This window comes from Staurois parvus, unplaced genomic scaffold (genome assembly GCF_062004578.1).
Source record: "Staurois parvus isolate SC_StPar_1 unplaced genomic scaffold, SC_StPar_1.0 ptg000491l, whole genome shotgun sequence".
Classification (NCBI taxonomy): Eukaryota; Metazoa; Chordata; class Amphibia; order Anura; family Ranidae; genus Staurois; species Staurois parvus.
This window is the reverse complement of record NW_028318287.1, coordinates 1,531,749-1,603,837: the sequence shown is the minus strand read 5'-3', so window position 1 is coordinate 1,603,837 and position 72,089 is coordinate 1,531,749. Positions and strand designations below refer to the sequence as shown.

The 72,089-nt window shown below is 44.2% G+C and overlaps 1 protein-coding gene across 1 annotated transcript; it reads left to right on the top strand.

The window, feature by feature from the left end:
- The first annotated feature begins 30,855 nt into the window (after positions 1 to 30,855).
- TM2D1 (TM2 domain containing 1) lies at positions 30,856 to 62,412 on the top strand. Its single transcript, XM_089689689.1, has 7 exons — positions 30,856 to 30,996; positions 33,863 to 33,932; positions 35,523 to 35,631; positions 40,180 to 40,271; positions 50,000 to 50,073; positions 57,083 to 57,200; positions 59,814 to 62,412. The coding sequence occupies exons 1-6, from the start codon at positions 30,871 to 30,873 to the stop codon at positions 57,191 to 57,193; spliced, it is 582 nt and encodes a 193-aa protein (XP_089545815.1). The 5' UTR covers positions 30,856 to 30,870; the 3' UTR covers positions 57,194 to 57,200; positions 59,814 to 62,412.
- Positions 62,413 to 72,089: the final 9,677 nt, after the last annotated feature.

Below are 72,089 nucleotides of genomic sequence, written 5' to 3'. Positions count from 1 at the left end.
CTCCAGATTCTGAGTGCTCCACTTTTAGTAAATCCCCCCCTGTTGACTGCTACTCTAAAGATAATTTGCAATTAAGAGATCTGTTTCCTTCAGTCATTAACAAATTATTGTTTGTCTTTCCTAAAACAGAGCGCTTCCCATATCTGCCATCAAGATTTTTACTGACGAGAGAGAAAAGACCATCACTATCTCCATGGGACCTGGGAAATTCCAGAAGTACCAGATCTACGAACCGTCGTTCGATGGGCGACTGAGATTCGGCATCTGGGAAGGACTGAACGTTGTGAGACGTCTCATGAAGGTAAGTAAAACGCGTTCACTTTACGCAATCTACAATTCTGTCACAGCGATTGGACAACCTTTACCTTTTCTACGTCTGATTCAATGGCTGCCCACCAACTAGTATAATACTGACAAGTTTTGGACTGAAAATCTCTGGGGGGCCACCAATCCTTAGAGCAGGCATCTCCATTTGCTATTTGCACCCAGCCCAAATCCCATCCCTAACCCCTGATTTCAGCCAAGGTGTTGAGTAAGACCAAAAGCTGGAAGGAGACACCTGAATGTCCCCGCTTCAAAGATTGGGGGTGGCTTCTTGAGGTAAGAACCCCCCCACAGGCTCTCTTCAATGGCCGGCATCATAGGCCGTGCACGTCCCTACCAAATGTCTGTGAAGGTTCTCATTTATCCAGGCGATGGTACAGCTAGTAGTAGTCACATACAACTCTTCTTGTCCTGGAATGGTAAACGTGTTTCCAGACTACAACATGTTTTTGGTATCACAGAACAAGTTTTGCTGCTCCTAACTACTACTAGCTATAAGCCCTGCTTCACATTGGATCCGAATTTGAAATCTTGTGACTTCACTAGAAGTTGCACAATTTGAAAACGCATGTCGGTGCAATTTCAGGTGCGACTTGGATGACATCTGTGCGACTACATGCACAGATTTATATGCTAGTCGCACCTGAAATTGCACCGACAAGTTTTCAAATTGTGCGACTTCTAGTGAAGTCACACAATTTCAAATTATGATCCAATGTGAAGGACAGGAACCTTTTTTTTCAAATCAGTGTGCAGCTGCAAAGTTGGAACTACATTGCAACTGCACCGCAAACTCCTGGCAGGCATTTACGGAGCAGCACCATAGACTTAAATGGGAGGCTTCAACTCCTCCTGACTCAACACAACGCAATGCTAACGCTTCAGTGTGAACAGAACTATGTGGTACCATGTGCAGAATTTTCATAGGCGTTTGAGAAGCGTTAAAAACGCTTCCCAAACGCCTGTCTGACGCCTGCTGACAAAGCTAGTGTGAACTGAGCCTAAGATGTGACTTATGAGAATTTACATTGCAGTCTATGGCACTCAAGTCTCATGAAAGTCAGACCAAAGTAGTGCAGGAACCTTTTTAAAGTCGCTGCAACTTTAGGTCGCACATATATAAACAGTTTTTATTGTAAAACATGGGGTGCAACTTGTCATGCAACTTGTCACATGGTAAGTCGCACAAGTGTGAATGGAGCGTAATTATTTTTCTTCACTCACACACTGACCCTAGGTTCACATCTATGCGGGTGGTGCCGCTGCGGATCCCACGAAAATCTGTGCAGCCGCACCACCCGCAGAGAGAATTGCGGACCCGCGGGCAGGTGCCATTAGTTCTAATGGCACGCCGCCTGCACTGGAAAACACAACCGTTCTGGGAACCTCGGCTGCGTTTTCCAAAGAAGTGCAGGGACTTCTTCCCTGCGTGTCACGGGCATGGGAGTCCCTTGAAATGAATGGGCTCTCCTGCGGTGCAAAACACGGTCCGCACGGCCGCAGAGATGTGAACCGGGGGATATACAGCACACAGTCCTGATTACTCCGTATTGGCAGAGTTGTCTAATCTGCTCTTCATGTCACTCCATGTCTATATTCTCCGATTCTCTATCACACTTTTACTAACCTACAAACCTCCAATGATAGAATTCTATGTATTTATGCATTTTTGTTTTTGTTTCCATACAGAATCCCACGTTAACGGAGAAGCTGCTGCACAAATTCACCTTTAACAATCCCTTTCTCACACCTGAAATTAACGGTGTGGACATTCGGGGATATATGGACGTCGGAGTTGAGATCAGCCTGATGAGTACTTCGTGTTTCCTAAAGCACTGGACAAAAAACGACTTGTCTTCCTCCGAAGACGCCGAGCCTTTATTACAAAATCTACGTGCTAATAGTCTGTTTAAGGTTCGGGGAATTTTCCGTGCGAGTGTTGTCACTGGAAAACATGTCTACCCCAGGAGGGTTTTTGCAGTGGCTGATAACATTTCAAATGACCTTATCATCGGCATGAATATCCTGAAAGACATGTATCCGGAGCTCGCAGATCCAATATATGTTTAGACCATTCAGCCCCCTTAAGTGCGCTGTGTCATATAACGGAACAATGGCGACAACCACCGGCTGAAAGAAGAAAGATGGCTTATTCTCCAATCAACACAGTCCGTGCTGATGGGGGGGGGGAGGGGGAGTCCCTCCTGCTGTGCTACTGTATTCTGACAGCCAGGGCTGGGACAAGGGGTGGGCAGGTGGGGCGGCTGCCCTGGGCATTGTGGTATCATGTGAGGTGGGGGGAGCACTGTGAGGAGATTGTGGGGGAGGGGATTTGCGCTGGGTGGGGGAATATGGGGGGTGACAGCATGCGAGAACAGTTCCAGGAGGGGAAAAATGCTGGGATTGGTAATTTAGGGGGATTAGTGCTAGGGGGGGACAGGATTAGTGCTAGTAGGGATGATTTGGGGAGTATTTGTGCAAGGGAGGGGGTTCAGGGGGGAAATTTCCGGTGTTTTTATTTTTGGGAGGAGCATTTGTGCTGGAGTGGGTTTGTACTTGGAGAAAGCAGAATGCAGATTAGTGCGCACTTTTTTTTTTTTTTTGGGGGGGGATTTGTGCTCACACACAATGCTCATACATCTTGGAGGGCACCGTTTGCCACGTTGGCCCTGGGCTCTAGAAGACCTTGTCCTGGCACTGCTGACAGCAGGAGGTTTCCCCACAATCAGAATACAACGCTACAGCCGCCAGCAGTGATTGTATGAAAAAAAAAACCCTGACAGGTCGGTTGTACTGAAATCGATCGATAGACTGCTTTAGGTAACAGAAAGTTGGATAAACAACATATGTCCTGACCAAGGACCAACCAGAGAACAGATGGAAGCTGAAGACAATTCACAATCCTTGACTACAGACAACGAAGGTCCATAATAAAACAGCCCTCTCAACAGTAAGCTGAAGGGAGAGAGGGAAGGAAACCTTCGATGTGAATCCGGAACGGTAGAGTCGCAAGTCCCTTTTGAAGAAAGAGAGAAGAAACCGACATACCTATATATAAAGGAAAGGTGACGTGAAGATATATTTTGATGCAAAAGACAAACAAGGACCTTAGGCCAGCAGCTAGGCACTAGCTCTGACCAGGCGAGGAGAGCCCACCAATCGTGGACAGATTCCAATGAGGAAGAAGTGAGCTCAGACACGCCGCTCAACGTTTACGCGCATTTTTAATGCGCGTTTACCTGCGTTTTATTTATGTTTTTGTTGATACAGCCGCTGAGTCCACACAATGGTTTCAGTACGGCAGTGGTTGGTGTAAATAGTTTTTTTAATTTTTATTATTCTATGAAATCGATCGATAGACTGGTTTAGGTAACGGACAGTTGGATAAACAACATATGTCCTGACCAGGGGCAGACTGACCATTTGGAAACTCGGGCACTGCCCGAGGGCCCGGGGTCAGTAGGGGGCCCCATGAGATGCCCCTGGTACCTTTTTCATAGGCTTTTTTGAGTTTGGGCAAGGACACCGGGACGCCATGATCCCCTATTGCTCGGGGGCCCCATGAGTTGTCAGTCTGCCCCTGGTCCTGACCAAGGACCAACCAGAGAACAGATGGAAGCTGAAGTCAATTCAGAATCCTTGACTACAGACAACGAAGGTCCATAATAAAACAGCCCTCTCAACAGTAAGCTGAAGGGAGAGGGAAGGAAACCTTCGATGTGAATCCGGAACGGTAGAGTCGCAAGTCCCTTTTGAAGAAAGAGAGAAGAAACCGACATACCTATATATAAAGGAAAGGTTAACTGAAGATATATTTTGATGCAAAAGACAAACAAGGACCTTAGGCCAGCAGCTAGGCACTAGCTCTGACCAGGAGAGGAGAGCCCACCAATCGTGGACAGATTCCAATGAAGAAGAAGTGAGCTCAGACACGCCGCTCAACGTTTACGTGCATTTTTAATGCACATTTACCTGCGTTTTATTTGATTTTTTGTTCATACAGCCGCTGAGTCCACACAATGGTTTCAGTAAGGCAGTGGTTGGTGTAAATAGTTTTTTTTATTTTTATTATTTTATTTTTTATTATTTTTTACAATTTTATTATTTTTTACAATTTAATTTTTGATCTTTTTTTTTTTAATCAGCCCTGTTGGGGGGCTTTGGTGAATTATCAGGGGTCAAACAGACCCCTGAAGTCTCACTTTGGAGACAAAGGGACTGAGGACACATTCCTTACTCCCTTTCTCTGCAGTCTCAACTGCACTGCAGATGAACGAACAGGTGACAGAGACTCCTCTTCATTCATAAATTGAAGCATAGCAAACAGTCTATGGACACACACAGCTCAGCTCAGGAGCATGACTGCACAAGTGCCCTCTCAGCAGCTGGCTTGCTGAAGTGGGCACTCGGAGAAGAGGAGGAGCCAAAGGCTCCTGTTCCTTTACAAACTGAAGCATAGTAAACAGTTTTCTATGCTTCAGTTATGAATGAACAGAGCGAGTGATGGATTTCATTCAGAAAAGGAAAGGACCAGGAAATGGCAGGGAGAGGTGAGGAGGGAAGCTGGCAGTGTTGTGGGGAGATGAGGGGGGGTGGGACAGGGGGACAAACAGGGGTACAGGCAGCAGGGGGAATCCCATGGCCAGTCAGGGATTATCGGTGAGGTGGTTGGGGGCAATTATAAGAACCAATTTCCCTTTATGGCTCTCCATGAAACAGCTGAATGTGGACAAAGGGAGAAGAGAAGAAGCGGCTTTCAGCTGCTGCACAAAGAGCCACAGAAGGAGATCCATTTTTGTAATTGCTTCATCCTGTAAGGAGGAGACACACAACACACAGCCCAGCTCAAAAGTGCACCCGTACAAGGCTGCTGAGGGGGCACTCCGAGAATAGGAAGAGCTGAGAGTGCCAGTGGGGGACCCCAGAAAAGCACTGCTTCTTTCTTCTTGCGTTCACAAGAGTCTCTGAGAGCAGCGGGGAACCTTTGGCTTCTGCTGCTGTCCGTCAAATCCTGTGAGGAGGAAGCAGGGGGCATGGCCAAGCTGTGCTGTGTGTGTCTATGCATGCACACAGCCCAGCTCAGGAACATGTCCACACAAGTGTCCTCTCAGCAGCTGGCCTGCTGGGGGGGCATTCGGAGAAAAGAAGGAGCCAAGAGAGTGTTGGTGGGAGACCCCAGAGGAACGATGCTCTTCTCTTGCATTCCCAGGAGTCTCTGAGAGTTGCAGGAAACACTTGCACCTGCTTCTTTCAGTTAAATCCTGTGAGGAGGGAGTGGGGAGAAAGGCTGAGCAGCGCTGTGTTTGTCTATGGACTCTCCTGCACAAGTGCACCTTTATCAGCCGGCCTGCTGAGGGGGCACTTGGAGAAGAGGAGGAGCCAAGAGTGCCAGCAGGGGACCTCAGAGGAGCACAGCTCTTCTCTTTATGCACTCACATGAGGGAGTGGGAAAGGTGACCAAGCCATGCTGTCAAGGCCTGGATTCTTTCTTGGATACACAGAATATAACTGGATAAAACATTTATAGGTAACATTGATCCAGGGAATATCCGATTGCCTCTCGAGGGATCAGGAAGGAATTTTTCCCCTGCAAAAGCAAATTGGATCGTGCTTTGCTGGGTTTTTTTTGCCTTCCTCTGGATCAACTGCGGGTGTAGGATTATAACTTTTTTTTTTAATGGTTGAACTGGATGGACTTTTGTCTTTTTTCAACCAGACTAACTATGTCTGTGTAATGTTTTAATACTCTCTACATTTTTATTATTTGCTGTAATTAAGTGTTCCTGCATGGCGACCACTTACTGTTATCTCACATATATATTCTTATCATTATAGCCAAATTTACCCCCCTAACTCCCCCCACAGTGTTTACACTACATAGACAGTAATATACCGAAACGTGCGGATTGTTCCCGATTGGTCTGCTATTACTTTGTGGAACGTTTCGCTGAATGGTTCACGAAATATCGGCGTTTTTGTGATGAAATTGGCCCCATAGGAATGAATGGCGGAATGTTCGGAGTGTGAGCAGAAAAATCAGGACGTGATTTCTAAACTGCCATCACTCCCTCATTTGGCCCTACAACATCATTTGACAGCAGCGGCAGCCAATGGCTCCTTCTGCTATCAATCTGCCCAATGAGAAGACAGAGGCGAGAGCAGCTGCTCCCATTCACTGGATCGGAACCACTGGATCGGAACCGGCTAAGTTAAGAATAAGGGGGGCACTGGGGGGATCCTGCAGCACAGAAGGTTTTTTACCTTAACGCATTGAATGCATGAAGGTAAAAAAAGCCTTAAGGCTTTAGAAGCACTTTAAGTTCTGACACCACAAAGCAACCTATTCATTCCTGGGAATATCCCGCCTTGACTACTGCAACTCCCTCCTCACTGGCCTACCTTTACACAGGCTACCCACCCTTCAGTCTATCATCAATGCTGCTGCCAGGCTTCTACACTTTACTTACCAATCCATGACTGCTGCCCCTCTCTGCTAATCCCTTCACTGGCTTCCACTAACCAACTTACAGAATTCTAAATATTAACCACAATATACAAAGCCATCCACAACATCGCCCCCAGCTACATCACCAACCTCATCTGCAGACATCATCCAAAGCATCCTCTCCTCTCTTCCCAAGACCTCCTGCTCTCCAGTTCCCTTGTCACTTCCTCCCACACTCTCCTCCAGAACCTCGCCCATCCTCTGGAACTCCCTGCCCCAGTATGTCCAGTCAGTTCCTACCCCTAAAGCAATCCTTGAAAATGTAGTTATTCAGGGAAGCCTACCCCACCTCCACCTAAAAAGCCATACTTGAGTCACCTCCATGTGATCATCCCCTGCAGCTATTACCTTTCATACCACCTCCCCCTCCCCCTCCCTTTAGATTGTAAGCTCCATGAGAGGACCCTCCTATTCCTTCTGTACTGAACTGTATTGTAATTGTACTCTCCCCCTTTATATTGTAAATAGCTGAGCAAACTGTTAGCGCTATATAAATCCTGTATAATAAAAATAATATTAAATTATTATACAGGATTTATATATTATTATACAGGATTTATATATTATTATAATACAGGATTTATATATTATTATACAGGATTTATACATTATTATTATTATTATACAGGATTTATATATTATTATTATTATTATTATTATACAGGATTTATATATTATATATTATTATACAGGATTTATACATTATTATTATTATTATTATTATACAGGATTTATATATTATTATTATTATTATTATACAGGATTTATACATTATTATTATTATACAGGATTTATATATTATTATTATTATACAGGATTTATATATTATTATTATACAGGATTTATATATTATTATTATTATACAGGATTTATATATTATTATTATTATACAGGATTTATATATTATTATTATTATAGAGGATTTATATGGCGCCAACAGTTTGCTCAGCGCTTTACAATATAAAGGGAGACAATACAGTTCCTGATCCTGGGAGCTTACAATCTAGGAGGGATACGTTCTTATAGCCATAGCACCTTTAGTGCAGTGAAAGAAAAAACTAAAAGCTAAAATTTATGTATGGATATGGATTTTTATCCATGTTCAGATCACTTTTCATTGATTTAATCCTGGTGAAGTTATTGTTTCAGGAATTGGGAAGGCCTCATGCACACTGGAAGTTTTTACAACTGCTGTTTTTGGCTCCTGGCATCTTTTTTTCAACATCCAGTAAACTCCCCAGCATGTTATCCTATGTGTCCGTGCACACATAGGCTTTAATCAGTGTTTTTTGCCCGGGGTGTTTTCTGGCTGAAAAAAAACCCAGAACTAGAGGGTTTCAAGAGGAGTTTTTTAGCTGTAAAAACACTCAAAAAGCACTCAAAAACCGCTGCTATCCAGTGAACTAAAGTGAGCACCCCCTCCTTTTTGCCCCTTTCCCTTCCCCCACCCTACTTTAGAGATTGCTTTGTTCTTTTTATTTGTATTGTAATATCTTACAGCAACACATCCAATTGATTTCTTTCCCTTTTTAAGGCTTCTAGTCTATCCTGATATAGAGGTCTTACATACTTCTATGTCTTCAATGAATGTAGCCGTTACACTGTCATTTTATGGACATGTTGAACATGTACGATTTTATTGTATTAAAATAAAGTTTTTTTGTATTTTATCTCCGTACTCCAATCAGTTGTCTTATTCTTGTACCACAATATTGGAGGTTCTCCGATTCCTTCTGTAAATTTTGGGATGTTGGCAACAACCTACGGACGCATGCTGGTGATGTCTCTATCTATCTGGTGTTTATGAGCATTTTTGAGCCTCAAGCTTTTGTTTTGCAAAAAAAACTAAAAGACGCAAATGCTAAAAACGCTAATGGAAAACTCTGAGGAATGGAACAAAATTCACGTTTTGAACGCAGAATTCTACAGCTAACAATACTGGCGGTTTTATAACATCCAGTGTGCATGAGGCCTAAACCTGACTGAAAACACCTCTTAGTATAGCCAGCATTAATCAGTCCCTAGATTGGTCATATTATCTAGTTTACATAAAGGGGGGGGGGGAACTAAAGCAGCCCCCACCAGAACCACAATATATTACATTTTGTTTCTTGGGTTTAGGTACCTTCTTTTTTAATTTTAACCTGAAGTAAAACTGTATTGTCCTCAGCCAAATATAGTCCTTCCTGCACTAGAATGTACTGTAAATGGGGGTGATTGCAAATGCAGACAATAACACCCAATATTCTTCCATCAACCCCAACTATATTTTGCTGTTACATCGCAATAATGGGATCATTACATTGTTTATTTATCAAAACGTGTTTAACCACCTCCCGCCCGTCATATAGTAATATGACGGGCGCAAGGTAGTCCTCTTATTCTGGGAGGACGTCATATGACATCCTCCCATTCTCACCGCGCATGCGCGGCTCAGGGAGCCCACAGCGCGGCGATTGGCGGTGCGCTGTGTCTCTCTGACACAGCGGATCACCGATCACGGAAAGAGTCAAAGAAGCTCAGTCATGTGATCAGCTGTGTCCAATCATAGCTGATCACATGTAAACAGGGAAATGCCGGTTATCGGCATTTCTCTCCTCTCGAGCTGTCACGCTGACAGAGGAGAGGAGAGCCGGTAATCGGCTTTCCGCGGAGGGAACATGTACACTGATCATCAGGGCACTGATGATCAGTGTGCCCTGATGATCAGTGTAGCCCCAGCAGTGCCACCTGTCAGTGTCCATCAGTGTCTTATGTCAGTGCTCATCAGTGCCTCATGCCAGTGCCCATCAGTGCCACATATCAGTGCCTACCAGTGCACATCAATGCCACATGTCAATGCCCATCTGAGCTGCCTTTCAGTGTCACCCATCAGTGCCAGTCAGTGCCACCTATCAATGCCAATCAGTGCCACCTATCAGTGCTGCCAATAAGTGCCGACTATCAGTGCCAGTCAGTGCCGCCTATCAGTGCCAGTCAGTGCTGTCCATCAGTGTGCATCAGTGCCGCCTAACAGTGCCAGTCAGTGCCGCCTATCAGTGCCAGTCAGTGCCGCCTAACAGTGCCAGTCAGTGCCGCCTATCAGTGCCAGTCAGTGCTGTCCATCAGTGTGCATCAGTGCCGCCTAACAGTGCCAGTCAGTGCCGCCTATCAGTGCCAGTCAGTGCCGCCTAACAGTGCCAGTCAGTGCCGCCTAACAGTGCCAGTCAGTGCTGCCCATCTGTGTGCATCAGTGCCGCCTAACAGTGCCAGTCAGTGCCGCCTATTGGTGCCAGTCAGTGCCGCCTATCAGTGCTGCCTATCAGTGCCATGTATCAGTGCCCATCAGTGATGCCTGTCAATGCCCATCAGTGCCACCTACCAGTGCCTCCTCATCAGTGCAGCCTATCAGTGCAGCCTCATTAGCACACATCAGTGAAGGAGAAAAATCACTTATTTACAAAATTTTATAACAAAAAAACATTTTGGTTTTTGGTTTGTTTCAGAAAAAATAAAAATCCCAGAGGTGATTAAATACCACCAAAATAAATCTCTGTCACAAAAAAATGATAAAAATGTCATATGGGTACAGTGTTGCATGACCGCGCAATTGTCATTCAAAGTGCGACAGCGCTGAAAGCTGGAAATTGGCCTGGGCAGGAAGGGGGTATAAGTTCCCTGTAGGCTATCGGTTAAAAATGAGGGGATTTAAGGCAAATAGACTATGCACTTTGCAAGTGCAGTTGCTCCAGAGCTTAGTAAATACGGGGAAGCTCTGCTGTCTTTCATCATCCAATCATGTGCCAGCAAAAATGCTGTTATTTTTTTTTTCTTGCATGTGATTGCGTATTCTTTGCAAAGTGGAGCTTCATCTCATTTACTAAGCTCTGGGGCAGCTGCACTTGCAGAGTGCACAGTCTATTTGCCTTTAGTAAATCCACTCCCAGGGGCGTCCCTAGACAGGTGCGGGGGGTGCGCGCCGCACCGGGTGATACCTTTTCCAAGGGGTGACACCAAACCCGCTCTACCAGGGGCGGACTGACCATGTGGGCACTGCCCAAGGGCCCGGACTCACTACAGGGCCTCATGAGAGGCTCAGTCCGTCCCTGTATGTGCCGCTTCTGAAATAAGCAAGCATTGAGGGGATGGACAGTGAGGCAGGCACTTCAGACACCTCTCCTCCTCGGAGTTTCAGCAGAGGGGCGGGTCCATTTCCCTGCCACTGGTGCTGAAGATGGAGAGCTGGAGGGGCGGGCAGAGTGTACAGCAGGTCAGTGTGTAATCCCCGGACCCTGGTGACAGCACTGCAGCTTCATGTAGTAGGTAGGGGGGAGAGAGAGGGGGGGAGAGAGAGGGGGGGGGGCAGAGAGAGAGAAGGCAGAGAGAGAGGGGCTGATCCATCCTGCGGGGACATCAGAGGGGGTGTCACCAAGTGTTACCACCCGGGTGACACCAACCCTAGGGACGCCACTGTTCCCCCCACAATCTTACTGAAGACACACACATACTATGGCTCAGACATTCAAGGGATAAAAAGTAAATTGCTTGGGGGGCCTGAACAGAGGACTGATGCAGTGCAAGTAACGCATGGAGTGGGGAGAGGGATGCATAAGGACCCTTTCACACGGAGCCGACTCAGATTGATCAGCAGGGGATCTGTCTGCTCTTCCCCTTATGATCAGAGCGGGCAGAGGACAGGGCCGTGTCCACTCGGTTTATACAGCGCGCTCTGCTCTGTAACACGGACTCCGCTTTCTGTTACTTCCGACTGCCCTCCGATCAGCCCAGATGGAGGGGATGGATTTCCTTCTGGTTTCTTTTAGTGGACCGGATCAGATTGGAGGTAGGCAAGTGTAAATGGACACAGGTCTGTATACACCCGCCAGTCCACAGAGCTGAATGGAGGGTTCAATTAATTCCACTTGAAAAACTGACAGGCGGACCTGATTGGATCACCCGCTTGAAAGGGGCCTAACACATAGAGTGCAGGGGTCAGGAGCAATTAGTGCACAGAGATCAGTGGTAAGTACCACACAAAGTGCTGGGGTCAGGCGTATGTAGTACACAGAGTTCAGTGGTAAGTACCACACAAAGTGCTGGGGTCAGGCATATGTAGTACACAGAGTTCAGGGGTCAGGAGTAAGTACCACACAAAGTGCTGGGGTTAGGAGTAAGAAGTGCACAGAGTTCAGGGGTCAGGAGTTGTCAGGGCAGGAGCGTAGGAATGGGCAGGCAGGACTATGCACAGTCACGCAGCGACTGACAACAGCCACTACTCACAGACCAGAGTCCCTCAGGACGCGGAGTCTAAGCCCCAGGCTGCCCTTCACCAGGGCCCCTGATGGTGGGGATGGACTTGACGCAGCCTGAGACCAGGTCGCGGCCCCCGAGTAACCCCAGCTGCGGTAACGACTGCCGCCAATGGCGTACAGTTGGTGGGAGCCAGATGGAAAACGTATAGCGTGGTCGGACAGGCCGGGTCGATAACAACGGAGCAAACAGTACAAGACGGTAGACAAGAATACTCAGGTCACGGGCCGGGTTCAGCAACGGGAGGTCAGGTAATGGGATAAAGCAGAGAATAGTCTTGTCCAAGCCGAGTCGGTTACCAGGAGAGCAACGAGAACAGAACCAGAGCTTGCTGCAAAGGAACATACAGGACACGAATGCAAAGAGCAACTGCAGACAGCAGGCTTAAATGTGATCAGCCACACCCTTCTGGAGGAGGAGCCGCAGAGCCCAGACAGCATAAAGGCTCCCACCATGCTTTGCAGGAACTTAAGATGGATGCCAGCACATGGAGCAACACAATCTCTGAGGAAAGGTAGGACCTTGACAGGAGTAAGTACCACACAAAGTGTTGGGGTCAGGCGTACGTAGTACACAGAGTTCAAGGGTCAGGAGTAAGTACCACACAAAGTGCTGGAGTCAGGTGTAAATAGTGCACAGGGGTCAGGGGTAAGTACCACACAAAGTGCTGGGGTCAGGAATGAGTAACACAAAGGGTGCAGGGGTACTGCTTTGCTCACAATTGTGTTTGAAAAGCCATTCTGCAAATCTTCCTCAAAGAAAACATAAAACCCCGCACTTTATAATATTGTGAGCCCATTAATGAGCATATATGCCTACTATCTCCGCCAGCATATCAATACAGACAGACAACACATGGGGTAAAGCAGCAAATGGAACCATTGGAGCAGGTGATAGTTACAGTGAGGAACAGAAGTATTTGAACCCCCTGAGATTTTGCAAGTTCTCCAACTTAGAAATCATGGAGGGGTCTGTAGATGCATTCCCACTCAGAGACAGAATTAAAAAAAAAAAATTCAGGAAATCACATTGTGTGATTTTTAAAGAATTTATTTGTCTTGCACTGCTGAACATAAGTATTTGAACACCTAAGAAACAGCAAGAATTCTGGCTAAGACCTGTTACTGTGCCTTTAAAAAGTCCACCTCTACTCCACTCATTAATCTAACTTAGTAGCACCTGTCTGAGCTCTTTAAAGACACCTGTCCACCCCACAGTCAGTCAGACGCCAACTACTACCATGGGCAAGACCAAAGAGCTGTCAAAAGGCACCAGAGACAAAATTGTGGACCTCCACAAGGCTGGAAAGGGCTACGGGGCAATTGCCAAGCAGCTTGGTGAAAATAGATCAACTGTTGGAGCAACTGTTAGAAAACGGAAGAGGCTAAAGACGACTGTCAGTCTCCCTCGGACTGGGGCTCCATGCAAGATCTCACCTCGTGGGGTATCACTGATAAGAAAGGTGAGGAATCAGCCCAGAGCTACAAGGGAGGAGCTGGTCAATGACATGAAGAGAGCTGGGACCACAGTTTCAAAGGTCACTGTTGGTAGAACACTACGCCGTCATGGTTTCAAATCATGCATTGCACGGAAGGTTCCCCTGCTCAAGTCATCACATGTCCAGGCCCATCTGAAGTTTGCCAATGACCATCTGGATGATCCAGAGGAGGCATGGGAGAAAGTCATGTGGTCAGATTAGACCAAAGTAAAACTTTTTGGTCTAAACGTCACTCGTTATGTTTGGAGGAAAAAGAAGGATGAGTTGCATCCAAGAACACCATCCCTACTGTGAAGCATGGGGATGGTAACATCATGCTTTGGGGGTGCTTTTCTGCGAAGGGGACAAGACGACTGCACTGTATTAAGGAGAGGATGAATGGGGCCATTTATTGTGAGATTTTGAGCAACAACCTCCTTCCTTCAGTCAGAGCATTGAAGATGGGTCGTGGCTGGGTCTCCCAACATGACAACGACCTGAAGCACACAGCCAGGATAACCAAGGAGTGGCTCCGGAAGAAGCATATCAAGGTTCTGGAGTGGCCTAGCCAGTCTCCAGACCTAAATCCAATAGAACATCTTTGGAGGGAGCTGAAACTTTGTGTTGCTCAGCGACACCCCCGAAACCTGACAGATCTAGAGGAGATCTGTGTGGAGGAGTGGGCCAAAATCCCTGTTGCAGTGCAAACCCGGTCAGGAACTACAGGAAACGTCTGACTTCTGTAATTGCAGACAAAGGCTTCTGTACCAAATATTAACACGGATTTTCTCAGGTGTTCAAATACTTATGTTCAGCAGTACAAGACAAATAAATCCTTTAAAAATCATACAATGGGATTTCCTGAATGTTTTTGTTAAATTCTGTCTCTCAGAGTGGGAATGCCCCTACAATGTGAATGTCAGACCCCTCCATGATTTCTAAGTGGGAGAACTTGCAAAATCGCAGGGTGTTCAAACACTTCTGTTCCTCACTGTATATGTAATCCAACCAGGATTTTGTCCCACCGTTTTGCCTGTAACCTCGGCCTTATCAAGGGAGATATTTTGGTTTCCTATACCTTCCTTTTTATACTGCTCTGCAACCAATCACAAACATAATTAACAATGAAAAACACATAACACCTGACACCCTAGATGTCTGATTATCTTGCACTTTTTTCTTTATAACAAATATTTTAAAAATGTACGGAGCAGAGCTTGAAAGGCTATAATTGTGGAGGATGGCGGTGAACGATCCTTTTTTGTTAGCAGTTGTATATGTGTGCGTGTCTTTTAATTTTTATCACTAATCTCTGAGCAAACATTATGTCGTGTTTAATTTTGATGGAATAGCTGACGCATTATCGTTTAACTGCTGTCCGGAATAAAACTGCTTACCCTATAACTAATTTTATGTTTTATCATTCCGTCCAGTTAAGATCTTCCTGGAAGCCTTTATTATTTAACGGTCACTGAAATTAAGCTGTGATGTCATTTGCGGTTCTTAGTTTACCTGTCTGAGATTTTTTTATTGATTGGACCTCATTTTCTACATAAAGGAGAGACTTTTTTAATGGTGGTCACTTCAGTATATTAGCCTTTTTTGGAACTCTAAGAGCTCGTTTAAACTTTGGGTTTGGAATTGTAATAACATGTGGTTGAGATGTGTTTTTACTGCCCTTCCCTCAGCCATTCCCCCTTGAGACTCAAAGGTATCATTACAGCAGAAATTAAACCCCTGTTGCGCTTAGCGGGCGATAGTGCATGCAAGTGAATGGGTCCGCCCCACAAAACCAGTTACCTGACCCCCCCTTAAAGCCTGACCGGCCTTAAAGCCAACTTCCCCTTTTGGGTGGAGCTCCGCTCTAACATCACTGTTGAGAAAGAGGCACTGCAATTTGCCTAACCGAACTTTAACTTTGAAGCAAATGATCCCCTTTGACCCCTCAAACCTGGGTGTGAATTTGTGGAAACCCACACCTTTACATCAACTCAAAAGTCTGGTACTCCACTGCCATTGCAGTGCATTCAATTTCTACTGGCTGCTGAGGCCCTCTCTTTTTGATGCGGAAGGGTAAGGTTGAAGATTTCTAGAAGCACATGCAGGGTTTCAGGGGCTATAGAACCACCCATAGGACAAACTGCTTCCAGATATAGTACTACAAACACCCTGCAGGGGCTGCTGCTCAGGAGTGCTGTTTGTCAATTAGCTTTCTGTGGTGCCACAACTTTCAGGCAGTGCCTTACATGTGTCAGTAGTGCCTACTATTGGTAAATACTGTTATCTTGTTCAGGGGCGGACTGACAACTCATGGGGCCCCCGGGCAATAGGGGATCATGGGGCCCCTGTGTTCTTGCCCAAACTCAAAAAAGCCTATGAAAAAGGTACCAGGGGCATCTCATTGGGCCCCCTACTGACCCCTGGCCCTCGGGCAGTGCCCGAGTTTCCAAATGGTCAGTCCGCCCCTGGTCTTCTTATCTTTGACAACTGAAAAAAAAGCACACAGTGGGAGCAAACACCTAGCGCTGTATCCAAGGTTTATTAGAAAATGAAAAATGAAAAACATACTCACAAGAAGAGATGTATATAAAAGCCTGTAAACCCACTGATATGGCCCAACGTGATGGTATAGTACCCGAATGGTGGTGAGATAGGTCTGCTAACGCGTTTCAGGGACATGTCCCCTTCCTCAGAGCTTTTTTTATCTTTGAGAACAGGTTCAATTTAACTGCAGGACATTCTGAATGAACCCTCATTTAGATTGTATAGTGTTAACATGTGGTCAAACACCTGATGGGTTTTATATATATATATATATATACTCTCTCTGATCACAACTTTATCAGCTTCACACTCTCCCTGCCTCCTACCTCCCATGCCTCCAACCAGCAAACTGTTACCTGTAGAAACCTCCATCACCTCAGCCCTGACCTTCTCCACTCCGCTACTGAGCGCCTCTATGATGAAATTGGCAAGAAAAAAATGTCACCAGCACACCGAGGATCACCAATATGGGTCCAAAGGTTTTAATAAACCATCACATAGTTACAGCAAGGCAACGTTTCGGAGTCTCGCAGGACCCCTTCATCAGGCATGGTCAATCTCCTCACGTATCACAAATCTACTAAGTGACATATCACCATGGATGTCACATCACTACCTTAAACAATCTTTCAAAAACTGAGCTGTAATATTTCCCCCTCCCCGGTCCCCCACTCATGACTTTACCATTAAGATCAACAGCACAACCATTGGTCCTTCCCCTCATGCCAGGGTGCTAGGCGTAATCCTAGACTCTGACCTCTCCTTTGGGCCCCACATCCAATCACTGGATAAATCCTGCCGCCTCAACCTCCGGAACATTTCCAAAATCCACCCCTTCCTGACCAATAACACCACAAAACAACTTATCCACACCTTGGTTATATCCCGCCTCGATTACTGCAACTCCCTCCTCACTGGTCTACTGTTACACAGGCTATCCCCCCTTCAGTCTATTATGAATGCTGCTGCTAGACTCATACACCTTACCAACCAATCAGCGACTGCTGCCCCTCTCTGCCAATCCCTCCACTGGCTTCCACTAACCCAACGTATAAAATTCAAAATACCAACCACAGCTTACAAAGCCATCCACAACACTGCACCTAGCTACATCGCCAACCTCATCCACAACACTGCCCCTAGTTACATCACCATCCTCATCCACAGATATCGCCCAAATCGCCCACTCAGCTCCTCCCTTGATATCCTCCTCTCTAGCTCCCTGATCACCTCCTCCCACGCTCGCCTCCAGGACTTCTCCAGAGTATCTACCATCCTCTGGAACTCCCTACCACAGCATGTCCGGTCAGCCCCCACTCTGTCTGCCTTTAGGCGATCTTTGAAAACTCACTTCTTCAGGGAAGCCTACCCCACCTTTACCTAAGAACTGTACTTGAATCACCTCCACCAGATCATCCCCCGCAGCTATCACCATTTGTATCACCCCCCCCCCCTTCCTTTAGATTGTAAGCTCCACGAGCCGGGCCCTCACATTCCTTCTGTACTGAAAGCATTGTAATTGTACTGTCTCCCTTATATTATAAAGCGCTGCGCAAACTGTTGGCGCTATATGTGTGTATAAGCTATTGGGATTTGAGCACAGATATATCATATTTCTATTGCATTGCAGGTCAGTGACCAGGCCTGAACCTCTTCTACAACTTGTGTCTATCTGTTCCATGTTGTAATGTACAGCGCTGAGCGAACTGTTAGCGTTATATAAATACTGTATAATAATAATAATGTTGGCATATTTGCATTATGCAGAGCAGGTTAGGGATTGGCCAAAGAGGGATCACTTTGATGCAGATGGCCAGTTTAGATATTTATTGGAATGTATCTGAACAAAAAATCCCTGTTTATGTACAAAGTTTGTCAGAAAAGTCGTATAGACTGTGTGCAGAGTGTTCATTCAGAATTTTTAGTGTTAACATATGGACAGAGCAGAGTAGGGACTGGCCAGAGAGGGATTACTTTGATGCAGTTGGCCAGCTTAAACATGCATTTCAATGTATGGTAACAAAAAATCCCTGTTTTTGTGCAACGATTGCTAGAATGGGTGCATAGCAGTGTGCAAAGGGTTAATTTGGAATTTTTAATGCTAACATGTGGTTACACTCCTTTACCAACTGATGTTGTGTATGTATATGTATACATAAACTGTTGGGATATGAGCACAGGTTAGGGTTGCCACCTCATCTATTTAAACCCAAACACATATTAATTACACAGGTTCTGCGGCTGATTAAGGTAGTAATTAAACTCACTTAGTGCCTTATCTGCATTAAATTAGCCTCAGGACCTGTGTAATTAATATGTGTTCGGGTTTAAAGGGATGAGGTAGCAACCCTAGCACAGGTACATCTTATTTCTAAAAGGGATTAATGTTCAGAGTCTAAGGAGCAACCTCAGAAAGGTGAACAGGCTAAAGGTTAGGGGGGCATCTAACAAGCATAGTCAGATACAAGCTGAAGTCAGTAACCACAGAAATAGGGACATGGGAATTGGAGCTGCAAAATGACCCCATTGCTCAAGCAACGGGTGCTGGCCTGAGCATAGCTAGATAGTGAAATTGATTGACAGGCTGGAGGAGACTGGGTGTGCAGCTTGCTATAACAGTCAGAAGGTGAAATCCAGGAGAGCCTATACCTCCAAGTCCTGTGCAGCAGCAATTTGGGAAATATAAACACATGTTGGTAGGACCAGGGGCGGAGTGACCATTTGGAAACTCGGGCACTGCCCGAGGGCCTGGGGTCAGTAGGGGGCCCCATGAGATGCCCCTGGTACCTTTTTCATAGGCTTTTTTGAGTTTTGGCAAGGACACAGGGGCCCCATGATCCCCTATTGCCCAGGGGCCCCATGAGTTGTCAGTCCGCCCCTGGGTAGGACTACAAGTAGATTAGTTTGCTGTTGATCTGTAACAATTTGTATGCATTAATTGTAATATCATTTTTCTAAAACGTAGATAGATACCTTTGATGCTTTCAAATGTATCTTGGTTGGAATTAGGACAAAAAGACCTTTTCTAAGAACCTCAACTTCACATCGTGTATGTCCAGAAGAAGATACGTTATTTGAAGAGACTCCTCCTGGAAAATGTTATTATGAGAAATGGATCTATTTTCCCCAGTGAGATCAATGTTGGTTGTGTATGACCAAATGTTGTAAAAAAATATGTATATTTGGTGTCATAGCCTTTATCCTCATAAAAAATTGAGGGCAGTCCAAAGCTGGTAAAGAAGAACATTGTATGAATTGTGTCTGCCCATGCTGTGCAAACAGTTCCTTCTTTCAGTGTTTGAAACTAGTTATTCTATTTGAACTGTTTGTAAAGTCTTTATATACGCTCACCAGCCACTTTATTGGGTCTACCTTGCTAGTGCCAAGAAAATCTCCCCCAAACCATGACACCACCACCACCCCCCCCACCTGAACCAGTGATACAAGGCAGGATGGATCCATGCTTTCATGTTGTTTGCACCAAATTCTGAGCCTACCATCTGAATGTTGCAGGAACCAGTCTGCCCATTCTCCTCTGACATCAACAATGCATTTGTATCCACACAACTGCCACTCACTGGATATTTTCCTGTTTTTGGACCATTCTCTGTAAACCCTAGGGATGGTTGTGCATGAAAATCCTAGTAGATCAGCAGTTTTTTATATACTCAGACCAGCCCGCCTGGCAACAACAACCATGCCACTTTCAAAGTCGCTTAAATCCCCTTTCTTCCCCCATTTTGATGCTTGGTTGAACTTCAGCAAGTCGTTTTCACCACGTCAGGATGCCTAAATGCATTGAGTTGCTGCCATGTGATTGGCTGATTAGTGATTTGTGTTTCCAAGCAATTGAACAGGTGGACCTAATAACACGGCCAGTGGGTGTATGTATTTCAATGTTAATCCCTATTAGTTTTCTGTGAAAAAGTACCATCTGAAACCAAACTGTCCATGGCAGAAATAGTGCTGTGCCAAAAACATAAAAAAAAAAAAAAGAAATAGTGCTGTGCTCAGTCGTACTGTATTCCTAACGTGAATTTTCTATGTCATGCTGCTATTCAACCACTTTAAACTCCCAAATCCCTTCCAAATTTTCCTTCTTTTGTGTCTATCAAGTGTTTAATTTCTCAGGATAGTCTGATAATTCTTGAGATTTAATAACTTTTACAGATTCTTTAAATAGCTGAAGATCGCCATTCAACCAGCCTTTCTCAACTTTTTTAGCATAGAGGAAACTTTGAAATAATTCTCATGTCTCAGGGAACCCCTGTTAGGATTAGTCTATCAGTAGTCATTACGAAAATTCTCCTTACATTGGTGGTCAGTGGGAAGAATGCTTCTTACATTGGTGGTCAGTGGGAAGAATGTCCCTTACATTGGTGATCAGTGGGAAGAATGTCCCTTACATTGGTGGTCAGTGGGAAGAATGCTCCTTACATTGGAAGTCAGTGGGAAGAATGCTCCTTACATTGGTGGTCAGTGGGAAGAATGCTCCTTACATTGGTGGTCAGTGGGAAGAATGCTCCTTACATTGGTGGTCAGTGGGAAGAATGCTCCTTACATTGGTGGTCAGTGGGAAGAATGCTCCTTACATTGGTGATCAGTGGGAAGAATGCTCCTTACATTGGTGGTCAGTGGGAAGAATGCCCCTTACATTGGTGATCAGTGGGAAGAATGCTCCTTAAATTGGTGGCCAGTGGGAAGAATGCTCCTTACATTGGTGATCAGTGGGAAGAATGCTCCTTACATTGGTGATCAGTGGGAAGAATGCTCCTTACATTGGTGATCAGTGGGAAGAATGTTCCTTACATTGGTGGCCAGTGGGAAGAATGTTCCTTACATTGGTGGTCAGTGGGAAGAATGCTTCTTACATTGGTGGTCAGTGAGAATAACGACCCTTACATTGGTGGTCAGTGGGAAGAATGACCCTTACATTGGAGGTCAGTGGGAAGAATGACCCTTACATTGGTGGCCAGTGGGAAGAATGACCCTTACATTGGTGGTCAGTGGGAAGAATGACCCTTACATTGGTGGTCAGTGGAAAGAATGAACTTTACATTGATGCCATGCTACTGGTTCAGCCAAGTGGTGATGGGCCTGGATCTATGAAAGCACCATCATATGGGAGGTCAATCAGCCACAGCTCTATGAACCACCAGCCACCTGTAGAGGAACCCTAGGTCTCCACAGAGCCCTGGTTGAGGATATCCGCATTCAACAATAGAATTTTTAGAACAATTCTCTTTATTTAATTTATATAGTGCTCTGTTAGTAATCTCTGTCAGTAATGTCATCCTATTCTACTACATGACTCCACATTAACCTCTTACATTAATTTTAAATCCAAGTCTTTAATATTGGGAATATCTAGATTCTTAACCCTTGGGGGCTTATGGTAAACTGTACATATTTCTCAAACTACACTATATTCCTCCAAATTATTCAACTTCATTTCATACAGTTTCCTTAATTTACCCAAAAACATTTGAACTTCTCTGTTCTTATTTTTCTCTTAGCATCCAGACTCTGTTCTTTTAGAATTTTCTAAATAAAACCCATTGCAGCATAATGTGTACCACAGGAGAAAAAAAAAGCTATGAAGGGAAAATAAAGGACTAATAAAATCACTTTTTAGTTTGTATACTAATGGATACGTGCACTTTAAGACCTAATGCACTTATCTTTGTTTCTCCTTTGCCCTGGTTAGGACAGGGCAAGGGGGCAAAAAAATAACTGCACTTTGTCTTAAATTGCTGTAATCTTTTAATAAATTTAAAAAAATACCAACAAAAACTAAATATTTTTGCAAGAAGACAAGAACTGGAGGTTACTTGTTAACCAAAAAGACTTACTGCTCTTGGTAAATTTATGAATGGGACATAACTAATGAGTCCTCCTAAGTCTGGTGTGGACTTTGATCCAACACAGTAAATTCTTTACTCCTGCGCTGGGGATGGACTCAGCAGAGGCTAGAATGACAATGTGAATGTTCTGGAATATGCACTGCTTGCTGCCCTCAATGGACTGGAGTAGTCCAAAGTCACTAAATGCAAATGAAAAAACAAAGAGGGTGCACCGGCCTAGTGCAGTATCGTTTACAAATATTTATTGAAAGTAGGTATCATACTCACAATGGACATATAAAACTGAGGCACATCACAATGAACAAAGGTGTTCAATCCATATAGCATCTGAGTCCACAACGATGGAACCTTGGATGACCAACTGGCTGACGCATTTCGAGGACTCAGCCTCTTCCTCAGAGCCCATGTCCATTGTGAGTATGATACCTACTTTTTTATTCTTTCAATAAATATTTTTAAACGATAATGCACTAGGCCGGTGCACCCTCTTTTTGTTTTTTCATTTGCATTGTGAACTTTGATCCACACTGAGGGTCGATTCACACCAGAATCGCATAGGAATGCAGTCCACATTCTTCTGCAATGCCATTTTCAGCCAATTCATTTTAATAGGCTAAAATCACAATGGATCACATCAAAAGTAGTGCATGCACTACTTGTTAAAAATGTACTGCTCCAGATCATATGGTACTGGTCGTTAGGATTATATTGACAACTGCAGCAGATTGCACACCCAATGCATTCAGAACGCGGTGCAGGAAAAGGAACCGCATTCTGGTGTCAACAAACCCTTAAATCAAAGCACTAAGGAAATGTGCTAATAGATTCTTACTGATGGGTACGAATACATAACAGACACAAACTTTAAAATATCACCGAATAAAAAATAAACAAAATATATTTTTTTACTGCTACCGGTATTTGTGGAGCTTAGGCTCCATGTATACGGGACACTTCTGAACGATGGAAACTGACTGCTGGAAAACGTAGGTTAAAAAATGTCTGCTTAGCCGCGTTTGCATACCGCGTTTTGCACATTTGCGTTAATGTGCATTTTTTAAAGATAAGCACAGGAGAACCTCCCAAATGCCCAGAATGCACTGAAAAGTGGTAAATTATTAACTATTTCAGACTGTTGCAGAGCAATTCAGAGAGTAGAAGCAGAGACAGCAGTATGTGTTGAGATTAGCTTAGGTGTGAGTTGCACATTAACATCTCTTTTGTTTTCAAGGATGGGAAAGGTGTCTGGTAGGGGGAGTCATTAAGGTCACCTGGCAGGGGGTCTTCATGAGGAATTTGAGGTGTGAATGGGCATTAACATATCTTTTGTTTCCAAGGGTGGGAGAGGTCTGAGGTGTGAATTGGTCATTACAATGTGTGAAAAGGTTGTTAGAAACATCCTGTGTTCAGTGTTTTGTCCATTTGAGTACCTTGAAAACACTTTGCATGTATTTTTCATGATGAAAAAAGGCTCTGGACAGCAAAAGGAACCGGAAGAGTTAAAAAAAATTTCAAACGCAAATGCTTATAAACGCGATTTGCCGTGTTTTATCCGCGTTTACAAGCGTTTTGCGTTTGAAACGCTGATAAAATCGACTGCTGAACGCAAGTTTTCTGCATTCAAAAAAACAACTGTAAACTCAAATGCCTGTAAACAACTGTAAACGAAGATGTGTACATGGACACATAGGAAAACATGAGGGAGAGTTCAGGGGCTGCTGAAAAAAATGCTGAACAGCTCCTAAACGTGAGTTTATCAGCTGCAGTGTACATGAACCCTTAAACATAGCATGTTGTAAAAATATCACACTAAAGCAGAACTTCATTCTTTTCCTCCACTTTCCAATACATTTCCATGGATAACCCATCAATAAAGGTAAGTAGGGATGTTGAAAGAAAAAAAAAAGTATATATATATATAGGGGGGGGGGGGTTGAGATCCTCCTTAAAGTCAATCTTTATATGATGAATCAGTACAACTGCCAGCCACCTCAATAATCAGCAATAATAAACAGAATAAACAATGCAATTAGTGACAAAACATTCCATAAATCACACTGAGGGGAATTTATCAAAACTGTAGCAACCAATTGGACGGATACACAGCTGCTCCAGATTCTGTCTGCTTCATTTTTGATAAATTCCACTAATAGTGTTTGATGACACAGAAGTATTCAATCTTTATTATAGTTTATATAGATGACATACAAAATGCCTCTCCTGGGATAAAGTCAATTCATCTGATTGCACTAGGACAGGGGTGGGCAATGTGCAGCCGGCTCTCCAGCTGTTGCAGAACTACAAGTTCCATCATGCCTGAGACCTGTAGAATCATGCTTGTAACTTCCGGTCTTTGCAATGCCTCATGGGAAATGTAGTTCCACAACAGCTTGTGAGCCGCACATTGCCCACCCATGCACTAGGACATGTCAGACGTGAACTCTGCATATTATACAATAAAGCAAATCCAAAAACACAGCCCACCTGCATAGATAGAGCAGAAACAACATATAAATCCTTTCCAAAAACATGCAAGGTCCATTCACAACATTTGCACTGGGACGTGCTGGACATCGTTGACCAGATAAGTCTCAATGGAGGGATTTACTAAAAGTGGAGCATTCAGAATCTGGAACAGCTCTACATGTTAGCCAATCAGCTTCTAACGTCAGCTTGTTCAATAAAGCTTTGACAATAAAATCTGGAAGCTGATTGGTTTCTATGTGGAGTTGCACCAGATTTTGCACTCTCCAGTTACAGTAGATAACCCTCATCGTGTATCATTCTGAATGGGGGTTTGCTCTCGCTATGGGGGAGGATTTACTAAAACTGAAGCGCTCAGATTCTGGTGCAGCTGTGCATGGGAGCCAATCAGCTTCTAACATCTGCTTGTTCAATAAAGCTTTGGCAATACAACCTGGAAGCTGATTGGTTTCTCTGCAGATTTCGCACTCTCCAGTTTTAGTAAATAGCCACCAGTATGTCTTGTTTCCTGTGATGCCATTTCACACCACTACATTGCATTGGTGTGCGCTGAAAAACGCACCGCATGCAGGTTGCAGCAGAAACCATCGCAGTGTGAACAGAATTGAATGAAATATAACTTTTCAATAAAATTCTAAGAAAAAAAACAAAATTAAACAGTGCGTTGCACAATGATTGGCACTTCAGTGTCCTACAGCACTGATTCCCAAAGTCGGAGATCATGCCGTCATCTGCCCGCCTCTCTGCGTCAGCCAATCAGAGGAAGCTTTGTATTCATTCATAGAATGCAGAACTTACCATGAACGGCTGAGCGTTGCCAACCCGTCTTTTGTTCATGGAGTAAGAGGGGAAGTTCTCATCCCTCTACAAGAACACAGTGCTGTATATACAGTTCATACAGCACACTAACGGCTTGGCCCAAATAAACTATTTACAGGGAAATCAAGGCTCCATTCACACTTGTGCGACTTGTCATGCGACTTTGGACACATAAAAAAGTTGCAGCCCATTGTTTTCAATGCCACCTGTTCGGACGTATGTGACTTAAAGTCGCAGCGACTTTGAAAAGGTTCCTATACTATTTTTATGGGACTTGAGTGTGTAAAGTTGCATCAAAGTTCCACTCCAAAGTCACTCTGAAAATCGTGCAACTTTGTAGTCGCACAAGTGTGAATGGAGCCTAAAGGTGGAGATCAGTTTTAATCCGATTTCACTAGAACGTATCAGAGGTGAACTGTACATATATGATACCAAATCAGATCCAGAAACAGTCAATACATAGAAATATAGTACCCAGACTGCACTTGGGTACTTCCGTTAGACTACCGCTGCCCCATCCGAACACCGACAACAGATACCACAGCTGACCATACAAGACTAGACGGCACCAGTCTTGAAGAAAACCAGGAAGTAGACTCCTTTATTTTAACACAGATACAAGATATATACATTCAAGGAAACAACAACCCCCCCTCCCTGCATAATGACACAGGGGAGGGGCAATCTACATTTAGTAACAAGAGACACACCAGCAGACAGTCCCATCAGGAAGGAGGGCTGCTGGAGACACCCCCCATCAAGCCAATACACAAACACATACATCCCATAATAGTTTGCTCCCAAGCAAGACACACAATAGAACAATGGGATGCAACCACATGGCATTACACAATCAACAACCCCAATATTAGGACAGATCACCCTGTACCCCTAACAGGCACATGGTGACTTACACATAATAGGGATATGCTCGAAAGAGCAGGGCCTTTGACCCCCTCGTGTTTTGTTTTGTTACTGTATTGTTTCATGTTCTGTCCCCCACTATAATGTACAGCGCTGAGCAAACCTTTTAGCGCTATATACCGTAAATACTGTATAATAATAATAATAATAATATGGGGAGCTGAGACAGGGGTCTCCCCACCTCTCCAAAGTGAGCTGTGTTTCATGGGCCCCCCACCCAGTGACTCCTGTCACATATTATTATTATACAGGATTTATATGGCGCCAACAGTTTGCTCAGCGCTCTACAATATAACGGGAGACAATACAGCAACAATGCAGTTCAATACAAGAGGGTTAGGAGGGCCCTGATCCTGGGAGCTTACAATCTAGCAAGAACAACAATTAAATACTTTTCAAAAACATTCATTTAAATATCAGAGACTGTTATTCGATGAAAATATACTAGTAGAAATGAGGTAGACTAGCATACCAGCCAATTACCACAGAAAGTGAAGAAACAAACCCCAAATACATAAAGCCATATATCACATTTCATTTGTGCATAAAGATTTTGTGGGTAAGAAACTAGGAAAAAAAAGTTGTCTAATGTCAGTAATTAAAAATTGCACATGTACAACAAATGTGGTGGGCCTACAGAAGAGCCCTATGAGCAGACATTTAGGACACCTTTTACATCACTGACATGATTTACTAACCCCCGGTTCACATCTATCGCGTTTTGCAGGGGCATGAGATCCCATTCATTTGAATCGACTCCCGTGCACGTGACACGCAGAGAAAGAAGTCCCTGCACTTCCTTGGAAAACACAGCCCGCTCGGGAACCGCGGTTCCCAGTACGGTTACGTTTCCCAGTGCAGGCGGCGTGCAATTGCGGATCCGCAATTCTCTGTGCGGATTTTCGTGCGGATCCGCAGCAGCACCACCCGCACAGATATGAACCTAGCCTTAGAACACATTTTACATCACTGACATGATTTACTAAAACTGCTCAGAATCTGATGCAGCTGTGCATGGCAGCCAATCAGCTTCTAACTTCGGCTTGATTAATTAAAGCTGAATTTAAAACTATACTCATCTCAGTTCCAGTGATGCCCCGCCCCTCTGCTACCCGACCAGCCACTGACATCTTTGAGATCTCGATCGCCGTTCGTTGTCATTGGCTGGGGCAGGGATGACGTCACTTCCGTGCATGCGCAGCAGTTCCATCACATTCAGCATTGCCGTGCGCGGCTCACTGTACAGGAGCGGACAGGCAGGTAAGTAACTTTAACCCCTCGCCTACCGGGCACTTATACCCCTTCCTGTCCAGGCCAATTGAATGACAACACTGTACCCATATGAAATTTTCATCATTTTTTTGAGACAGACAGAGCTTTCTTTTGGTGGTATTTAACCTTTACCCGCCCGGCCTATGGCCAGATGGAGGCCGGCAAAATTCCTCAGCGTTCCGGGTGCACGCCATATGGCGTCCTACCGGGCATGCGCAGTTTGCGCTCCTGCAGAGCCGCGCAGCGGTGCAATCTGTCACCGGCCGTGTACCTCGGACATGGCCGATGACAGATCTGAGTACCTGCCCCGTTGCCAGTACCATGTGACCTGCTGTGACCAATTACAGCAGGTCACATGACAGTTGAATACAATGGATGGCCAGCTGTGTCATGTGATTAGTCGTGGCCAAATCACAGCTAAGCACAAAAGAAAAAAAAAAAAAGAGCCCTGAATGAATCGATGTCATTCAGGTAAATGCTTGCTTATAGCAAAGTAATTCTTTTCTATAAGCAAATTGTGTAAAAAAAAAAATACTGATCACTTCCCCAAAGTAGTACAATGTTACTATGGTAACATTGTACTACTTTGGTCATAGTGAAATATGAAAAAAAATCTTAAAAAAAGAAAAAAATTTAATAAAAAATAAAAAAAATTAAAACAAAATTTTTTTTTTTTTTTTCATACTGTCACCAGTCAGTGTCCCTGATCACCGCCATGCCAGTTATATGATGACGCTGTACTGCACTGGTGCCAGTATGTAAAAAAAAAAAATAGTGAAAATAATTTTTTTCATTTTTTCATTTTCCAAAAAAATTGACAAAAAAATACAACTTCAAAAAACTCGACATGCCTCTTATGAAGTACGTTGGAATGTCTACTCTGCAAAAAGGGATAATTTGGGGGATATCTGTACCGTTCTGACATTTGGGGGATATCTGTACCGTTCTGACATTTGGGGGATATCTGTACTGTCCTGACATTTGGGGGATATCTGTACTGTCCTGACATTTGGGGGATATCTGTACTGTCCTGACATTTGGGGGATATCTGTACTGTCCTGACATTTGGTGGGATATCTGTACTGTTCTGACATTTGGGGGATATCTGTACTGTCCTGACATTTGGGGGATATCTGTACCGTCCTGACATTTGGGGGATATCTGTACTGTCCTGACATTTGGGGGATATCTGTACTGTCCTGACATTTGGGGGATATCTGTACTGTCCTGACATTTGGGGATATCTGTACCGTCCTGACATTTGGGGGATATCTGTACCGTCCTGACATTTGGGGGGATATCTGTACTGTTCTGAAATTTGGGGGATATCTGTACCGTTCTGACATTTGGGGGATATCTGTACCGTTCTGACATTTGGGGGATATCTGTACCGTTCTGACATTTGGGGGATATCTGTACTGTCCTGACATTTGGGGGCTATCTGTACTGTTCTGACATTTGGGGGCTATCTGTACTGTTCTGACATTTGGGGGATATCTGTACTGTCCTGACATTTGGGGGATATCTGTACTGTCCTGACATTTGGGGGATATCTGTACTGATCTGACATTTGGGGGATATCTGTACTGTCCTGACATTTGGGGGATATCTGTACCGTCCTGACATTTGGGGGATATCTGTACTGTCCTGACATTTGGGGGATATCTGTACTGTCCTGACATTTGGGGGATATCTGTACTGATCTGACATTTGGGGGATTTCTGTACTGTTCTGACATTTGGGGGATATCTGTACTGTCCTGACATTTGGGGGATATCTGTACTGTTCTGACATTTGGGGGATATCTGTACTGTCCTGACATTTGGGGGATATCTGTACTGTTCTGACATTTGGGGGATATCTGTACTGTCCTGACATTTGGGGGATATCTGTACTGTTCTGACATTTGGGGGATATCTGTACTGTTCTGACATTCTTGGACCTCAATAAATTAGATTGGCCGTCAGTACTTCAGGATTGATCAATATTCAGATCTATACCATAGTTTGTGAACTCTATAACTTTCCTACAGACTAAATAATACATCCTAATTTGGGTTATTTTCACCAAAGACATGTAGCAGAATACATCTCGGCCTAAATTTATGAAGAACAATTATTTATTTGCAAACTTTTATAACAGAAACAAAGAAAAACGTTTTTTTTTCAAAAATTTTGGTCTTTTTTTGTTAATTTAGCAAAAACCCCAGCGGTGATTAAATACCACCAAAAGAAAGCTCTAGTTGTGTGAAAAAAATGATAATATTTTAGTTTGGGTACAGTGTTGTATGACCGCGCAATTGTCATTCAAAGTGTGAGAGCGCTGAAACCTGAATATTGGCCTGGGCAGGAAGGGGGTACAAGTGCTCGGTATGGAAGCGGTTAATCACCTCGGGGGTTTTTTATTTTTTGCTAAACAAACCAAAAACTGAAAATTTTGAGAAAAAAAAGTTTTTTCTTAGTTTTTGTAAACAAGTGATTTTTCTCCTTCACTGGGCAGGAAGGGGGTGACAGTGCCGGGTAGGTGAGGGGTTAAAAAAGTAGATAATGGCAGTTCTAAGTAATTTTCCAGCAAAAAATACCTTTTTTTTTTACAAAAAGTGTGGTAAAAGGTGTCTGGTCTTCAAGTGGTTAGCCGCACGTTTTGCCGCAATTGTCACACATTTTTTCATGAGGAAAAAAATATGCATCTGCTTGCCGCGTTTGGGGTGCCAGTAACAATGAATAGCACTGCAAGGCGCGTTTTTTGTCCGTTTTACAGAACTTTCAGCTGTGACTTAAGTCTCAGCAGAGACTTCCCTCACGTTGCCGGGATTTCCTCTCACTTCCTGTTGCAGTTATATGACAGGAAGTGAAGGGAAATTTCCCAAAAGGGGAAGGAGAGGGAAAACAAAAACTGACAGGGGTTCCAACCCTCCTCTATTTTATCCAAAAGTTGTGGTTTTGGTTTTCCTGTAACTGACCCAACTTCATCACCAAGGATACTGTTTTACCTCAGACACAGAGATGAGGGGTCACTCTGCCGCCATAGACACCTTCCAATGAAACCAAACAGCCCCTAACAGCCCACAGCGCCACACAGTTCTATAATATCTATGTACTATATATGTTTGAATGAAAATTCCCCTCACAGTTCGCCATATCCATGATGGCGCACACAGATGTTCCGTTATGCTGCTGCGCCACTCCCAAGATGGCGCTGGGTCCAGTCAGAGCGGGGCGAAGTCAACGTTTTGCTGAGCCGGCTGTCGTGCCACACCCAGGATGGCGCCGGGTCCTGTGGCGGCTGGGCGGAGCCGACATTTTGCGTCTGCCGTGCAGTCAAGCGACTCCGTAACGCAGCCGGCCGCTTGTTGTGCCACTCGCAAGATGGCGGCGCCCAGGGAACGTCAGCTTCTGGTTGCTGTGATCTCGGTGTGGTGGTGGTCGCAACTGGCCTGTGTGTCTGCTGAGGATGGAAGCTTCAAGTGTGAAGAGCTGCGGCTGGGGCAATATCCTGAGAGGCTGTGTGAACTGGGGGCACCGCATGTCCTAGCAATGGGTTGCCATGGGAACCAGAGAACTGAGGCCTATGGGGGTGTAAGAGGGCCTGGAGGTCTGTACATGGGGAGGAACTACAGGAACCAGCAATACCAGGGGGGAGCCCACACTACAGACAGCTGACATGTCCCTGGACCCCTCCATAAAGGCCCTGACACCATACCAGGCCTAGGATTGTATGTAGAATGGAAGGACAAGCTTTATTTTCAGTTTTGGATGGAGTGGAGAGGGATTAGAACCCCTGTCAGGTTTTATTGCTGTCTGTGCCCCCTTTAGAGGGGAAGTCTTCCAATGGGGACCAGGGGCGGACTGACCATTTGGAAACTCGGGCACTGCCAGGGGGCCCGGGGTCAGTAGGGGGCCCCATGAGATGCCCCTGGTACCTTTTTCATAGGCTTTTTTGAGTTTGAGCAAGGACACAGGGGCCCCATGATCCCCTATTGCCCGGGGCCCAATGAGTTGTCAGTCCGCCCCTGATGGGGACGCTATTTCTGGTGATGGCCAGGGATCTCCTCTCATTTTGGATGGATTTCCTCTCACTTCCTGTTTTTGCTGTGGGACAGGAAATGGAAATCTCCCCAATGGGGCACCCTCCCTTTATCCAAAATTTAAAAATTCCTTTTGTTCTTTAAAATTATAACTAGAGGCCATACTTTTTTTTTTTTTAGTTTTGGATACAATAAAAACAATGTCTTCAATTATTTTAAAGTAGAACTGAAGGCAAAACTTTTTCAATTTTTTGATAGAGGGGAGAGGGATTAGAACTCCTGTCAGGTTTTTATTGCTGTCTGTGCCCATTCAAGGTGGAATCTTCCAATGAGGACACTAGTCCCGGTGACAACCCCCCTTTTTAGGGATTTCCTCTCACTTCCTGTTTTGGCTATGGAACAGGAAATGTGAAATCTCCCAATGAGGACACTTGTCCTGGTGACAACCCCCCTTTGTAGGTTTTCCCCCTCACTTCCCATTTTGGCTATGGGACAGGAAGAGGGCAAATCTCGCAATGAGGACACTAGTCCCAGTGACAACCCCCCCTTTGTAGGAATTTCCTCTCACTTCCTATTTTGGCTATGGGACAAGAAGTGGGGAAGAGGGAGAAATCTCCCAATGAGGACACTAGTCCAGGTGACAACCCTCGTTTGTAGGGATTTTTTCTCACTTCCTGTTTTGGCTATGGGACAGGAAATGGGAAAGATGGGAAATCTCCCAATGAGGACACTTTTCCTGGTGACAACCCCCCTTTGTAGGTTTTCCCCCACACTTCCTGTTTTGGCTATGGAACAGGAAGAGGGCAAATCTCCCAATGAGGGCACTAGTCCTGATGAAACCCCCCTTTGTAGTGATTTCCTCTCATTTCCTGTTTTGGCTATGGGACAGGAAGAAAAAATCTCCCAATAAGGACACTAGTCCTAGTGACAACCCCCGTTTGTAGGGATTTCTCACTTCCTGTTTTGGCTATGGATTAGGAAGAGGGGGAAATCTCCCAATGAGGACACTAGTCCAGGTGACAACCCCCCTTTGTAGGGTTTTCCTCATTTCCTGTTTTGGCTATGGGACAGGAAGAGGTCAAATCTCCCAATGAGGACACTAGTCCTGGTGACAACCCCCCTTTGTAGGGATTTCTCCTCACTTCCTGTTTTGGTTATGGGACAGGAAGAGGGGAAATCTCCCAATGAGGACACTAGTCCTGGTGACAACCCCCCTTTGTAGGGACTTCCCCTTACTTCCTGTTTTGGCTATGGGAAAGGAAGTGAAGGGAACTCTCCCCAACAGGACACAGATGGCAAAAACCTGACAGGAGTTATAACCCTCCCTTACTCTATCCAAAAAATGAAAAAAAGAAGCCTTTGGCTATTTTAAATTGTAACTAGAGGCCAGACATTTTTTGGAGGGAATAGAGAGGAATTAGAACTCCTGTCAGGCTTTTATTGCTTTCTGTGTCCCCATTAGGGAGTTTCTCTCTCTCTCTTTTTTTCTCTCTCTCTCTCTCTGTGTCCTGTTATCACCAAGAGTGAAAGAAAAACGCATTCTGGGTTGTCACCAGAACAGGAACAAAGGGGAAATCTTCCAATGAAGACACTAGTCCTGGTGACAACTGCCCTTTGTAGGGATTTCCCCTCATTTCTTGTTTTGTTTGTGGGGCAGGAAGTGAAGGGAAATCTCCCCAATGGGACTCAGATGGGGGAAAAAAAAGTCTGACCGGGGTTATAACCCTCCCTTACTCTATCCAAAAATGAAAAAAAGCATTTGGTTCTTTTAAATTATAACTAGAACCCCAATGTTTTTATAGTTTTGGATGGAGTGGAGATGATTTGAAACCCGTCAGGTTTTTATTGCTAGAAAAAGAGAGGAAGGCGCCTCTAAGTGCAGTATTGACAATTTATTCAGTAAACAATGGAAAATTTGCACTTACAAGATAAATGGTTAAAAAGAGTCATCGTGTGGTAATTAGATCCAGGTGGGACATCCAGCCGTCCAGCAGCAAACTCTGTCTATAGGATCAGGAAGTAGAGTCCAGGATGTGCCTGTGCATCAAAAATGAAGCTTGGAGAGCAGTCTCAGATGTAGCAGGTGAAGGGGGGCGGTAATGCATTTCGGAGCATGCTCAATAGGCTCCTTCTTCAGACCTCAGAGGTCAGCAGTTATATAGCATGTTAACGTTCTCTATAAAATGACAAATAAAGTACCCATGTGACTACAGACAGAGCGCAGATCTCTGTTCCTTTTATTTTGTATTTGTTTTCACACCTCATAGATCCCGTTCCAGGGTATAAACTTGTTTAATCAGAAAGGCTCGTTTTTTCTTAATCCTCGAACATATATGTGCCTGGACCCAAAAATAAACCCGGCAACGCAAGAACCGGTTAAATGTGCAAACTTGACCGCTTTTGGTAAGTTTCATTGTTCTAGTTCTACTAATAAGATGTCTATAAGTAGTCCGGATTCTTCCTGAACGAACCTGAGGTACCCATTAGCCAAAGTCTGTTCATTTGCTTTATTTTCTACTTTTTTTTCCCCCACAAAACACATAAATCTTACTAAACCCCCAGCAGTACAATCAGTCTGTAGATGCAGTAAAGCATGCTTGTTATACTCACTGTGGAACCTAAGGGGTTAATCCTTTGCATTATATAAAAAAGGCTGTTTGATCCTGGCATTTCTGATCTTCCCCTTCTTCTAGTGTCCCCAATCCATCTGCTGAAAGTACAGAGCCCTAGGGGTCACTCTGCACATGCTCAGTTTAGTGTGTTTTTTTTTTTTTTATGGGGGAGGGTGCATGTGATCAGCACAGGGCCAATTGGCACTGTACAGACAGGGTCAGGGATCATGCAGCCTCATAGGACAGTCAAAGCAGAATGAAAACTCCTCCTACAAGCTTTAACCAGTGCTTAGCTGGGCAGCCCACTGAGCAAATTTAGGACAGTTCATCAAGAACTGGACAAAAATTTGCTCCATGTATCGACAGCTTAACCTCCTTAGCGGTATTCCCGAGTGTAGGTCGGGGTAAAATTTGAGTACCAAGAGCGGTAACCCCGAGCTACACTCGGGCTTACCATGCGGCGTTGCTCAGGGAGTCCCTGCAGCACTTACCTTGTCCTTCGCTCCCACGATGTGTCCCCGGCCATCTCCTCCAGCCGATGCTGGCATCCGCCTTCTGTGTTCCGGTCCCTGTGACGTCAGGACGTACGGGTGCCGGAACCGGCGGCAAATTTGAAATTTTAAAAAAAATTCATTTTTTTTAAAATGATTATTACATAGTAAAACATTGCTGTTTCAATGCATTTCACATACATTTTGTCCCGAGTGCTTTGTCCTGCGCCCTGCCTGCATTTTGACTGTTCTTTCTGCCTGGAAACTTAGAAAAGTCCATGGCGTCCAAAAAGCGTCCCTTTACGTCAAAAGCGGTTTTAGACCGGCTAGAGAACAGCGATAGTAAATTAGAACCACTTGCAGAATTGAATGATAATGATTCGTGGGGGAAATTCCTCATCAGACACTGAAAACGATTTTGCGACTTTGCTCAGCGATGTGCGAATTTGCCTCTGTATTTCAAATTTCAGTGTTTTCGGTTTGATTATATTATTGAATTAAATTTATTATTATTATATTATTATTTTTTATGATTATTTATTAAATTCTAATTTATGATTTCATGTTTCAAATTTTATCATCCCCGGGATGTTTACTAGACTCTTGTTCGGACAGATTTCAGTGAGTTATTCCTAAAAATTACAGGCCTACAATAAAAAACTACATATTTCCATGCAAAAAAATGGTACCGCTTTCAGCACAAAAAATCGGAAATAATCATACCACCAGGGAGGTTAAAGTGTTACTAAACCCATGACCCATGATTCACTATATCTGATCTCCCACAGTACGAAAAAAAATGTATAAATACCTTTTTTCATGTGGGTCATGCCTATAAAAATCCTTTATTTTAGGCATTCAACATGCACCTCTATTCTAATCCTTTGCAGCTCCATGTTATCCGGCACCAAATATTTCCTGTAAAGATTATGAGGGGAATGTCACAACCTTCTCTGGGAAAGAAATTGGCTTCTTCCGACCGTTTCCCTGCCGCAACGTGTGAGTACAGTTACGTAGATGTGTTTTAAAAACCAGAACATGGTTTGGGAAAGTCGCTTTGCATGCACGTTTCTTGCATCACAAACCCGCTGCCCTTGCAGTCTCTTATGTGGGTACCAATGTATTGCTAACAGCCAGTGAAAAAAAAACTCCTGCGCCTACTATGTGCTAAAAATAAAATATACGTGTTTGTTGGTGACTGCCACTAACTTCAATTGTGTTCCCACAATGCAATATAAATATTAGTAGGGTGTATTGTAGTGCTGCTGGCAGGAAATTATAAATAATGAAAGCATAAAACATCAATCTATCAAATGCTAAACAACCATAGTAAATAAACTCATAGTAATGTGCTTGATAATAAAATATAAGTAAATATATAAAAAATATAAATGAATAAAGTTCATTCAATTCCAGAAATTGCAAGATCCGACACCGTATAACATACAGTCAGGTCCATAAATATTGGGACATCAACACAATTCTAACATTTTTGGCTCTGTACACCACCACAATGGATTTGAAATGAAATGAACAAGATGTGCTTTAACTGCAGACTGTCAGCTTTAATTTGAGGGTATTTACATCCAAATCAGGTGAATGGTGTAGGAATTACAACAGTTTGCATATGTGCCTGCCACTTGTTAAGGGACCAAAAGTAATGGGACAGAATAATAATCATAAATCAAACTTTCACTTTTTAATACTTGGTTGCAAATCCTTTGCAGTCAATGACAGCCTGAAGTCTGGAACGCATAGACATCACCAGACGCTGGGTGTCATCCCTGGTGATGCTCTGCCAGGCCTCTACTGCAACTGTCTTCAGTTCCTGCTTGTTCTTGGGGCATTTTGCCTTCAGTTTTGTCTTCAGCAAGTGAAATGCTCAATCGGATTCAGGTCAGGTGATTGACTTGGCCATTGCATAACATTCCACTTCTTTCCCTTAAAAAACTCTTTGTTTGCTTTTGCAGTCTGCTTTGGGTCATTGTCCATCTGCACTGTGAAGCGTCCAATGAGTTGTGAAGCATTTGGCTGAATATGAGCCGATAATATTCCCGAAACACTTCAGAATTCATCCGGCTGCTTTTGTCAGCAGTCACATCATCAATAAATACAAGAGAAGCAGTTCCATTGGCAGCCATACATGTCCACGCCATGACACTACCACCACCATGCTTCACTGATGAGGTGGTATGCTTAGGATCATGAGCAGTTCCTTTCCTTCTCCATACTCTTCTCTTCCCATCACTCTGGTACAAGTTGATGTCGGTCTCATCTGTCCATAGGATGTTGTTCCAGAACTGTGAAGGCTTTTTTACATGTCGTTTGGCAAACTCTAATCTGGCCTTCCTGTTTTTGAGGCTCACCAATGGTTTCCATCTTGTGGTGAACCCTCTGTATTCACTCTGGTGAAGTCTTCTCTTGATTGTTGACTTTGAAACACATACACCTACCTCCTGGAGAGTGTTCTTGATCTGGCCAACTGTTGTGAAGGGTTTCTTCACCAGGGAAAGAATGCTTCGCTCATCCACCACAGTTGTTTTCTGTGGTCTTCCGGGTCTTTTGGCGTTGCTGAGCTCACCGGTGCGTTCCTTCTTTTTAAGAATGTTCCAAACAGTTGTTTTGGCCACGCCTAATGTTTTTGCTATCTCTCTGATGGGTTTGTTTTGTTTTTTCAGCCTAATGATGGCTTCACTGATAGTGACAGCTCTTTGGATCTCATCTTGAGAGTTGACAGCAACAGATTCCAAATGCAAATAGAACACTTGAAATGAACTCTGGACCTTTTATCTGCTCATTGTAATTGGGATAATGAGGAAATAACACACACCTGGCCATGGAACAGCTGAGAAGCCAATTGTCCCATTACTTTTGGTCCCTTAACAAGTGGGAGGCACATATGCAAACTGTTGTAATTCCTACACCGTTCCCCTGATTTGGATGTAAATACCCTCAAATTAAAGCTGACAGTCTGCAGTTAAAGCACATCTTGTTCGTTTCATTTCAAATCCATTGTGGTGGTGTATAGAGCCAAAAATGTTAGAATTGTGTCGATGTCCCAATATTTATGGACCTGACTGTAGATCCGTGCTTCATGTGAAGTTCATACATTATAGTGCCACCTCCGTGCTCTCAGAACTCTCACCTCCAATGCGTGTTGTACTGCGTTTATTGAAATGTCTCCATTGTTGGTCTCTATCTCCAACCACTAGGGGCTGTCCACTCCTCCTCTCCTTTACCTTAGGTTCACATCTGTGCGGGTGGTGCCGCTGCGGATCCGCACGAAAATCCGTGCAGCCGCACCACCCGCGCAGAGAATTGCGGACCCACGGGCGGGTGCCATTATTTCTAAGGGCACGTCGCCCGCACTGGAAAACGCAACCATACTGGGAACCGAGGTTCCCGTGCGGGCTGCATTTTCAGAAGATGTGCAGGGACTTCTTCTCTGCGTGTCACGGGCATCCATTCAAATGAATGGGCTCTCATGCCCGTGCAAAATATGACCGCATAGATGTGAACCGGGGGTTAGTAGATGTTAGGGTAGCTTTAAGGATTCCACCATTTAGGATGGTTATAGTTACCTCAGAGCTCAGGTTCAGCCGCTGAACAAGTCGCTTTTGCCCTGGGAAGGTGGTGTGGTCTTTCAGAAAAGAGCAGAGGTGCTAACAGCAACCCAGATGAAGATCACAACTGCAGTGCATTTGTAGGCACCAAATCGCATGGTATCACTGTACCACGTGGTTTGGTACAGTGTGCTTTTTCAAAAGTAGCGCAAGCACTACTTTTTGCATGGTCCAGTGCATGTCGCAGCCTATTCGAATTAATGAGCTGTCAAAACGCATCTCATGGAAGCACGGGCATTCCCGTGCAATGCCATTGTGAACCAACTCTAAAGGCGAATAGAAATTTTTTGTTTCACCTTCTCAACCAATTAGATTCCAGCTGTTTTTATTATAATTATTATATGATTATACAGGATTTATATCGCGCCAACAGTTTGCGCAGCGCTTTACAATATAATGGGAGACGGAACAATTATAGTACATTTTTGAATACCGAAGGAATAGGAAGGCCCGGCTCGTGGAGCTTACAATATATGACATTTGCTCAAGCCAAAGGAACAAATGGGGGCACCAGCACAGGGGAAGTTTTCTGGGTTATTAAGGCAGATGCATTTAGATACTTTCATTGGTATGTACTGATTGGTTACCCACTAATGGTTAACCAGGGAAGGTAAAATATAAGAAATAACAAATCCTTGAGCGCCAATTTCCATGAATAGATATCATATGTGCAAGCCAAGGTAAGGACTAGTCCCACATCTACTCTGGTGACCATTGAAGTAGTGTGTAGATAATCTGAAGCAAGAATACAGAGCGCTTATGGTAGGAGGCCAGTTAGTAAAGTAATGGCATATCCATCCGACAACCAATGTATTCAAGATAAAAAGTGTTTAATAGTTCAAAGGAGAAAACAACAATATAAAATCATGCTCCAGAATAAATCTGATGTAGCAAAGAACAAAATGGCCCAAGAACCATGCTGGTGATGGGTAATAAGAGCGGCTTACTGCTGTTTTTATCCCGGCTGTGAAGGGTCCTGTATGATGAGCCCAAATGCGGAGGGATCAGTGTAGGACAATACCTAGGAATGTGTGGATCCACTGGCATGCACAGGATGGTGTGTCCTCAGAGGGACAGAGGAAATCTTCACAGTGTCACTGAAGATTGCACACCGGAAGTGACCTCAGGGGAACCGGCAGCGGCCACCGTACATCAACCAGATGGAGTGGATGGCATGGAGCTGGCCAGGCAATTCCTGGTTACCATGACAATGCATTTTGCATGAATCAGTGCTTTGTCACAGTCGTAGGTAAAATATAAACAGATTAAACTTCAACTTACAGTGTAAGGAGCTAAGGTGTGTGACGAGAGTCACTTTGGGTGGGGGGCACATGGAACCCAGCTCACTTTGGAGAGTTGGGGAGACCCCTGTCTCGGCTCCCCATATACCTATTTTGTGTAAGTCACCCTGTTAGGGGTACAGGGTGATCTGTCCTAATATTGTGTTGACATGTATAGGTGGGGTGGGTGTTGTGGATTGTCTGGTGTTATGGGGCTGCATCCCATTGTTCTGTTTGTCAGGCTTGGGAGCAATTTATTATGGGATGTTTGTGTATTGGCTTGGTGGGGGGTGTCTCCAGCAGCCCTCCCTTCTGAAGGGACTGTCTGCTGGTGTATCTCTTGTTACTAAATGTAGATTGCCCCGCCATGTGTCACTATGCAGGGAGGGGGGATTGTCCCCTTGTCCCCTGAGTGTATGTATCTTGTATCTGTGTTCAAATAAACTAGTCTACCTCCTGGTTTACTTCAAGACTGGTGTCGTCTAGTCTTGTATGGTCAGCTGTGGTGTCTGTTGTCGATGTTCGGACGGGGAAGCGGTAGTCTAACGGAAGTACCCAAGCGCAGTCCGGGGTCGGTTCCATTACAAGGTGTATGTCATGATTTTATGTGCTCTGTATATTCATCTCTCTTCTGTTATTTGCAGAAACGGTTATTCCTACAAAGTAGCAGTGGCGTTGTCCTTGTTTCTTGGATGGCTCGGAGCGGACAGGTTCTATCTGGGTTACCCTGCTTTAGGTGAGCCACTGCACTTGATTCTGTACTTTTAATGGCATATCAAGAACAAATAGATCCAGATTTTTAAGGCAGCACACCAATTTGTTTACAACGTTCTTATTCATATATTTTGTTGCAATTCTTTTAAAAATGATTTTCTTCCCATAAAATTCAGAAAACTTAAAGTGTTTATATTAATTTTAGGAAAAATTAATAATAGCGCCTATGGTCAAAATTATATAACTTACTAATAGTGTACCAGCTGCAAAAAATCACCATATATAAAGTGTACCAATAAATAAATAATTTGCGCTAGTAAATGTGTATAAATATATAAATGTATATAAAGAAATCATCAAATCATAAGTCCAGAAAAAAAAATATATATGCCAATACCACAAAAAAATATAAAAAAACTTTTAAGTGCAAAAAACTTTTGTGCAAAAAAAGTGTCTAAATATGAAAAAATTTCACCAAAAAACCTTGATAATATAATGGCAGATCATCCATAAATATATCTTCAGAAACGGAAACTCTGCAACACACCGATCCTCATCGATCGAAATAACAGGATGAAAAACTTTATAGTTAATCGAAAATCCACTTCTCCAATAGATATAGGACCACCTTCAAACGTATCCATGGGGGAAATGCCAAACACTCGAGAGAAACAGAAAGACTTCATGGTGCAATATTATAAAAACCAATTCCTTTATTAGGTACTCATTGCACTTACTCAAGAGGTGTCCCAGCCGACACCAGCATCAACAGCATAACAGCAATCACATAAACGAGCCTGGCTACTCAGCACATGCGCAGTAGCTGGCAGCCAAAAGCGTAATGACGTCACATCAATCAAGCTTCGCCCTACGCGTTTCGTCATCGACGTCCTCACGGAGCGGCCACTCCGCTCCGTGAGGACGTCGATGACGAAACGCGTAGGGCGGACCTTGATTGATGTGACGTCATTACGTTTTTGGCTGCCAGCTACTGCGCATGTGCTGAGTAGCCAGGCTCGTTTATGTGATTGCTGTTATGCTGTTGATGCTGGTGTCGGCTGGGACACCTCTTGAGTAAGTGCAATGAGTACCTAATAAAGGAATTGGTTTTTATAATATTGCACCATGAAGTCTTTCTGTTTCTCTCGAGTGTTTGGCATTTCCCCCCATGGATACGTTTGAAGGTGGTCCTTTATCTATTGGAGAAGTGGATTTTCGATTAACTATAAAGTTTTTCATCCTGTTATTTCGATCGATGAGGATCGGTGTGTTGCAGAGTTTCCGTTTCTGAAGATATATTTATGGATGATCTGCCATTATATTATCAAGGTTTTTTTGGTGAAATTTTTTCATATTTAGACACTTTTTGTGCACAAAAGTTTTTTGCACTTAAAAGTTTTTTTATATTTTTTTGTGGTATTGGCATATATATATTTTTTTCTGGACTTATGATTTGATGATTTCTTTATATACATGTATATATTTATACACATTTACTAGCGCAAATTATTTATTTATATTAATTTTGCTAAAGACTTTTTCCGTTCGATACTGCCTCACTCCCTCATCACTTCCTGACCAGCTACATAAAAATCCTTTACAATGGACATATATTTGTTAAACGAGGAACTTTCAGGTTGTAGGTCCACAGTGGCGTCAACTCAACACGTTTCACAGCTTGTAAACACTGCTTCATCAGGAATGCAATATAGAGAAGTCACAACTTACATGGAACTTATGGAATGTGTAGCCACCAGCCAGTTGCCACAGTGTGCAGCCATGTGACACCTGCTCCCAAGACAGCCAGAAGAGCAAACTGGGCACCTAATAAAGTGGGCTTGCTTATGCCATGCCTACAAATGAGCCCTCTTCATTAGGAGATGTTACGCACGTCTGTAACTTTGGACATTCTTCTTAGTGATCTATCTGTGGGCTAGTCAGGGGTGTATTTACCACAAGGCAAACAAGGCACTTGCCTAGGGCGGCATTTTTCAGGGGGGCAGCACCTCCCCCTAGAAAAAGGGATGAAAGAAGGGACACGTGCACCATGGGAACCAGGTGGGATCCAAGAGAGGCTGTGGGCTGTTTGATGGTGTATGTAGAGCCTGGCTCTCGCTCCCGGGGATGTCCAGAGCTGTGAAGATGAGTTTCTCTCTATCGCTGGAGGGAGGGGGGGGGGGGGTAGTGGAAGGCTCTCCCAGATGGGGTGCAAGGGTTTGTTGGTTAATGTCAGGCTCTCTCCGTGGGAGGGGGGGTGTGGGTCGGTGCCCGTGGGGGCAGACGATTTATGTGTTGCCTAGGGCAGCACAAAACCTAAATACACCACTGGGGCTAGTGCTGCTTGCCCCCTGCTTGCTCCTTTTTGCTCCTGTTTTCTGATTTTCTGTTTTTACTTTTGGCTGCACTTGGGTTTTAAATATACCATTGAAAGAGTTTGGTTTTATCTACAGTTGTGCTCAAAACTTTGCACCCCTGGCAGAAATTGTGAAATTTTGGCATTGATATTAAAAATGACTGATCATGCCAAAAATTGCTCTTTTATTGAAGGATGATAATCATATGAAGCTATTTATTATCAAATAGTTGTTAGGCTCCTTTTTAAATCCTAATGATAGCAGAGATCACCCAAATGGCCCGGATCAACAGTTTCCCTCCCCTGGAATGTTTGGCCTTGGTACAGACACGCAAGGTGACACACACGGGTTAAAATGCCAATTAGAGGTTAATGCCCCACATCTGTGGCTTTTTAAATTGCAATTAGTGTCAGTGTATAAATAGTCAATGAGTTTGTTAGCTCTTATGTGGAAGCACTGACTAGGCTAGATACTGAGCCAGGGGGATCAGAAAAGAACTGTCAAAATTCCTGCGTAACAAGGTAATGGAACTTTACAAAGATGGAAAAGGACATAAAAATATGATTTTCGCAGTGTCTTTGATTTCAGTCCTTTGTAGGTTGATAATTTTCATTTCCATCAAACGATGGGGCATCCTTGCCTTCCTAACACATTACCCATCCATGTCAGTATAGAGATCCAGCATGAGATCTTTCCCCATTGAGATCTGATGTGTTTTCAAAGTGTTTTTCATTTTTTTTTCTTTTTGAGCAGTGTACTATTCTAACACGCACGTTCCTGAAAAATGGCCGTATAAATAAGTGGGTGCTGCAGCAACCACGGGCTGGAACTGTTGATAGAGTGAGAGAATATCACCATCACACCATGGATCTCCAGAACAGGTCCAAAGCTTTATTCAGCGATCACATAGAAGCAATGTTTCGAGCCTCACAGGGCCCCTTCATCAGGCATGTGGCCACATTCCTGATTGAAGGGGTTCTGCGAGGCTCCGAAACATTGCTTCTATGTGATCGCTGAATAAAGCTCTGGACCTATTTTGGAGATTTGTGGTGTGCTGGGGACATTCTCTCGTTTTTGCCTTTTTTTTTTTTTTTTTTTTTTTACAGCCATGGCCAAAAATATTGGCTCCCCTGCACCTGTCAGATAATGCACCACTTTGCTCAGAAAATTGTTGCAGTTACAAATGTTTAGACGTTATCATGTTTATTTCTTTTCTTTTTGTATTGGTATGACCCAAAAAAGTGAAGAAACAAAAAGCCAGATCTGACTCATTCCACCCAAAACTGAAAGAATTATTGGCACCTTCTCAAAATTGTAAGAAATAATTGTATTCCAAGTTTGTGATGATCCTGTAGTCTGTAATTAAATTCACTAGTATCCATTAAAAGGTGCTGTCAAGACCTCCTTTTCTCTAGTTCCCTGGTCTCCTCCTCCCATGCCCGCCTCCAGGACTTCTCCAGGGTGTCACCCATCCTCTGGAACTCCCTGCCCCAACCCATCAGATTATCACCTACTCTCCTCTCCTTTAGGCGCACCCTGAAAACCCATCTCTTCAGGGAAGCCTACCCCACCCCCTGCTAACTTGCCGACCTCCTCCACTCTTCCTACCACTCCATCCCCCACAGCTTTTCCTCCTGTACCACCATCCCCTCCCTCCTAGATTGTAAGCTCCAAGGAGCAGGGCCCTCGATCCCCTCATGTTTTGCATTGTATTGGTATTGTTCTGTCACATGTTCTGTCCCCCTTTGTAATGTACAGCGCTGAGCGAACTATTGGCGCTTTATAAATACTGTATAATAATAATAATAATAATAATATAGAAATCACACCGAAAACCAGTTAAAATGGTGAAAATTTAACTCAACCTTTCTGTGGTGTGTCTCTGTGTGCCACATGGAGCAAGGAGCAGAGAAAGAGCAGCAAAGAATTGTCTGAGGATTTGAAAACAAAAATTGTGGAAAAGCATGGACAATCTCAAGGTGACAAGTCTATCTCCACAGATCTTAATGTTCCTGTGTCCACTGTGCGCAACATTGTCGAGTTTACAGCCCATGGCACTGTAGCTAATCTCCTTGGACGAGGACGAAAGAAAAATTGAAGGTTGCAACGAAGGATTGTTCAAATGGTGGATAATGAACCTCCATCAACTTCCAGTCAAATTTAGGCTGAACTAGAGGCACAGGGTACACCTGTGTCAGCTTGCACTATATGTCGCCATCTGAATGAAAAGGGGCGCTATGGTAGGAGACCCAGGAGGACCCCACTGCTGACACAGAAACCTAAAAAAGCCAGATTGGAGTTTACCAAAATCCTTTTGGGAGAATGTGCCGTGGGCAGATGAATCAAAATGGCAGCTTTTTGGTAAAGCCCATCATTCTATTGTTTTCAGAAAAAAGCAATGATGCCTTTAAAGAAAAGAATACAGTCATACATGGTGGGGGGTCACTGATATTTTGGGTGTGCTTTGTTGCTTCAGGCACTGGATGTCTTGACCGTGTGCATGGCATTATGGAATCTGAAGACTATCAAAGAATTTCTGGGGTGCAATGTAGGGCCCAGTGTCAGGCAGTTGGATCTCCGTCAGAGGTCATGGGTCTTCCAGCAGGACAGTGACCCAAAGCACACGTCAAAAAGTCCCCAGAAATGGTTTCAGACAAAGCGCTGGAGAGGACTGAACTGGCCAGCAATGAGTCCAGATCTCAATCCCATAGAGTTCCTGTGGAGAGATCTCAGAACAGCAGTTGGGAAAAGGAACCCTTCCAATCTGGGAGACCTGGAGCAGTTGGCGAAAGAAGAGCGCTCCAAAATTCCAGTAGCGAGGTGGAAGGAACTCATTGATGGTTTCATGAAACCATTGATTTCAGCTATTTTTTCCAGGGGGTGTGCTACCAAATATAAAATTGAGGTGCCAATAATTTTGTCCAGTCCATTTTTGGGGGTTTTGTGTGGAATGTGTCAGATTTGGCTGTTTGTTTCTCCACATTTTTGTGTCATACCAATACAAACAAAGGAAATAAACATGAGAATGCCGAAACATTTGTAATTGCAACAATTCTCTGGGCAAAGTGGTGCATTGTCTGGCAGGGGTGCCAATATTTTTGGCCATGACTACATGTCACAGTGCACTTCCAGCAAAGTGGTCTGCTCTCGCAAGTCTGTACTGCTGATCCCAGCAGGGTGTTGATGCCGTGAATTATAGTGAAAAGGCAACTTAGGCAGCACACAGTTATAGCAGTGTATGTATGTGTGTGTATGTGTATATATATATACAGTTGCAAGAAAAAGTATGTGAACCCCTTGGGATTACGTGGAGTTTTGCATGAATTGGGCATAAAATGTGCTCTGAACGTCATCTAAGTCACAACAATAGAAGAACACAGTCTGCTGAACATAATACTACACAAACATTAGCTGTTGCCATGGTTTAATTGCACATAACATGTAAACATTCACAGTGCAGGGAGGAAAAAGTATGTGAGGCCCTAGCTTAATGACTTCTCCCAGAGCTAATTGGAGCCAGGAGTGAGCCAACCTTGACTCCAATCGGTGTGATGATATTGGATGTGTTGCTGACAGCTGTCCTGCCCTTAAAAAACACACACCTGTTTTGGGTTTACTGGTTTCAAGAAGCACTATCTGATGTGAACCATGCCTCGCAGAAAAGAGCTCTCAGAAGACCTACGATCAAGAATTGTTGACTTGTATGAAGCTGGAAAGGGTTACAAAAGTATCTCCAAAAGCTTTGATGTTCATGTGTCCACGGTAAGACAGACTGTCTACAAATGGAGAAAGTTTAGCACTGTTGCTACTCTCCCTAGGCGTGGTCGTCCTGTAAAAATGACTGCAAGAGCACAGCGCAGAATGCTGCATGAGGTAAAGAAGAATCCCAGAGTGTCAGCTAAAGACCTACAGAAATCTCTGGCACATGCTAACATTTTTGTTGACACATCTACAATAAGGAAAACATTAAACAAGAATGGAGTACATCTGAGGACACCACGGAGGACGCCGTTGCTGTCTAAAAAGAATTTTGCAGCACGTTTGAAGTTTGCAAAAGAGCACCTGGATGTTCCACAGCACTACTGGCAAAATATACTGTGGACAGATGAAACCAAGATTGAGTTGTTTGGGAAGAACACACAACACTATGTGTGGAGAAAAAAAGGCACAGCACACCAACATCAAAACCTCATCCCCACTGTGAAACATGGCGGAGGGAGCATCATGGTTTGGGGCTGCTTTGCTGCCTCAGGGCCTGGATGGATTGTTGTCATTGATGGGAAATTGAATTCCAGAATTTATCAAGACATTTTGCAGGAAAACGTACGACCGTCTGTCCGCCAACTGAAGCTCCGCAGAGGATGGGTGATGCAACAGGACAATGACCCAAAGCATACAAGTCATTCAACAAAACAATGGCTGCAACAGCACAGAATACGCCTTCTGGAGTGGCCCAGTCAGAGTCCTGACCTCAACCCGATTGAAATGCTGTGGCATGACCTTAAGAGAGAGATTCACACCAGACATCCCAAGAATATTGCTACACTGAAACAGTTTTGTGAAGAGGAGTGGTCCAAAATGACTCCAGATCGTTGTGCAGGTCTGATCTGCAACTACAGGAAACATTTGGTTGAGGTTATTGCTGCCAAAGGAGGGTCAACCAGGTATTAAGTCCAAAGGGTCACATACTTTTTCCTCTCTGCACTGTGAATGTTTACATGTTATGTGCAATTAAACCATGGCAACATCTAATGTTTGTGTAGTATTATGTTCAGCAGACTGTGTTCTTCTATTGTTGTGACTTAGATGACGTTCAGAGCACATTTTATGCCCAATTCATGCAAAACTCCACGTAATCCCAAAGGGTTCACATACTTTTTCTTGCAACTGTATATATGGGGTCTGCTGTGCAGAACTGGAGCCCCTTCTACATTATGGGAATAATAGAAGCTTGCTCATGGGTAAACATGGAAAAAATTTAGTTTAATTTCGCTTTGAAGATCTCTGCAGGCATTATCTGTGTTTACCCCCAACCACCTCTAGATCGTGTCCCATCCTTATTTATTCTTCTGTCTTCTTTTTGTAGGGAGAAACAGATTTATTTCCCATGATATCATCCCCAGGTGTGTAAATCTTTGCAGTGGCAGCTGTTGAGAGGTCACTTCTACAGACACACCCCCAGACCCACATCTCCCGCAAGCCCTTTCCCTACACACAGTGGGGTTAATTTACTGAAACTGGAGAGTACAAGATATGGTGCAGCTGTGCAGAACAGCCAGGCAGCCAATCCGCTTCTAATTTCAGCTTGTTCAGTTACCCTTTGACACAAAAAAAAAAGGAAGCTAAATGGTTTTTATGCAAAGCTGCATCAGATTTTGCACTCTCCAGTTTTAGTAAATCAACTCCAATGTGTGGTCAGGCTCTTGGTTGTCAATGCAGCAAAACGTTTCTGCAAGATATTGATGCATGCATGTAGAGAGGGATTGCAATAGTTCTGTAGTCCAACAGGCAGGGCTGGCAATGCTGGGATTTCAGTGCAGAAAAGGCACCGCATTGGTGGCCCAAACAGGATGAGACTTGACAAAGCGCATGCGCGCGAAACATGTTGTCCCAGCAACCGGCCTCTTCCTTCTAAAGCTGCGGCTCCAGCAAGAGTTCCCCCCCTCTGTCTCTCCACATCGTGGTGACGTCATCCAGGACGCTGGGACGTCGGGTAAACGTGGTCCCTGCACTGACAGGCATTCTACTCCACTGCTTCCCTCTGAGCGGACGGGCCGTCCATCTTGGAACCTGGCTTCCTAAAGCCACAGGCTGGTTATTTATTATTGTTTTACCATATGACTTATTAAAGACACACCTCCATACAAGGTGTATTATTTCTATCACAAAACTACACAGCGCCTGGCTCCTGTTCATACCAAACAGGATGTTAGGAGCTCACTGGATTTCTGATGATTAAGCAGTATATTTGTATACTTTAATGTAGAACTAAAGGCATCATTTTATTAATTTTTTTTTGATAGGCTACTTTCACACTGATCTGCCGCAAAAACACATGAGTTTTTACTGCGCTTTTGCCGCGCTTTCTGAGTGTTTTTAAAGGACACGTGACTTAAAAATTGCACCAAAAATGCTTCCCAGAGGCGTTTTTGAGGTGCATTTCAGGCGGTTTCCATTTATTTCAATGGGAAGAGGCAGTTTTGAGACACATTTTAGGTGTTGTTTATTGATTTCAATGGAAAGAGGCATTTTGGTTTTTTTTTTTTTTTTAACATGCGCCAAAGATGCTGAAAGCAGGAGTTTTTACATCGCACCGCAATTGTGCTTCAGGGTGAAAATACACAAGATATTATGGGCAGCACAGTAGCTAAATGGTTAGCACTTCCGCCTGGCAGTATTAGGGTGGTTGGTTCAAATCCCAACTATGGCACCACCTGCCTGGAGTTTGCATGTTCTCCCTGTGCCTGCGTGGGTTTCCTCCGGCTACTCCAGTTTCCTCCCACACTCCAAAGACATGCTGGTAGGCTAATTGGATCCTGTCTAAATTGTCCCTAGTATGTGTATGTATGAATGTGAGTTAGGGACCTTAGATTGTACGCCCCTTGAGGGTTAGGGAGTGATGTGAATGTACAATATATATGTAAAGCGCGGCGTAAATTGACGGCGCTATATAAGTACCTGAAATAAATAAATAGATATACATTCACATACATAGGGAAGCATTTTTCCTGAGGCGCTTTTTTTACGCAAACACGCTTCAAAAACTCCTCAGTGTGAAAGTAGTCTAAGAAAGGGTTATAACCCCTGTCATTTTTTTTTTGGCATCTCTGTCCCTACTGGAGAGATTTTCAATTTCCTGCTCCATAGTCAAAACAGGAAGTGAGAGGAAATTCCTTCAAAGTGAGGGAATCTGTTGTCACTAGTACTAGTGCCCCCACTGAAAATTTTTCTCTATAATTCTGTTTTGGTGACAAATGAAGGTGAATCTCCTTATTGGGATCACAGGCGGCAATGAAGACCTGACAGGTGCACTGAACACCTTTGCATCCCTTGTGCGGGAAAACACGACCTTCGCTTGGGTGTACACTGTAGAGGAATAATAAAGATATTATATTTTTCGATTTTTTTTTTTTTTTTTCTGACACTTTTTAATGCCACGAATATTATTTATGTAAAATGAGCTTGATATGGTCAGGAGCAGTATTTTGTAACGCACAGCAAAACTATAAAATTGATTTCCCAAATGTCCATAGAAGAAAATGGTTTTATTATTTATTATTTTGGTGCCTCCACTTGGCTAGAGTGGCAGCTACAATATAGGTGGCCCCATGGTGCGCTGATTTGGATAAATGAACAGGATATGATGTCACCATTTTCCGTTTTGCTTTTCATCCAGGAATGCTGAAGTTTTGCACAGTTGGCTTCTGCGGAATTGGCAGCCTAATTGACTTTATCCTCATCGCCATGCAGGTCAGTTCGTTACAAAGCATGAAGTACTCTAACAAAATATGTCACAGAAGGGATTTTGTCTTGTAATTGTATACATTGCAAGCAACTATGATCATTTGGGCATATTTTCTATTTCCACTAGTTTCCCCTGCTTGCAGCAGAATTCACTATTCAGTCTGTTAAAGCTCAGCTCTGGGCACAAAAACTTGAATGCAAATATATAACCCTCTATAACCGTAAAGTATCTGTTTAGTGTGCACCCAATGTCTGTGTAAACCCAGATACAGTAATACCTCGGTTTACGAATGAAAATAATGCCTCGGTTTACAAATTTTTTACAAATTTTTTTCTCAATACGAATGTCAGTGCTGATTTTTAACCACTTCCTGTTCGGACACTTTTACCCCCTTCCTGTCCAGGGCAATTTTCAGCTTTCAGCGCTATCACACTTTGAATGACAAAGAATGCGCTGTCATGCAACACTGTACCCATATGAATTTTTTAGCATTTTTTGAGACAGATAAAGCTTTATTTTGGTGGCATTTATTCACCACTGGGATTTTTATTTTTGTTGCTATGTAAATTAAAAAGTCCAAAAAATGTTTTAAAAAGTGTTTTTCTTATAAAATTTTGCAAATATTATTTCATCATAATTCTTGGCCAAAATGTATTCCGTTATATTCTTAGTAAAAAAAAAAATAACCCAAATTAGTTTATAGCCAAAAATTATAATTTTTAAACTTTTTTTTTACATTTTTTTTTTTTTTTTTTTTTACATACTGTCACCCTAGCAGTACAGTGTCACCATGGTGACACTGTACTACTTGTGGGGGTTGATGAAGATTTTTTTTTTTTTTTTTCTACACTGATTGCTTTTATACCCATAAAGAATGTAAAAGCAATCATTTCTCCTGCTCTCTAGCTGCATTCTTGCAGCCATTGAGAACTACTGAGTGAGCTGTGATTGGTCACAGCTTGTCACATGGTACAAGGCTGTTGTGAATAGCCTTGTACCATGTGACCTCTGTGATCATTCACAGATTTCACACATAGTAAGCAATGATGTCACAAGTGACATCTTGCTTACTACTCCGCATGTGATCACTGATTGGCCAATCTGTGATTACATGATCGGGACCTCGCACAGAGGTCCTGTCCGACGATCGGTGTTTCACTGTGTCCAGAGGAGCGTGCACAAGCAGGGGGCCTGGGAAAGCCGTTTATAAACTGCCACCCTCCGGCCGTTTATATACAACGACCGGACAGGAAGTGGTTAAATGCAATTGCTGTCTTTTTTTTTCTTTCTTCACTATAGCTCACAACAGGCTGTCTGCTGAAAACTGGGGGGGGGGGGGCGGAGAACTCAGGCTAAAAGAACTGAAAGCCAATGAATGAAAGGAGTGGGCCAGGGATAGTCAGGCAGAGGAGGAAAGAGCTAGATGTTGCAGGATGTCCTGACTGGAGGGAAGGGTTAAGTCCTGGTTTCTATATAAGCTACCCAAACATTGCAAGGAAGGGGAGAAAACACGGTACTTGATGGTATTTAGTGGTTAAAGCAGCTCCTTTTTTTAAAACCAGATCCTACTTTTTTTTTTTTTTAGACCAGAAGACAATAAATTTACTTTTTAGACATCTTTGAAGGGCTGAAAGAGTTTACACAGAAAAAAAAACTTGAATGCTAAATATTATAGAATCTTTAAAATGTTTTTTTTTTAATCACAAAGTCACGGTTAAGCCAGACAGCTTGTACAGATCTGCAGCCAGTCCTTGCGTCCTCTGGTCCCATATCCATTTTGTTGCACCCTCCCCTAGTCTAAAGAGAGGCAGGGTCTGTTTGCTGTAAGTGACCCCCTAGAGCTGCATGCTAGTGGTGGGCACCAGTGAGGAAATGTTGAACTATGCAGTTACTGAGAAAGTGATCTTTCCTGGCTCCTAATGTGTTACTAAACCCCGGACCCTGCATTTACACTATCTGGTCTCCCCGGACCCTGCATTCACTATATCCGGTCTCCCCGGACCCTGCATTCGCTATATCCGGTCTCCCCGGACCCTGCATTCGCTATATCCGGTCTCCCCGGACCCTGCATTCGCTATATCCGCTCTCTCCGGACCCTGCATTCGCTATATCCGCTCTCCCCAGACCCTGCATTCACTATATCCGCTCTCCCCGGACCCTGCATTCGCTATATCCTGTACTGTGTCCGCAGTCTCGGGTCATATGCAGGGTCCCGGGAGAGCGGATATAGTGAATGCAGGGTCCGGGGAGAGTGGATATAGGGATATAGTGAATGCAGGGTCCGGGGAGACCGGATATAGTGAATGCAGGGTCCGGGGAGACCGGGTATAGTGAATGCAGGGTCCGGGGAGACCGGGTATAGTGAATGCAGGGTCCGGGGAGACCGGGTATAGTGAATGGAGGGTCCGGGGAGACCGGGTATAGTGAATGGAGGGTCCGGGGAGACCGGGTATAGTGAATGGAGGGTCCGGGGAGACCGGGTATAGTGAATGGAGGGTCCGGGGAGACCGGGTATAGTGAATGGAGGGTCCGGGGAGACCGGGTATAGTGAATGGAGGGTCCGGGGAGACCGGGTATAGTGAATGCAGGGTCCGGGGAGACCGGGTATAGTGAATGCAGGGTCCGGGGAGACCGGGTATAGTGAATGCAGGGTCCGGGGAGACCGGGTATAGTGAATGCAGGGTCCGGGGAGACCGGGTATAGTGAATGCAGGGTCCGGGGAGACCAGATATAGTGAATGCAGGGTCCGGGGAGACCGGGTATAGTGAATGCAGGGTCCGGGGAGACTAGATATAGTGATGCGGGGTCCTGGGTTGAGTAACACTTTAAAGTGGTAGTGAACTTTTTTTTATACTTTTACCTACAATATAATATATAATAAAGCTTAACTGTAGGTAAAATGAATATCTCCTAAATGTGCATCATTTAGGAGATATTCACTCTTTTTGAGAGCCAGCGCATGCACTCTGAAGGAACAGCATACCTGTGCCATTCCTTCAGAGTACTGTGCCGTAGCCCAGGACTCCCACGCGCATGCATGGGAGTGACGTCATCGTGGCCCCGGCCTGTCAGATGGCCGAAGCTTGCAAACCCGGAAAGAAGACCTGGTGAAGATGGAAGCCTCTGCAGCGGGGGCAGTGGGCCACTGGAGGGTTGCGTTTTATGGTAAGTCCTTCATAATGTGATAGTATGCACTGCATACTAGCATATTATGACATTACCTTGCAGGGGATTGTTTATTTTTTTAGGCTGCTGTTTACTATCGCTTTAAAGCGGAGTTCCACTCACGCTGTCAAAAAATAAAAGTCAGCAGCTACAAAAACAGCCACTCACCTGTCTCTTGGTCCTGCGGTGTCCCCCGCAGCCCGTTTCACCGGCCGTCATGTATTCCAGGAGGCCGGCATCCTCAGTGTGTTCACCTGGCTGTGATAGCTTGCGGCTTTACAGCTGGGTACCCGCTGCGCATGCGTGAGTAGTGCTGCGCTTCATGAATGGGCCTGTAGTCTTCTGGGATCTGTCACGTGTCCCAAAAGACTACAGGGAGGGAGGACACCTTCCGTTTCTGATTGCCTAGGCGATCAGACCAGAAGTGGGAGCGGGTACCTGTCAAATTCTGGTACCCGCTTCCCCGCCCCCCAAAGGTGCCAATCCTTAATGGGGAGCGGGGGAACAGTCCCTAAAATGGAACTTCCCCTTTTGGGTAGAGCTCCACTTTAAGCTTTGGCAATAATATCTGGAAGCTGATTGGTTTCTATGCAGAGCTGCACCAGATTTCGCACTCCAGTTTTAGTAAATAAACCCCTCTGTGTGTTGCAATAACTGTCATAGGGAAAGGAGCAGCTTTGTGAAGATGAATAGAACCGGGTCAGGCGGTGGGGTTTAAAGAGACCCTGTCACTTTGTCCTGAATGGGCAAGGTGACAGGGTCTCTTTAAGAAATATTGGCTGATTGTAAATCAGACACACTAAATACAATCCATCACATGTTAATACTTATAATTTGAATTAACATAAATATTGCCTCTGACATTTGCTTCCTGGGCTGTGGTCCCAGAATTCAGTCCAAAACAGACAGAAAGAGCTTTTGCGAAAAGCCATAAGGAAGCCCCGGCAGCAGAGATCGCATTTCTCTTGGAAGATAATGGCAGGTTTCAGGATTCTGCCGCCATTGTGCGCCGAGTGAGATGGTTAGAGTAAATTACACTGGCATTTAAATGTGTTCCTGCGGTCAGCAGCCAAGCTGTCTGTAGAGGGTCCAGGAGGCCCGGCTGTGTGTACATTGCACTGGAAATAGACTCGGCCACACAGATCCTGGAATTCAGCTCTAGGCTGGCCTCCGCTTCCTCTGGTGCTCAGTCCGTGCCGCCTATGGTTTGCTTACCGGAGTTCATTTATCAATAACTGGAGCCGGAGAAATAGTGGAGTTGTGACCTAACAAGTGTGCAATTACCTAATATAAGAAAAAAAAACAGGCTGGTAAACACGGGTACTATCTATTTAAAGCTGAACTCTGGACAAACAATTAAATACTCAGATGAAATACATATGATAGCTGTTTCACCTGCCAAATGGATTTCTATTTCTGTCCATCCTGTCCAGAGATTTATACAGACCTGACACACAGTATAGTTCTGTCTAGCAGGGCAGCAGAATTGATTTTGCGCTGCTATGATTCAGTAACACTTACAGGTCTTGTCCCCCCTCCAGCATGTGACTGGAGAGTAAAAGAAGAAGCAGCGGGCTAGTGAGCTCATCTGTCACTCTGCCGTCTCCTCCTGTCAGCATGCTCGTCACACTACAACAGAACAGATTGGGTTCTTGTGCTGCTTCTCCTTTACTCAGACTGGGCTCAGCTGTAAAGAGACTAATCCCCAGTTCACATCTATGCGGGTGGTGACGCTGCGGATCCGCATGAAAACCCATGCAGCCGCACCACCCTCACAGAGAATTGCGGACCCGCAGGTGGGTGCCATTATTGCTAATGGCACGCCGCCTGCACTGGGAAACGCAATTGTACTGGGAACCGAGGTTCCCATGCGGGCTGCGTTTTGGGAAGAAGTGCAGGGACTTCTTTCCCTGTGTGTCACTGGGCACGGGAGTCCATTCAAACATATGGGCTCTCGTGCCCGAGCAAAACGCAGCCCGCACTGCCGCATAGATGTGAACCGGGGGTGATACCAGGTCAGATTCAGGTACTTTGCTAGCATTTACGATGTCTTAATAATTACAGAGCTGCATTATTTTTTTTCTATATCTGCCTGGAGTTCAGCTTTAAGCAATATATTTTGAGGCTTTTAGTCACTTCCCATCATAACCTTTCTGGATATTCCTGATTTAAAGCACAGACACAAATAAAATGCTATAAAGAGGGCGAGAGGGATACAAGTGCTGTGTATGGATACCACGGCTTCTGTGGAGTACGGATTGGGTTGTCCTATTCCAGAGAAGCCATGATATCCATACACAGCACTTGTGATGGCCAACAAGCCTGAAACTGCCCTGTGCAGTGTAGAATAAATGGCTTTATAGCATTTTATTTATGCCTGTGCTTTAAATCAGCAGTTCTGGGTGCACAGGGGGCCCCTGGGCATGAGGAAATGATTTGCAATGCTCCACCAACTAACAGAAAATTAGGTACAAACCCATTGTTTTGGGGGTTTAGAATAAAAGTAAGACATGCATCAGATACCTGCTGTTCTACAGATATCACAGATTCTACCGTGCTAAACACCAGTTTAGTAGAGGGATTTTGGTTCTTGTTACCCCACCCCATTGTTTTTTCTCTCTCTCTTCCTGTCACTCTTTTTTCTTTCTTCACTACCTTACCTCTGTTTCAGTCTCTCATGCCCTCCCACCCACCACTCTCTCTGTGTCAGTCTCCCCTCTCTTTCTCCCTCTTTTTCTTTCTCTCTCCCTTCCTTTTTTTGTTTCTCTCTCTTCTTTCTTTCCTTTTTTTTTCTTTTCTTTCCTTTCTTTTCCTCTTTTCTTTTCCTCTTTTCCTTTCCTCTTTTCCTTTCCTCTTTTCTTTTCCTTTTCCTTTCCTTTTCCTTTCCTTTTCCTTTCCTTTTCCTTTCCTTTTCCTTTCCTTTCCTTTTCCTTTCCTTTCCTTTTCTTTTCCTTTCCTTTTCTTTTCCTTTCCTTTTCTTTTCCTTTCCTTTTCCTTTTCCGTTCCTTTCCTTTTCCGTTCCTTTTCCTTTCCTTTTCCTTTCCTTTTCTTTTCCTTTGTTTTTCTTTTCTTTTTCCCCGCTTTTTTTTTCTTTTTTTCCCCCGCTTTCTTTCTTTCTTTTTTTTTTTTTCCCCGCTTTCTTTTCTTTTTCTTTTTTTTCTTTTCCTTTTCCTTTCTTTTCCTTTTCCTTTCTTTTCCTTTTTTTCTTTCTTTTCCTTTCTTTTCCTTTTTTCTTTGTTTTCCTTTTCCTTTCTTTTCCTTTTTTTTCTTTTTTTCCCGCTTTCTTTTTCTTTTCCTTTTTTTTCCCACTTTCTTTTCTTTTTTTTTTCTTTTTTTCCCGCTTTCTTTTTCTTTTCCCTTTTTCCCGCTTTCTTTTTCTTTTCTTCACCTTTTTTTCCCTTTCTTTTCTTTTCCTTTTTTTTCTTTTTCCTTTTCTGTTTTTTCTTTTCTTTTTCCTTTTTCTTTTCTTTTCCTTTTTTTTCTTTTTCCTTTTCTGTTTTTTCTTTTCTTTTTCCTTTTTCTTTTCTTTTTCCTTTTCCCTTTCTTTTCCTTTTCCCTTTCTTTTCCTTTTCCCTTTCTTTTCCCTTTTGTTTTTTCCTTTCCTTTTCTCCTTTTGTTTTTCCTTTCCTTTTCTCCTTTCATTTTCTTTCTTTCTCCTTCTCCCCGGCTTTTTCTCTTGCCCTATTTCTTTTTTTCTAACTATATTTTTCCCCTTTACTCTTTCTCTTTTTTTTTCAATTAAAAAAATAACAAATAAACGTGAAGCCTGACTGGAACGCCGGGCATTTTCTAAAGCAGTGCTTTTTTAATTAACTTTAGCAATTTTAAAATGTGAAGTTTCCCTTGCAGATTGTTGGCCCATCTGATGGATCAAGCTACATCATTGACTACTACGGAGCCAGGCTCATCCGTTTAAGTATCAATAATGAAACCTTCAGAGAGACGCAGTTGTATCCATGATCTGCGTGTAAGTTGCCTGTCGTAATGGGAAAAAAAAACCATTTATTCTTTTATGCATTGATGAGTTTATTGCATCTTTTATCTTGTTGCCGGTATAGATGTGACACAGGAAGACAGAAAGCTGACTGTGGATTGGTTGTCTGCATCCCTAAGCCAATCAGAATTAGTTTTCATGTTGTATCTCATGTAATGACATTAGACCTCTCAAGCACAGTTGTTGAGACAGATTTTATTGAAGCTGAACTCCGGTCAGCCTAAAAAAAATTAAACATGGCTGGCGGATTCCCCTGTACAATCAGGATATAACACTTGTTTAGTCTAGGGGGGTTTGAAAAAGAGATTACGTACTCTGTAATCTCACCAGCTTCCTCCCTGCTGCTTTCAGTATCGATGATTGGTTCCTGAATGCCACGGCTTTTTTTCTGGTCATTTATTCTGCCATCTGAGCGACATCATCACTTACAATGCAGAACCAATGGGCCTCTGCATTGTAATATTAAGGATCCACCCACATTTTGGAGTAGAAGCACAGAAGATCAGATAGCCAGCCTCCACAGGACCAATATGTTTGGTTTTCCTCTCTGTTACATTCCTGAGAGTAAATGAGCTGCCGCACGTCATTTTGGTAAGATGACTGGAGTTCACCTTTTCTTGTAACACATGGAAAGCCCTAGTATGAGCCAGTTAAGGGGGCTTACAGTCAAAAAGAAGGAAACCATTTTTGTACAAACAGTGTGTACAGGAGGTGTCCTAGAAATCCTGCATTTTTTGTATTTCACTGGAATACATTATAGTGTCTTCAGTGGTACTTAGCAGACCAGAAGCAGCTCTGCACTGATGAGTTTCAAATGTAAAATAGTACTCGTCTGAACTAGTAGTCATCATAATTTGAGTATTCTTAAATGAGAATTGTTACAGCCTTTCAAACCTGGGGATCTTGAGGATCCCTGGAGCTCTTGAGGATCCCGGAGCTCTTGAGGATCCCTGGAGCTCTTGAGGATCCCGGAGCTCTTGAAAATTTGTAACCCAAGGTGTTAGGTTATAGTGCCGCCTGAAGAAGTAGGACACTAGGCACAGAAGTACAACCAAGAGGTCTCCAAATCCCCATCTGCTAGAGAATTGTTACAGCCTTTCAAACCTGGGGATCTTGAGGATCCCTGGAGCTCTTGAGGATCCCGGAGCTCTTGAGGATCCCTGGAGCTCTTGAGGATCCCTGGAGCTCTTGAGGATCCCTGGAGCTCTTGAGGATCCCTGGAGCTCTTAAGGATCCCTGGAGCTCTTGAGGATCCCTGGAGCTCTTGAGGATCCCGGAGCTCTTGAAAATTTGTAACCCAAGTTGTTAGGTTATAGTTCCGCCTGAAGAAGTAGGACACTAGGCACAGAAGTACAACCCAGAGGTCTCCAAATCCCCATCTGCTAGAGACGGCTCAGTTTTTGCCTAGCTTCCTAAGTAAGGACCTAAGCTCCCTGCTGGGATTTTTCGTTCCTTACTTAGGATGCTAGGCTATATTTTTTTTCCTTTGGCTTCAGATTCTTCAATCAACTGCTGACTCGGTGACAGGCTGAATACTTTGGAACACTGGTGCCTAACCTGTGGCCAAGGGGCCACATATGGTTCTCGCTCAAAATTGTACTGTTATAGGAATGATCTTGTGTAATGTGTCTCCTGAACCATGTACCCGTTCTGGAACAGCTGCTATAACTTTTTGGTAATTTGTAACAGTCTCCTGTAGCATGTCCGCAGACTCTGACCATCTCCTGTAGCATGTCCGCAGACTCTGACCATCTCCTGTAGCATGTCCGCAGACTGACCATCTCCTGTAGCATGTCCGCAGACTGACCATCTCCTGTAGCATGTCCGCAGACTCTGACCATCTCCTGTAGCATGTCCACAGACTCTGACCATCTCCTGTAGCGTGTCCGCAGACTCTGACCATCTCCTGTAGCGTGTCCGCAGTCTCTGACCATCTCCTGTAGCGTGTCCGCAGTCTCTGACCATCTCCTGTAGCGTGTCCGCAGTCTCTGACCATCTCCTGTAGCGTGTCCGCAGTCTCTGACCATCTCCTGTAGCGTGTCTGCAGTCTCTGACCATCTCCTGTAGCGTGTCCGCAGTCTCTGACCATCTCCTGTAGCGTGTCCGCAGTCTCTGACCATCTCCTGTAGCGTGTCTGTAGTCTCGTGCCATCTCCTGTAGCATGTCTGTAGTCTCGTGCCATCTCCTGTAGCGTGTCTGTAGTCTCGTGCCATCTCCTGTAGCATGTCTGTAGTCTCGTGCCATCTCCTGTAGCATGTCTGTAGTCTCGTGCATCTCCTGTAGCATGTCTGCACTCTGTGACCATCAGGCCTATAGTTTCTGACTACATCTCCACAGTCTCTGGCTATATCTTGTATCATGCTGTACCCTGTTGTGTCTGCTGTCTCTGCCACTGTATAATCACGGAATATTGTGTGTAGCCCATCGGCAATGTCAGGGGCCGCACTTGGTGCCCCCATATCAAGAAAATTGTCCACCACTGCTATAAAAACTTTGGAGTCTCATTACAATTGTTACATCATTTAAATCAAGAAAAAGTAAAACTCTTAAAGTTTCCCTCGATAAAACCAGTTTCATGTTTTACAGGCCTGAGGGAGACTGGACATCCCCTGACAATTCACAGGCAGCCATTGTAGATTTTCACCTTTGATGTCCAACAAAGGAAATGGGGGCCAAAACTACTGGAACCTCAGTGAATGGAGGAGGCAAATCCATGTCAGCAGGTTTTGTGAAGTAAAAAACAGAAATGTGCAGCCTATGGACTTCCTACCCTTGTAAACAATTTTGTCTTAACCAAAATCTCCCCAGAAATGACCAACAATCGCCCACAAACAGATACTACCACCATACTTAGAAGACGCCCCCTCTGTGTCTGGAATCTCTCAATTCAATGGGAAATTTGCAAATATCTTTGTTGCTAACCTTGATGATGGAATTCCAGTTACTCCCAATAACAAACCAAGCGGATACGGTATGGCCTATTTATAAAGTCAGAATCCCTGAGGAAGTATCTTTTTTCAGTTTTTTTCATATTTGTAAATCTGCTCCTGACTTTTTTTCCACTCGTCTAATGGGGAAAATAGCTCCGTACAGATTAATTTGCAGCTCAGTAAAGACTTTATGCTGTTTTTTTCACGTACAGTTTTTGCCACCTTGAAATGAGAATTATCCTTTTAGATTTCTAGTTACTGTACTAAACCCAAGGACATCTGACACCAGAAGTATGATAATATCTACAAGACCCTATTATGTCTCAGAAGCCCCAAATATTGGTATGTGCAATACTGAAAATTCTAGTGGAGAAAGTTGAACGCTGGCCCAGTCTCTTCTGCGCCTCGTCTTTGGCTCATCGGTGTGGTTGGGGGGCTTCACCTTATTATTATTATACAGTATTTATATCGTGCCAACAGTTTGCTCAGCGCTTTACAATATAACGGGAGACAATACAGCAACAATACAGTTCAATACAAGAGGGATAGGAGGGCCCTGATCCTGGGAGCTTACAATCTAGGACACCTTTACTTCAGATGATTTTAAAGTAGTATTAAGCCCAACTCAAGCATTTATTATATTGCAGCTTACCGTTTCTTAGATGTGATGGTTGTATTATGTTTCTTTTTTAGACTTTCTTTCTTCTAGTTTCACCTGGCGATCCCAGCAGTAAGTCTGTTGTTTGGTTTACAAGCTCTCCAGCAGAATGTGTCAGTTTACAGAAATAAGACAAACCATTTAACAATGGCGGGGAGCTTAAAATCTTTTATTTATTTATGTAAAACCTCCCTCTATTCTTTTTAAGTATTAGCTGGAGTTTGGTTTCAGTTTGATAGTGTATCTAAATCTGCTAGTCAATCTAACACTCCCCTTCCCCCAGACTAACAATTCTGCTTTCCAAAGGTGCCCCCTGTGCTCTTTCATTCAGAGTGGGGGCGCTCTAATACAGGAGGTGTGTTACTGGCCAGATCACCAGGTAAAAATGGAGAGAAAAAAAGCCTAAGAAAAGAAAATGAATGCAGTGACATGTCTAAAGATTGGTTATCTGCAATATATTACTTTATTGGTTTTGAGTTTAATGTCGCTTTAAGTACAAGCAGGACACTAAATATAAAAGCATAAACTGTTTTACCTTCCAAAATGTACTTGTGGTCATCCAGTTCTGTTCAGCCAGTTTTCTAATGCAGATACCACAGATCAGTCCTGACCATTGACTCTGTAGCTGCTTTTATTATTTTATTTATTTCAGGTACTTGTATAGCGCCATCAATTTACACAGCACTTTACATATATATTGTACATTCACATCAGTCCCTAACCCTCAAGGGGTGTACAATCTAAGGTCCCTAACTCACATTCATACATACACATACTAGGGACAATTTAGACAGGAGACAATTAACCTACCAGCATGTCTTTGGAGTGTGGGAGGAAACCCACGCAGGCACAGGGAGAACATGTAAACTCCAGGCAAGTGGTGCCGTGGCTGAGATTCAAACCAGCGACCCTAGTACTGCCAGACAGAAGTGCTAAACCACACAACTTGGTCAAGAATGTGATTGGATAGTGAAGCAGCAGTTTTGCTGATGAGGCAAATCTCATACGGTCAGGGGCGGACTGACCGTTTGGAAAGTCGGGCACTGCCAGAGGGCCCGGGGTCAGTAGGGGGCCCCATGAGATGCCCCTGGTACCTTTTTCATAGGCTTTTTTGAGTTCAGGCAAGGACACAGGGGCCCCATGATCCCCTATTGCCCGGGGGGACCCATGAGTTGTCAGTCCGCCCCTGCATACGGTTATGCCTTCCCTCCAATTAGCATACTGAATTTGTTGGCTGTGCAAGGTAATAAAGCCTGATTGGCGTACAGTGTTGTCCCTTCCAGTCTCAATGCCAATCGGCCAACTCATACATTTTTATCTTCATTCTTGTTTTTAGTTACTGAGATTATTGAAGCAAGAGAAAAGTCAGGCACGTCAGCCAGGAAACTAGCGCTTGCTGAAAGTTTGAAGCTTCCATGCTTCACTTGGGAATTCGTTTTTTTCCTGGTTCAGTCTATCCCCTTCTTTCCACTAATTCAGCAACTTTGTAAAAAGTGCAGGCACAACAGTTAAAGTGGAATGACACTGTATCTGAGCACAATTCAAAAACGCTATTTAATTCATTTTAATATTCAGATAAACTTATCGGTCAATCCAAGTCTCAATGCTTTATTTTGCTGAAAAATCACTTTGAAAAACAGCCCCATAGCATTTCTGGCCGTGGCCATCTTGAGTAAGGGCAGATGATTAATGTAGCGTTTACTTCCTGGGATCCATCTGCCCTTAACTCATGCAGATAGGAGGGTGTGTTTAGCTGAGAAAACCCTCCTGAAGACACCTAGGCTGTATTACAGTATTTTCCTAGGCAAGAAAGCAGGAAATAACTTAAATGTATAAAAAAAGGTCAAAGTAAGTAAATATATCTTCCTATCTATTTACGAATGCTAGCAGCATAAGGGTTAAAAATAGTCGATGTTGATTGAGAGCGAAGTTCCACTTCTAGTTCTAGTAGCTGCCCTCCACATAGTGGGCTTATCTCTGTTATTTATATGTGACAGGTTTATGTGTCTGCCTACACTCCACACTGGAGTCTGTGAGAAAGAGCAGCTATGCCCGGCCCTCCCCTCTGCTGCCCATTTACAGAAGCCTTTGTATTTTGTGAATGCGTTCACATAATACAGGTTACTTTGATTGGGAAGGAGGAGAGGGGAGGCAGGCATGGTAGCTGCTCCGACTCTAAACTTTGAAGAGGCTGACCAGCTGAGTCCATTGTCGGCGCTCTGGAAGCAATGCTATCGGATGTAAATAATAGAATAATAATAGATGTAAATTACATCTATCAGATGTAAATAATACAAATAAGCCCAGGAGGTGCCAGGCCCCTCATTGGACTAAACTCAGAGTTCTTTCACTTTTTACAAAGTGGCTGAATTCTTGGAATTCAGATTTAATCAACAAATCAACTTTAAAGCCATGTTTTTAGGTCATCCAGATTCCCCCTCTGGTGAAGCCCTGATGACAGATGACCTCCAAAAACCCTCAGATGCATTGTCTTTTTTTGTTTTTTTACCATTGTGGTTTTTTTTTTTTTTTTTTTTTTTAGACCATCAGTAGTTTGGAATTCTATTTTATTTATCATGTTCACGGCTAATAATCCATCTGACCTCACCCTTCCAGGCTGCATTTCCCTCATCTGAACAGTCTGATCATTGCGGTTCCTGATGGGGGGCATTCTATTTTATTTATCATATTCACGGCTAATAATCCATCTGACCTCACCCTTCCAGGCTGCCTTTCCCTCATCTGAACAGTCTGATCATTGCGGTCCCTGATGGGGGGCATTCTATTTTATTTATCATATTCACGGCTAATAATCCATCTGACCTCACCCTTCCAGGCTGCATTTCCCTCATCTGAACAGTCTGATCATTGCGGTCCCTGATGGGGGGCATTCTATTTTATTTATCATACGGCTAATAATCCATCTGACCTCACCCTTCCAGGCTGGATTTCCCTCATCTGAACAGTCTGATCTTTGCGGTCCCTGATGGGGGGCATTCTATTTTATTTATCATACGGCTAATAATCCATCTGACCTCACCCTTCCAGGCTGCCTTTCCCTCATCTGAACAGTCTGATCATTGCGGTCCCTGATGGGGGGCATTCTATTTTATTTATCATATTCATGGCTAATAATCCGTCTGACCTCACCCTTCCAGGCTGGATTTCCCTCATCTGAACAGTCTGATCATTGCGGTTCCTGATGGGGGGCATTCTATTTTATTTATCATACGGCTAATAATCCATCTGACCTCACCCTTCCAGGCTGCATTTCCCTCATCTAACCAGTCTGATCATTGCGGTTCCTGATGGGGGGCATTTTTATTTTATTTATCATATTCACGGCTAATAATCCATCTGACCTCACCCTTCCAGGCTGCCTTTCCCTCATCTGAACAGTCTGATCATTGCGGTTCCTGATGGGGGGCATTCTATTTTATTTATCATATTTACAGCTAATAATCCATCTGACCTCACCCTTCCAGGCTGCATTTCCCTCATCTGAACAGTCTGATCGTTGCGGTCCCTGATGGGGGGCTGCGCAGCACTTTTGAGTAGCAAATGCAGTTTGCTGTGCTTACTTGGCTGGGAACAGTACATTGCCTTTAATCTATCATAGTGTTATCAGCATCTGCCAAGAGCAGCAACTTTGAAACATAAGGGATGAATTAGGTTTCGTACTCTTTGTGTTGCTGCGGCTAAATTATATTCCACCATTAGATTTCTAGAGAACATTGTATTGATCCGGAATGTGCAAGGATCTTTTTTGCAGCTCAGAGATATGTGGAAGGACTTGGCTGTAACTCTTTGTGTTGCCTGCCGCTCTGCTCTTTAAAGGGAATCTATTGAGTATTAAGAGTTGCCGATGAGAAGTTGGTGGGAAAGTAATTTTTCATGTGATTTTTCTGTTTTTTGCCTGCGCCATATTTTCTCTATAATTCCTCTATAAAAAAGAAGAGACCTTCTCTGAGTTATCCATATTGCTGAAAAAGCAGTCTGTATCCTTGCTGAATGGCTGAGGAAAGAAAATCAGTCTCAGAAACAGCCACTTAAAGCTTCAGCAAGATCTTCCCAAAATCTCCCTTTGCGGTTCCATATGCTCTGAATGGTGCGTCCCAGAACACCTCCTTTTTTAAATGGTGCTCGTCCTCTCATTACACATCCATCCATTAGAGGACCTCTCTACAAAAACCACTTATTTATTATTTCAGGTACTTATATAGCGCCGTCAATTTACGCAGCGCTTTACATATATATTGTACATTCACATCAGTCCCTAACCCTCAAGGGGCGTACAATCTAAGGTCCCTAACTCACATCCATACATACACATACTAGGGACAATTTAGACAGGAGCCAGTTAACCTACCAGCATGTCTTTGGCGTGTGGAAGGAAACCGGAGTACCCGGAGGAAACCCACGCAGGCACAGGGAGAACATGCAAATTCCAGGCAGGTGGTGCCATGGTTGGGATTTGAACCAGCGACCCTAGTACTGCCAGGCGGAAGTGCTAACCATTTAGCCACTGTGCTGCCCATACTTGCCCCTTTATCCTTCATCCTGCTGTTTGCAGAATGGACGCAACAATTGTGTGCCCCCTAGTGGCCGCTCTGAGCCATGCAAACTGCACATATGCATTGTGGGCTGTGTTGCACAGTGATTTCCTCATTAGTAGGAAGAAACAAGAGATTAAATGGCGCTAATAGGGCAAGCTGCACAGGTCTATAAACGTCCAACTTGAGCAAATAGTCCTGTAATGCTGTAATGCTATTCACAGGCTCACTTAGTAGAAAGCAGTGTCTGTAATGGAACAAAAAGGAGAAAGGGGGCGCCTACTAAGTGTAGCGTTAAAATCATCCACTTTATTCAAATACAATTGGCAACTCACTGTATTAAGAGATAAAAATCATATCTTCACAAGTACACTGATGTCGGTCCCACTGATGTCTCTTCATGGTGGCCACCAGGCTCTGTGTGGAAGGCCATGGGTGTGGCTACGCGTTTCAGAACTTCTGCTCTTCAAGTCTGAAGAAAGAGTAGGAAGCTTTGAAGTGCATAGCCACACCCACAGGGCAGCCTACTTGATGTCAATTCCATACCTGTTCCTCTGTGCACTCTAGGTTGGTTTCTGGCACTTCTTGCTTCGTTTTCCAGCGGTCCTGAGCCTTCCACACCGGTCCTGGTGGCTGCACAAGCAGGAAGAGACATCAGTGCGACTGACAGCAGTGTTCCTATAGAGGTGTGCCTTTTATCTGTTAAAGCGGAGTTCCACTCACGCTGTCAAAAAATAAAAGTCAGCAGCTACAAAAACTGTAGCTGCTGACTTTTAAAAAAACAGCCACTTACCTGTCCCTCGGTCCCAAGGTGTGTCCCCTGCAGCCCGTTTTACCGGTTGTCTTCTTTCCCTGGGCGCCGGCATCTTCAGTGTGGGCACCCGGCTGTGACAGCTTGCGGCTTTACAGCCGGGTACACACTGCGCATGCGCGAGTAGTGCTGCACTTCCTGAATGGTCCTGTAGTCTTCTGGGACCTGTCATGTGTCCCAAAAGACTACGGGGAGGGAGGAAGGGAGGACACCTTCCACTTCCGATCGCCTAGGCCAGGGGTGGGCAACTTTGGCCTTCCAGCTGTTATTATTATTATACAGGATTTATATAGAACCAGCAGTTTGCTCAGCGCTTTACAATATAACGGGAGACAATACAGCAACAATACAGTTCAATACAAGAGGGATAGGAGGGCCCTGATCCTTGGAGCTTACAATGGTGAACTACAAGTCCCATCATGCCTCTACCTTTGGTAGTCATGCTTGTAACTCAGTTTTGCAGTGCCTCATGGGACTTGTAGTTCTACAACAGCTGGAGGGCCACAGTTGCCCACCCCTGGCCTAGGCGATCGGAGCGGAAGTAAGAGCCCCCCCGCCTCCCAAAGGTGCCAATACTTAATGGCAGTCTTTAAAGCAGTACTTCCCCTTTTGGGTGGAGCTCCGCTTTAACCCAGTAAGTTGCCAATTGTATTTTAATAAAGTGGATGATTTTATTGCTACACATAGTAGGCCCCCCACCTTTCTCCTTTTTATTTCCTCATTTAGTATGCCCTTTTCTTTTTTCTTTTCCAATCACAGGATAATGGACCTGGCTGTACTGCTTAACCCCTTCCAGCCTGACCTGGTGTCCCTTTAAACAGTTCTGAATGCCCAGGGGGGAGGGGCAGAAGGGATCACCGAGCATGTGACAGTCACCTTGGTCACATGATCAGAAGCCGGTCCTGCCAGCTATCGATCTTTAGTCTGGACTGAAAGCTGTCTTTAACAGCTCGATCTTTGTGCTGGGAGTGCACTTTCAGCACATAAACCTCAGGCACCCAACAACGTATATGTGCAATGCATTGGGCAGTGATAAACCAGTTACATACAATGAAGTCTGCGAGAATGTGCAGAGCTTGGCTGTGCCTTGTTCATCACAAGAAGGCCTGTACAGAAAGTCATTTTTTTTGGCTGGTTAAACAGTTTATACATATTAATTGAAACCTGTTTAACCCCCGGTTCACATCTGTGGGTGGTGCCGCTGCAGATCTGCACGAAAATCCGTGCAGCCGCACCACCTACACAGAGAATTGTGGATCTGCGGGCGTTTGCCATTAGTTCTAATGGCACGTCGCCCGCACTGGGAAACAACCATATTGGGAACCTTGGCTGCGTTTTCCAAAGTAGTGCAGGGACTTCTTTCCCTGCTTGTCACAGGCACAGGTGTCCATTCAAATGAATGGGCTCTCGTGCCTGAGCAAAACGCGGTCCACACGGGTGTGAACCAGGGGTAAAGCTGTCCACTGACATTTCTTAATTGCCTAGGTCTTGAGCCAATCCTCTAGCTTCAGTAGCCACTAACTCAGAACAAAGATACAGATAAGGACTCCTATTGTATTCCGAATTTCTTGATCTATATACTTGGTCAGGGTCAGTCAACCCAGAAGTCTGAGGACATCTTGTGTTGAAAATACTGCGGGACTTGGGGGCATCCCTGGAATGGACATGAGTGCTGCAGCCTGAGCGGCTCTTTTGCTTTATACACGGGCTGGGGCACCATTTTATTTTAACGTTTGCCCAGAACTGGGCTGGAACAACTATGGGGCAGCACAGTGGCTAAGTGGTTAGCACTTCCGCCTGGCAGTACTCGGGTCGTTGGTTCGATTCCCAATCACGGCACCACTGCTTGGAGTTTGGATATTCTCCCTGTGCCTGCATGGGTTTCCTCTGTGTACTCTGGTTTCCTCCCACACTCCAAAGACATGCTGGTAGGGTAATTCGATCCTGTCTAAATTGGCCCTAGTATGTGTATATGTGAATGTAAGTTAGGGACCTTAGATTGTACGCCCCTTGAGGGTTAGGAACTGATGTGAATGTACAATATATATGTAAAGCGCTTTGTAAATTGATGGCGCTATATAAGTACCCGTAATAAATAGCCATATCGAAAATTGCTTTCATAGGAATATTATAATATTACTGTAATGTTTATTTACTGAAAATAGTTTGGGTTTTTAATTTTTTTTTTTTTTTTAAACTTTAAAAAGTGTATTGTTTTCAGGGAGAGCCTATAGAGCTCTGTCCATAGTCTTGCATTGACATAAGTGGGCAGTCGCTGGGCTGCATGATAAGGCAGGAATATACTGTGTAAATATAACAGGCACTTATGACTTGCCCCTATGTACATACTAAATTAATAAAGAAGGGCAGAAATACTTTTTTTTTTTTTTTTTTTTTTTATAATTTTTTTTTTTTTGCCTTCAGAGCCAGCAAAATATTAAATCACATTAGTACACCCAAAAGCAATAGTTCAGTTACAGGTGAGTCTGAAGCCATCTAGCACCTTGTGATGTACTTTAAGAAATCTCCCCGTGGTGGTCTCCATTGGTCTCTTGGGGTACGACTTACCCATAGTAATGAATAGAGAAGTGGCATGCATGGGCAGTATGAAAAGTAACTGGCCAGGACCTTGTCAGAGCAAAAGTTGCTGGATCAGGTAGGAAAGCATTATCCCAGCTGGGCTGCCCTCAGGAATTTGGGGGGATTTACATATTTTGTGTTCTCCAGAGGTGATCTTTTGCTCCCATACTTCCTGCCTCTGGTCCTGTCTGTCTTGGAGATTTTGTGTATCCTCACCTCCCATTTTACATTCTGCATATCCTAAAGCAAATTACATACCCAGCAGGGGTGGTGGGATCCCCTAATAATGAGCACAGCGGGTGTGCCGACCTGAGAATTCAGCACGGGGATCTCACTATTAGAGTCCCCGACAGATAGAGGAAACTGTCAGGGGGCTTAACACGCCGTCATCTGCGACACTGAAATATCTGTTTTAGGCGGCATGACCCTTTAAAGCTGAATTCTAGGCAAAATACGCAGATAAAATACATATATGGGTGTTACTTTTTCTGCCAAAGGATTTATATTTGTGCCCATCTAGTTCTATAAAAATTACACAGCTCTGCTCCACAGCACAGCCTTGTCTGGTAGGGCAGGAGACCTGATTGTTTTTTTTTTTCCGCTGTGGGTAAGTATCACTTACAGGTCTTGTCCTTCCCCCAGCCTATTTGAGTAAAAGGAGAAGCAGCCAATCATAAGCTCTTATCTCATTCTGTTATCAAGATGTGCCTTTTTAGCACACGGGCACTGAAGCAATGCTGATTGGCTGCTTGTGCTGCTTCTGCCGTTCCTAGACTGAGCTCTGCTGTACACAGACCTGGAAAATTTCAGGTTCTTGCAACTCTTGCATTTATAAACAATTACATTGTATTACTGAATATATTGTCTTTTATGTCTGCCAGGAGTTCAGCTTCAACCTTTTGATTTTCTGTCTTATGGTACATCCACTGATGCAGAGTCCTTGAATTGTTATGCTGTAAATATCTTTACTGCCAGTTTTTTTTTTTTTTTTTTTTTTTTTAACGTGTCCATATTTTGTATATAAAGAACTATTTATTCAAAAAGATTAAAATAAAATGCTGAGTAAATTATAAAATATATTTTGTCTAAAGTGTATTATCTTATTTCCTTGAAGGGAATTTAAAAGAGGAACGTCACACTCTCAAGTCTTGGTCATTGATTCATATACTCCCCTGCCCAGTAGAGCTGCGGCTCAGGTGTGATAGCCGGGGATTCGCACCTCCATCTTGGTCCACCTCTGTCACCTTGAGCCGGTTGCCTCAAGCAGTCTGCCTCCACTGATGCTCAACAGCTCCACCCTCCGGCCATTGTCCCCTATTCCTGTAGCCTCCTGGGATATGGATGTAGATATCTTAGGAGTCTGCAAGAGCAGGCCATGTAAGAGGGGGGGAGAGGAGGGGGGGAAGAAGAGAGAGAGGGGGGAAGAAGAGAGAGAGGGGGGAAGAAGAGAGAGAGGGGGGGAGAGAGAGGGGGGGGAGGGGGAGGGGAAGAAGAGAGGGGGGGGAGAGAGGGGGGATTGGGGGGAGAGAGAGATTGATGGGGGGGGGTGAGAGAGAGATCCTATATTGGAAACTGGTATGAACCACTACACTATAATGTGTTTGTCGTACGTAAATGAGTTATATCCGGGTTCTCCAAACGTTTGAAGCCAAATGGCCAGTGTATGGTCCTTCAGACTTTAGGAGGGCCGCACTGTGACCAGTGGGAGTAGAAAATGCCCCAGCATCATTGCGTATGGGCAACACTCCATCATTGCTTATAGGTAATGCTCCATCATTGGTTTGAATGGAAGAAATAGTGCCCCATTGTTGGTATTATTGGGAAGGTTGTTGCCTCATCGATGCTGTCGGTGGGAGAAATAGTGCCCCATAGATGGTGTCAGTTGGTGGAATAGTACCCCAAGGGCCAGGTAAAGGTAAGCCAATGGCCACTAGAGACTACCGAGTTATATGGACAATTACACAGGAGAGAGTCTTTTCTGTTATTGTTGCCTGAAAAAAACTCCAGGAGAGGGAGGAGACAGGACCAGTCACCCTGCATAAGGATAGCAGAACGTGGAGCTGTGGGAGGGACCCAACAGGCTCCACCCAGTACAAGCTGCCTGCAGAAAACCACAGGAGGGGGCGAAGACGAGACCAGCCACCCTGCACAAGGATGGCAGAACGTGGAGCTGTGGGAGGGACCCAACAGGCCTCACCTAGTACAAGCTGCCTGCAGAAAACTACAGGAGGGGGTGGAGACAAGACCAGCCACCCTGCACAAGGATGGCAGAACGTGGAGCTGTGGGAGGGACCCAACAGGCCTCACCTAGTACAAGCTGCCTGCAGAAAACTACAGGAGGGGGTGGAGACAAGACCAGCCACCCTGCACAAGGATGGCAGAACGTGGAGTTGTGGGAGGGACCCAACAGGCCCCACCCAGTACAAGCTGCCTGCAGAAAACCACAGGAGGGGGTGGAGACAAGACCAGCCACCCTGCACAAGGATGGCAGAACGTGGAGCTGTGGGAGGGACCCAACAGGCCCCACCCAGTACAAGCTGCCTGCAGAAAACCACAGGAGGGGGCGGAGACAAGACCAGCCACCCTGCACAAGGAGAGAGAGCAACACTGAGCGGTCTTTATTACAGGAAGTGTCTCACTGGGTTACTGCGCAGATCTGAAAGAAATACATAAAGCTCACCAAGATTCAAGAAGAATACACGTGACACATGGATTTGGGCAATATCTGCCTATCCCAGAGCTAAGTTTTTGTTCTTGGGTATAAACAGAAACCCTTTGATGTGCAACAGCCCCCCCCCCCCCCCAAACATATTAATCTGAAGTTATCACTGCCACGGACATTAGCTAGGACAGTGGTGGGCAACCTTTTTTTTCAACTGAGCCAAATCTTGCCAAAACCACGATTGAAATTTATTTTGAGAGCCACATTTTTAAAACTGAAAATACATAGGATGGTACACTGTTTTTAGTTTCAATAAGTTTTTATAGTAATTCATCCCCCATAGTAATTCATCCCCCATATAGTAATTCATCCCCCATATAGTAATTCATCCCCCATAGTAATTCATCCCCCATAGTAATTCATCCCCCATATAGTAATTCATCCCCCATATAGTAATTCATCCCCCCTATAGTAATTCATCCCCCCTATAGTAATTCATCCCCCCTATAGTAATTCATCCCCATATAGTAATTCATCCCCCATAGTAATTCATCCCCCCATATAGTAATTCATCCCCCATAGTAATTCATCCCTCATATAGTAGTAGTAAGTAAGTAGCAAGTAGTAAGCCAAGTCCCCCCTGTGTCAATTCACTTACCTTTGCTCCG

Coding starts and splice junctions, on each gene's coding strand:
- TM2D1 (XM_089689689.1), top strand. CDS start 30,871: ATGGCGGCGCCCAGGGAACGTCAGCTTCTGGTTGCTGTGATCTCGGTG. Junction 33,933..35,522: donor TGCAAACTTGACCGCTTTTG/GTAAGTTTCATT, acceptor AATCCTTTGCAG/CTCCATGTTATCCGGCACCA. Junction 35,632..40,179: donor CCGTTTCCCTGCCGCAACGT/GTGAGTACAGTT, acceptor TGTTATTTGCAG/AAACGGTTATTCCTACAAAG.